This window comes from Ictalurus punctatus, chromosome 4, assembly GCF_001660625.3.
Source record: "Ictalurus punctatus breed USDA103 chromosome 4, Coco_2.0, whole genome shotgun sequence".
NCBI lineage: Eukaryota > Metazoa > Chordata > Actinopteri > Siluriformes > Ictaluridae > Ictalurus > Ictalurus punctatus.
In genome coordinates this window covers 9243479-9315567 of record NC_071284.1, presented here as the reverse complement: position 1 = coordinate 9315567, position 72089 = coordinate 9243479, and the positions used below count along the sequence as shown (strand labels likewise).

The 72089-nt window shown below is 39.4% G+C and overlaps 1 protein-coding gene across 1 annotated transcript; it reads left to right on the top strand.

Annotated features, from left to right (window-relative positions):
* Positions 1 to 14271: 14271 nt before the first annotated feature.
* On the top strand, positions 14272 to 44182 carry kcng4a (potassium voltage-gated channel, subfamily G, member 4a). The gene is made up of 3 exons (XM_017465635.3): positions 14272 to 14773; positions 16389 to 17298; positions 42714 to 44182. Exons 2-3 carry the CDS (start codon positions 16546 to 16548, stop codon positions 43587 to 43589), a joined length of 1629 nt encoding a protein of 542 aa, XP_017321124.1. The 5' UTR covers positions 14272 to 14773; positions 16389 to 16545; the 3' UTR covers positions 43590 to 44182.
* Positions 44183 to 72089: the final 27907 nt, after the last annotated feature.

Genomic DNA, 72089 nt, shown 5'->3' with positions numbered 1-72089 from the left:
TGCCAATCAGCTTACAGCGCATGTCTTTGGACTGGGGGAGGAAACCGGAGTATCAGGAGGAAACCACTGAAGCACTGGGAGAATACCCTCTGCGCACACAGGGCACTAAGCCACCATGCCCTCTATATTCTAGTATATTTCAAAATAAATTGTACATTTGTTTGTTAGAAAACATTACGCCATGGCATGGGTTGCTAACTAGTTAATTTCTAATGGTTGACCATCCAGAACACTTGAGACATTTTATCTGGACTTCAAGACAAATACACATAATATATCATGACTTTATTGAGATATATATGTGACAACAAGGTAGGTGGGAGACGTGTGTAGAGGACGGGGGACTTGGTGGAGGGACGTTGCCCTTTGACTGTGCTGTGCGCTATGTACAGCAAGGAGCAATCAGTGAAATTTGTGTGCTACACATGTTTGTGCCTCTTCTATTTTTTCCCGTTTCTTTATCCTGGATTACTTATTATTCAGCATGCATCTCACTGTTTCGTATTACATGCTGTGAGATAGGAATTAATTCATTAAGAAGTCCTTGCAGCCCAGGTAACAAGGGAATCAGAATTGCAAGTGTGTGTTTCAGTAGCAGCTGTATTTCTCTTTGTGTGCACGTGTGTACGTGTGTGATTAAAGCCTAAATGATGAAAGGAGAACAAGCAGGCTGGCTGTCTTTGACCAGTATGTGATTAAGAGAAATACTAAGAAAGCCGCAGTGTGTGTGTTTGTGTGTGTGTGTGTGTTTGTGTGTGTGTGTGTGTGTGTGTGTGTGTGTGTGTGTGTGTGTGTGTGTGTGTAGTGGCCTAATGTCTTGTTGAAAGCATTTTTATCTAGCTGTTTGTCTCCTGAGTACACCTCAAAGAACAACATCCCGTATGCCAAATTAGCTCCCGGCCTACACCTAAAATTACTACATGAAGCTACTTAGAGCTAAGATTAGCTTTTATATTTACCATAGCTCATATTAACACTAGATTCACATTATAGTCCGTGGAGTAATTAGTAAAATGAGGAATTAGTTACAGTCTGGTATGATATTCTTTCTGACAGTCTTGAGCCTAGCCAGTCTTCTACTGTAGTGTGTTGCTGGACTCGTGCTCCAGCAAGATGTTTTAGCTAGAAATGTAAACTCGTGTTGCATAAATTCTCAATGCTGACGTTGCTGTGGGCTTTGATATTCAACAGTAGACAAAGGACATGCACAAGCACGCTGTGACTGCGTACCAAGTTCGCCTCTTTTAAACTGGCCCTGTAGCAAGTGTGATTGTATTTCAGAAATCTATTTTACTGTAATTAAAAAGACCGTGCTACTTTATACCACCATACATCAAAATAACAGCTGGAGGAACAACTGTAGATCGGTATCATGCTTTATGTAGAAGTGCTGTGTGTGTGTGTGTGTGTGTGTGTGTGTGTGTGTGTGTGTGTGTTGTGTCAATAGTCCTGGTGTAAGCAGTGTGTCTGAGTGAAAGTGAAATTGAGGAATGATCTGTTCTTCTAACTTGGTCTTGAAAGTAAATGCACCCTGGCAAAAATATTTCACTCCCGTTCGGCTGAAATTAATAGGACAACGCAGAGTGGCGCTCAGCATGTGTTTATGTATCAAAAGGAATTCGTTCTTGGCCAGAATTAAACTCGATAATTTCTTGCAGCTTTTAATTATTGAGAAGGTGGCTTTGCCTGCAGATACGGGTGCTGTGTCAAGCACAGGAAATGCGCAGAGAAATAAGGATTTTTGAGAAAAAGTCTGTTTGAGAATGATTCATTTTAAACATTAATATTTTGTTATAATTGTGTTAGGAAATGTATTGATGAATATTTGCTTGCACATGCCTAAATGTGCACTTACAACTTTCATCGATTTGTCTCTGGCAGGATATAATTGGATCATTGCACTGGCTTTAGCGAGGCAGAGAAGAAACACAAGCCATCACGCTTGGTGTGTTTACACGGTGCTGTCATTTCCATCACTGGGCCTCTGGCCTTTCCTGGTCTACTCTTCACTCTGGCAATAGCATGCTGACAGGACAGGGAATTTGGTAGAGCGATTGGAGCAGCTTGGCCTGGCATGCTGTTTTCTTGGGTAGGGAGTGAGGATGGAGGGGAAAAAGAGATTAGAGAGGAGCAGTGTCAGGACGGTTGGCTGACAAATAGTCTCTGACGCTGCCACGGATCACGCTGCAGTGGTTTGAGGCCATTGCTCTGCTGGAAAAGTGGCACTGCTGATCAATGTTGTCAAATGAGGAAGGGAGGGTAGAAGGAAGGAAGAAAATATCAGGGATTTGTACAAGTGACGGATGCAAGTGCAGATTTCTATTCATGTGAAGCATATGCAAATAAACAAAACAGCACAAACATGAACCAGAAACCCTGAACAGGAGATACAAGCCAAAAACATGCAGACTGTACACAAGACTACGGTACACACAGCAACCCACAAACACAGCAACAACAAAAGCTTGACTACGAGACGCTGAAAAACAGGAACTTATATAGTGGTGCTAATCAAGGTGAAATGAGACACAGGTGAGAGTGATAAATACATGTGACATGCTAGGGCTGATGGGAGGTGTAGTTCAGCGCAGCCTTTGGCACTATCATGACAGGAAACACAGGGAATATACAGAGTATACATTCTCTTTCTTTTCTTCCTTCTGCCCTGCTTTCTTTCCTTCTTCCTTGCTTCCACCCAGCATTATGAGGCAGCACATTTTCAACATGGCAAATACTTCCATGGCAGTAAATAAAATTAAAAAAGGCAACAAAATAAAACCTGATTGACAATCACTGATTGACCTTTTAATAGGAGGTGTGCATTCATTGTACCAATTATGTACTTAGATGATCAGACATGACATTTCCTTCAGTCCTCCTCTTTCCCACACTGAACATCATTTTAGGCCACTCTCATAAAAGTAAATTTCTGATTCAAAAATAATCTTATGTAAGTTTTACTGTACACAAAATTGACATTCAAGTTACATATGGAATATTTTTCAAAACACTTTTTTTTTTTAGAAAAATATGTGCACTATATGACCAAATGTGTGTGGAAACCTGATCATCACACCCATATGTGCTTGTTGAACAGCCCATTCCAGATTTAGTCCCACTTTTCTGTTATAATAACATCCACTCTTCTACGAAGGCTTCCACTAGATTTTGGAGCGTGGCTGTGGGGATTTGTGCTCATTCAGCCACAGGCGTATTAGTGAGATCAGGCACTGATGTAGGGCGAGGAGGCCTGGCATGCAGTCAGCATTCCAGTTCATCCCAAAGGAGTTCAGTGGGGTTGCGATCAGAAATAATTAATTTGAATGCAGGTGATATGACTACTATTCCTTTGGCGATTTTTGTAAAGAAAACGTATTATTCCACTTTTATCTCACCATGCTGTTGAATTCTCATATCTGATTTGGTCAGATGGTATTAATGTTTTATAACAGCACTGCTCTGACAGTAGTTCCCAGGTGCAAGGTTTATATTAGAGATGGCACCAATCCAATACTCAGGATCTGTATCGGGCCAATACCAGCAACAAATAGTGGACTGGATGTTGGAGGGAAAAAAAGAGCAAATTCGACCCAACTTAGGGAAAAGATTGGAGTTGGGTTTTTTTTGAAAAAGAAACATTTTGGAACTGGAAATGTTTACAAATAAAGAGACCGGATCGCATTTTTTTTTAGGATTGATTTTTTATATATATATATATTTTTATGCTTTATATTTACAAAAAGATTACTGAAAGTGAGTGAGTAAAGTCTTAAGGATGGAGCATTTTCTCAGTAACATGACAAGCTGAATTTTTTTGTCTTATTAACTCCAATAAAGAGAAGAAAAGAGAGCCTGATGAAGGAATGACTGTTTATCGGTGCTATAATGTACGTGATCATGATAACTTGATGATAACTTGATGATGAATTACACAGACATTGCACAACATTAAGCATGACTATAAAAAAATACAAAATTGTAATATGTTCTTTAATTAATAATAATAAAAAAAGTTCCCATTGACAAATTGCTGTGTATGAGCTATGTGTGGAATAAAACACTTCAGAACATGCTCTTATTGGAAAATAATCAACTTTGGATGATGAGGATGATGATGGTATCACACCACCCCATCACTGGTTATTTTCCTTTAACAGCACACTCATTCATATTTTATTCCTTACTTATATGATGGATTATTCCTCTTTTATTTAACATGGCTCCATTACCCATGCCTTACGTTTCTGTTGTTGAGAACATGGAAATGGTGTACGGGTTTGAAGAGGGTGGCATTGGTTATTCCTATAGATAATAGCAAGGATATAGGCCATAATGGAGAGTGGACAATAAAGCAGGAAGTGAGGAAGAGTCTGTTTTAGTAGACACTCAGGAAGAGAAGACAAGTATGTCCTTTGAGGATTGTTTAGATAATGTGAAAATTCCTAAAATATAGCGCTGTCATTTCAATGAGATGGAGAGATTGCTTTTGAAAGAAAGCAAGCAAGCAAGCACACACCAGTTGGAAAGAAGTGTGCAAAAACTTTGGTTGCTTGCGTAAATACCCAGATGCCGTGTGTACCTTTGATTTAGCGATGACAGAAATAATGACAAGCCTATTTCTAGTGTTGTACAGTGTTATGATGAGATATCTCAAAAATACCCACTATGAACGTTTTTTTTTTTAATCTTTAAAAAAATGGATAAAACGCAATATATTTTGTCACTGGGAGTATCTTAATATCTGCACTGGAGGACTAAAAGACAGCAGACTGTACACTAGCACAACAGCAATATGAGCAGACCTCTGAAGGATTCATTCAAAAACCAAGACTCGTTGTAATTGTGTTAGGGGCTGTGTTAATGACTATTTCAATGAAAGTACATTTAATTAAGTGTGCCCACACAAATCTTTGCAGTAGGTTTAATCTCTCCCAGGATATAACTGGATCATTGCACTGGCTTTATCGAGGCAGAGAAGAAACACAAGCCATCACGCTTGGTGTGTTTACACAGAGCTGTCATTTCCATCACTAGGCCTCTGGCCTTTCCTGGTCTACTCTTCACTCTGGCAATAGCATGCTGACAGGACAGGGAATTTGGTAGCGAGAGTGGAGCAGCCTCGCCTGGCATGCTGTTTTCTTGGGTAGGGAGTGAGAATAGAGGGGAAAGATAGATATTAGAGGAAAGCAGAGAGACAGTACAAACAGCCTTTCATACAGCAGCAGAACACACTGCAGTAGTTTCAGGCCATTGCTCTGCTAGAAAAGAGACACTACTAACAAGTTTACCAAATAAAGAACAAAGAAAAGAATGACATGGACGATAAGGATTACTTTCCATTCCTCCTCTTCCTGTATGTGCGTCTTTGTTTTCTTTGTTATTTGCTCGATATATGCAGTCTACAGTACTGTGCACATCAAGATTTCAACAGGCAATGGCCTTAATCCACAGCAGCATGAAAGCATTGAAGAAACAAACATAAGAAAGAAAAAAAATATGGCCCTGTCATGTCATTGGTCATAGGTCAATAGACGGCAGTCCTTAGATATCCTTACTGGACTTATGGCAATCGATAAAGCCACAGCGATTATGTGAGATGATCTGCAGGGGTGAGTTACCTTCTCGAGCTCAAATTCAGGTGTGCCATTACAGGTAATGTAAGATGAGAAGGAAAACAGTGCATTATATAAAGAGACTTTGGAAATCATACATTGGCTAGAATAAAGAGAGGACTGAAAGCAGGACTCTCATCAGTGCACCAGTGGTTCATTAGTTTATTCATGTAACTGATGGTTGGGGACTGGCTGATGTCAAGCCCTTACTTTGATGTGCTATTGAATACTCTATTCTGATTTTTGAATTTTGGTTTATATAAATGCACTCATTCTAATATGTTATCATTTCTAACATAGACACTTGTATGACAGACACTCCACTTGAGCAAATTAAAAACTGTCTGTAACTGTTCATTCCATGTTTGTAGTTTGCGGTGCATTCTGGGAAATGGAGTCGCTAGTTTGCCGTGACATGACAAAAACAATCAACTTCGGGGTGGAAACAGAATCACCCCACCCTGTCATTAATTATTTTCCTAACAGCATACACATTGTGTTTTGTTTATTTTAATTTATTTCAATAAGGGATTATAGACATTAATACCCAAATTAGCCCCAAAGGCTAATTTTCATTAGTAGTCCGTTTGCCAGATGTTATTAGGCATAAAACAATATTAATAATGCTACCAGAAATGATAAACCATGCATATGTTATACAGTAAGTTTAAAAAAAAAGACAGATAAAGTATTGATCCTTACTTATTTCATATATTCCACTTTTTTATGCAGCCTTCATAATAATGGTAGAAATGTATTCTGTTCACATGTTATGCCCATACTTTGATTAATTTGATGTCATTAATCATGCCTCCCAGTGGTATGGCAGAGATAACATAAAATGCATATACCGTATTTGTTACACCTAATGTCAGTAGAGACATACTATATTATATGCTATTCATATTCACATGGAAAAATGCTGACACTGAGATTGCTATGTAGGAAGCCCCAAGTTATGTTTTATTCAGTGCAGATGATGAAGTAGCTGTTATTTTTGGCAAGTCTATATTGGGATATTCCGTCTTGCCCCACACTTGAACACACACCACAGTAAAGGGGTTTATCTGTAAAAGTGAACCCCTAAAGAGGGTATGATGATGATACGGAAGAGTAGATTCCTGTTATCCTAGCCCACATGCATTATATTTTAACATGGCGTATACCTACAAAATGCCCCAGATCCCTTCAAATAACAGCTACAATAATTGACAGATGCCATTCACCCCTGCAGATAATTTCCTAAGACAACATCATTTGGCTGGCTGCACGACTTGATTACAAATTATGTTATGTAAATGTTATGTAAATCATCTCAGATTAGGATGATGTTCCAGATCATAGAACATTCAAAACTTTCCACAGATCAACTAATGCCATAGGGAGTGAATTAAATACTCATTAATGGGATCATCTTACCGATAGAGCATTTAGTACATTGTGAGAAAGGCATGACAGGGACTGTGTAACTCTATCTGTCCTACTGTCAGAGTACGAGCCACTCTTAGGCCAAATGGACTGCACATTCTGAGTCAGCCACTGGTGCTAATCTGTCTATTTACACACCTGCTTTTAGAGTACATATTGAGATCCCAAGCTACAGTGGGATCAAGTGTATGTGTATCAGTGAGGGATATAAGAAGGATTTTGGGGACATTTTCACATCCTTACTGTGCTTTGCAGCCAGACTCACTCCGCTCATCCAAACTGCAGCAGCAATTCTGAGATCCCATCTCTACCTCAGGGATTAAAACCTAATCCTCTGCCTGATTTCAGTTCTATCTCTCCTTTATCCCTTTCTCCCTCTTCTTTCCAACCCACTGCTCTGTCCCCCTATGGTACCCTTAATAAGGACACCTGGTGGGCTTGACTTTTTTTGGATAAAGGTAAAAGTAACTTTTGTCATGGTCTTTTGCCAGAGAGAGAGAGAGAGAGAGAGAGAGAGAGAGAGAGAGAGAGAGAGAGTGAGTGTGCACATTAGCCGGTGTTCATTTCAGCGTCCCTCACTCTCCATTACTGCCTGTGTTAATGCCTGTCTGGCACCTGGATTTGTACAAAGTGCTACTTGTTCCTATTTCCTCAGCCGTCCTAATGAGGTTTTGTAAGGACAAAATGCTGTTTATGCATTTCTCTCTCTCTCTCTCTCTCTCTCTCTCTCTCTCTCTCTCTAACATACACACACATATACACAAGCACATGAGCTGATGCTGCAGGGGGTGTATGTGGGGGATGTTGGTGGTGCACTCAGTGTGAATTAAATGAGACTCTATTTAGGTGCATATACACATAAATAGAGGCGGCTGTCGCTCAGGTGGTAGAGCGGGTTGTCCACTAATCGTAGGGTCGGTGGTTCGATTCCTGGCCCACATGACTCCACGTGCCGAACTGTCCTTGAGCAAGACACTGAACCCCAAGTTGCTCCTGATAGCAAGTTAGCGCCTTGCATGGCAGCTCTGCTACCATTGGTTGTGTGTGTGTGAATGGGTGAATGAGACACAGTGTAAAGTGCTTTGGAACCACTAAGGTAAAAAAAGCGATATATAAGTGCAGACAATTTACCATTTACTTTACCATAAACACACATATTCACACATGTTTGTCTTACTACCCTTGTGAGGACATCATTATTAATGCAGCAAATTAATGATACAGTATCTCTACAAAATAAATCTAACCCTAACCCTAGCAACTAAAAAGAAAACATTTTCCCTAGGGTATTTTTATTTATTTATTTATTTATTTTAATAAATGCTGCAGGGGATCAGCCAAATGTCACCATAATGTCAAAAATGTCATGTTCTATTGGGGTCCCCACCAAAATACAGGACACCCCATTTCCAAACACTCTTTGAAAATGTAGAATCCAAAACAAATTCAGAGCAAAATCACATAAACAGAAAGCTTGGAGAACTGGAATTGGCCATTAAAGATAACCAAAACCCTTTAGATTCCTTGATTACTGAGCAGGAACTTCAAAATAACATTAACAATCTGAAACCAAAGAAAGCATCAGGACCTGATGGTTTCCTGAATTAAATGATTAAACACACCAGCTCCAAATTTCAACTGGACATCTTAAAACTCTTCAATTTGGTTCTGAACATAGGTTTTTTGAAATCTGGAACCAAGCTCTATAAAAGTGGAAATAAATTTGACCATAATAATTACCGAGGCATTTGTGTGAACAGTAATCTGGGGAAGATAATGTGTAGTATAATTAACTCAAGATTTTAAAACTTCCTTACTGAGCACAATGTCCCGGGTAAAAGTCGGATCATATTTTTACCAAATTACCGCACAGCTGATCGTATTTACACCCTACACACCCTCACTGAAAATACCACAATACCACACCACTACTATAGAGTAACACACCACCAACGCACACTAACACATCACCAACACACACTACCACACAAGAACAAGTCCAGGCTTCTTTGCATGTCCATCGCGGTGGTGGCATTGAGGGCACAGTCATCGACAAACAGCAGTTCGCTCACATGCTGAAAAGAAACCTTGGTCACTGCTTGAAGCCTTCGCAGATTGAACAGTTTACCGTCAATGCGGTATCGGAGTTCAACGCCGGGGTCATCGTCCCTGTATGCATCCCACAACATGGCAGAGAACATGAGACTAAAGAGTATTGGAGCAAGAACACATCTGTTCTCTGTTCACAGTGTTGAATGCCTTCGTGAGATCAATAAATGCATGATATTAACTGACGTTCTGCTACTGACATTTTTCTTGCAATTGATGAACAGCGAAGATCATGTCCACAGTGCTCCACTCTTTTTTGGAAGCCGCATTGTGTTTCCGGCAGAAGACCTGCTTCCAGATGGGTGGTAAGACGGTTAAGAAGAATCCTTGTTAAAATTTTACCGGCGATATTCAGAAGTGAGATTCCTCTGTGATTGTCACAAATTTGGCAGTTTCCTTTCTTCTTGTATAAGTGGATGATAGTTGCATGTTTAAAGTCCTGAGGAATCCGGTCTTGCATCCAGATTTCTTGAAATAAGAGAGTCAATAGAGTCAATTGCTGGAGAAGTTGCGCGCCGGCACTTTTGCATATCTGTGCAGGAATCACATCAGAGCCTGGCGCCTTTCCATTTGATAGCTGGTTGACCGCTTTTTGAGTTTCTTCCATGGAAGGGAGGAGATCCAAGAAATTGTTGATGTCCACCTGTGGCAGCCTGTCCAATGCATCCATATTGATAACCGATGGTCGTTTGAGCACATGTTGGAAGTGTTCGACCCACCGATGTAGTAATTGTGACTTTTCTGTGATGAGAGTTGACCGGTCGGCGCAGAGAAGGGGTGACGTGCCTATAGGTTGAGGTCCATAGAGGGTTTTGATGGCATCAAAGAATTTTTTTGTTTCTCCACGATCGGCGAAGCCTTGGATTTCTTCTGCTTTCTTCAGTAGCCAGGAATTCTACATCTGTCACAAATTACATTGCACTTCACGGCGAATATCACTGAAAGCGTTCTTCCGTGCAGTTGATTTGTACAATTGATAGGCTTTGTAGAGAAGTCGATGGTCCATCCAACATTCAGCTCCACACATTGCCTTTGTTAACCGAACGTCCCGTCTGTCGTTGCGTCTGATGATGATGTAATCCAGGAAGGTGCCAGTGGTGGGGCCTTGGATGCATCCAAGTGGTTTTGTTTCGATTCCGTAGTCGAAACAACATGTTCGTGATAAGGAGACGGTGTTCACTGGAGGTTCTAAGAAGAAGGAGGCCATTGCTGTTGCAGTTGCCAATGCCATGCTTCCCTATGACTCCATTCCACGTCTGGCTGTCCGATCCAACACACGCGTTGAAATCTCCAAGAATGATCAGTTTGTCCGTCTTTGGCACATTCAAGAGGATAGAATTAAGGTCTTCGTAGAACTTGTCTTTTGCGTCTTCCGAGTTTGATATCGTCGGTGCATAAGCACTGGTCAATGTCGCATAAGACTTTCCTGAAAAAGGAAGCCGAAGAGTCATCAGACGGTCATTGACGCCCTTAGGAAGGTTGCTTAGTTTCTTGGCAATTTCGTTCCGGATGGCGAAGCCGACTCCCGCTTCACGTCAAACCTCCTTGGGACGTCCACTCCAGAAGAAATTGTAGCCGGCACCAACTCCCTTGATTAGTCCTTTTTCCAGAAGTCGAGTTTCACTGAGCGCTGCGATGTCCACTTTGTATTGTTCAAGTTTTTTAGCCACCAACACAGTTTTCCGCTACTTCTTGTGTCATCTAAAAGAGAACGGATATTCCATGCCCCAATCATGATCGGAACTGCTTTTTTGTATGTATGCTTTTGTATTGTTTTTCGACCGCAGGACTAAATCCCCAACAACCGCGGTGAGCTGAAGGGTGGTGAAGCAGACAATGTTTAGGACACCATTTCTAGCCCCTTCCTCAGGCATGAAGGTGAGCAGTGCATTCCTAAAGAGGGCTGCTCAGATGCTCAGGATGCTACCAAACTCCACTGCTGCTTCGGGTCCAGCGAAGAACGACCAATGTCCTGAGCTGCCTACATGGTGGTCCTTGACTACGGCTGCCAGTGTGTCCACACCTACCGCTTTACCGCTCGCCAATCGCCGCAGGACTTTATTTGAAGACACAAAAAAGGAACTCGACTTGCGCGTGAACTGGATTAAAGTGAGGAAGACTTGCGCAGCATCAACCTCACTCTCACTTCCTGGTGACCACCATAATTCAGTGGCAAGACAGAGTCAAGACGACTGAAGATGGCCCTGGGCGAGGTGATTGGCCAGGATTTCCTTTGTACCTCATCCTGCTCAACGCATACCACGGACACGTCACTGTACCGCCTAAAAGATTGTTGGGTAGTGGATAGTGGATAGTGACCTCATCCGCTCCTCCAGCTAAAACAGACTGTACATTCTGGGACAGGTATATCCTGAGGAAGAATCACCGTGAGCCACAACCCGCTGGCTACCCTCAACTGGTTTAGCCCACCTGTCAAGCGGTTTCCTGGGGTGTGGCCTCTGCGCATGTCACAGCTACTAGGAGCCACAGGAGAAATCAGTGGACGTGTAGAGGCCAGTAATAACAAGAGAACTCGCACTGGATCCGACAGTCTGACAGTGCTATTAAGACTGGTGAGTCCTCACACATGCACCCCATACACCCCACACCACTACTACACACTAACACACCACCAACACACACTAACACACACTAACACAACACCAGCACACACTACCACACCACTACCACACCACCAACACACACTAACACAACACCAACACACACAAACAAAACACCAACGCACACTAACACAACACCAACACACAACTACCACACACTTACACAATACAACACACCACAACCACACAATAATGCACCACTACCACACACTACCACACCACCAACACACAAACACACCACCAACACACACTAACACACACCAACACCCCCCTACCACACACTAACACACCATTATCACACACTAACACACCACCAACACACACTAACACAACACCAACACACCACTACCACACTACCACACCACTTCCATACAATAACACACCACTACCACACACTAACACACCACCATCACACTACCACTAACACACGCTAACACACCACTAACACACCACTGCCACATACTAACGCACCACTACCACACACTACCACACCACCAACACACACTACCACTCCACTAACACACCACTACCACACCACTACCACACACTAACACAACACCAACACATACTAACACACCACCAACACACACTATCACACCACTACCACACACTAACACAACACCAACACACATGCACCCCATACACCCCACACCACTACTACACACTAACACACCACCAACACACACTAACACACACTAACACAACACCAGCACACACTACCACACCACTACCACACCACCAACACACACTAACACAACACCAACACACACAAACAAAACACCAACGCACACTAACACAACACCAACACACAACTACCACACACTTACACAATACAACACACCACAACCACACAATAATGCACCACAACCACACACTACCACACCACCAACACACAAACACACCACCAACACACACTAACACACACCAACACCCCCCTACCACACACTAACACACCATTATCACACACTAACACACCACCAACACACACTAACACAACACCAACACACCACTACCACACTACCACACCACCAACACACTACCACACCACTTCCATACAATAACACACCACTACCACACACTAACACACCACCATCACACTACCACTAACACACGCTAACACACCACTAACACACCACTGCCACATACTAACGCACCACTACCACACACTACCACACCACCAACATACACTACCACTCCACTAACACACCACTACCACACCACTACCACACACTAACACAACACCAACACATACTAACACACCACCAACACACACTATCACACCACTACCACATACTAACACAACACCAACACATACTACCACAACCCTACCGCACACTAACACATTTCCAACACACACCAACACACCAGTACCACACACTAACACACCACCAAAATACACTAATACACCACCAACACAGTAAAGACTCATGAACAGAAGAATTTTGCAAACCCAATTAAACTGTACCAAATTACACAAACACTGAAAGTAAATTATTTGGCCTCATGGGAAACCCAAACTAAACTCCATAGTAAAATGCAGTGTTATATGGCACTAAACAGACAGTACAGTGTGGTCGATTATCTGAGCAAGATGACTTACCCAAAACTGAGAAACACCTTAACGAAGTACAGACTCAGCAAGCACCGCTTGGCCATCTAGACGGTTCGACACAGACAGTCCTGCTGCCCCGAGAGAAGAGACTGTGCCAGCACTGTACACTAAATAAAATAAAATAGAGACAGAGCTGCACTTCCTCACTGAATGCACTAAATATAACCACATTCGAACTGAATTCTTCACTGAAATGAATAACATCATCCCCAACTTTATCTGCCTCTTAGACCCCGACAAACTGCCCCACCTACTGGGGGAGCACAGAGAAAGCTGTGTGTATATTTATTTATATGTATGTATACATATGTACATGTATTTTTCTTTCTTTCTTATTTTATTTTTAATTCTCTCAGGGTTCTATGAGCCTTGTTACTAGTGTTTCTGTTTGACTGTATTGTTGAATGTATGTACATTTGTTTCTGTAGTTATATTCAAATTTGTCTGTACCCAAGCTTTAGCAATATAAATGGTAATATTTGTCATGCCAATAAAGCAACCTTTTGACTTTGAGAGAGAGAGAGAGAGAGAGAGAGAGAGAGAGAGAGAGAGAGAGATGTAGATCCAGTGCATCAGAACAGTACTAAATCACTATACTCCATTCAGTGTGTATATATTTGAATGGCTCTTTCTGCTACAATCCCCCTTGATGTCACGCTGTCACACTGTACCAATGCTGGCCGCTGATACAGTAAAGATTAAAGCAGTACTTCCGAGCTCCAGCATGTTGCCAGATTGGGGATTTCCTCGTCGGCTAAACTATTACTAACCACTGTTCTGAGAAGAAACAGTACATTTATAAACCATAGAACATGGTATCAACCCAACCTGGCAACCCCTGTCTCCAGTCCCAGCGCTTCTTTCATGCTTACTCTACAGAAGATGATGGTGGTGCAGTAGGTAAGCAGCAGTCGTCCTTCGCGCATGAAACTTGACTTATCCTAAAAAAAAAAAAGAAAGAAAAGAAACGCCTCTTTCTCGCGTGCTCTCTCTTTCTATCTCTCTCTCTCTCTCTTTTCTTGGTTGAGCTGGAGTGGATTGACAGGTGCGCCGCAGGCAGGACGAGGTGCGCGAATGCACACTGACACATCCCGTCTGCGAACTTGCAGTCCCTCTCTGAGCACCGACCCCGAGTAGAACAGAGGCTGAGGAGAGGAAGCGCGCGCGCGCAGGCTTTCCTCCTCACCGCGCGCGCTCTTTCAGGCTGCGGTACAGAGCGCGCGGGACCGTCAGCGTCCTGTCCTTCTCGTTTCCAGCGCGAGGAGCTGTTTTCTTTCTTCCAGCAGAAGAAAGGGAAATACTACGGTCCTGATGTGAGCTGCGAAGCTTTAAGTAGAAAACTTTGGTGGGGGAAAAAAAAGTGAGGACCGGCTACGCAAACCGGCTCAGTGGTAGGTAGTTACAGAGTTTTCTTCTCTGATTATTCTCTCATTCTTTTAATATTCATGTGAGCCATGCCCTAATGCACGTGCGTTATTGAGGACATCTGAGCTGTCAAATATTTGGACAAGTATTATATTGTAGTCATCACCACTGGCATACAGGCTTTTCCCGAGTTTTACTCACTTTCAGAAAATAAAAAGAGTAATAAACTATCATTCCTTGTTCCCATTGTATACAGTCATGTATAGGTTAACTCTTCACTGCCTTTACTGAGTAGCTTTTATTTGGAATGGTGCATATAAAGAAGTTAATTTAAAAAGCTAATCAACAGTTCAATCAAGGTCCAAGCATGTAGCCTACCTTAAATCCTGTTTAAAGGTATATTATACTCACATTACCATGTATCTGATACACTATAGATCAACAGTGAAGGCAGCTTACAGGACTTTTTATTTCTGAGAGTGCATAGAATTGACATTAAAATGAGTTTTCACAACAAGCATGCTTTCATGCAATTTTCAAACAAAGTAACTCTGTAAAATTTGTTTTGAAAAAAAAAAATTTTCCAAAGAACCTCGCAACTCCGGGGTTGGGGGTTCGATTCCCGCCTCCACTATGTGTTCCCCGTGCTTCGTGTGTCTCTTGCGGGTACTCCGGTTTCCTCCCCAAGTCCAAATAATTGCGCAGTAGGCTGATCTCTAAATTGTCCATAGTGTGTGAAAGGGTGTGTGAATGTGTGTGCGAGTGTGCCCTGCGATGGGCTGGCACCCTGTATCCAGAGTCCCCTGGGATAAGCTCCAGGATCCCAGTAACCCTGTGTAAGATATGTACACACACTAGGATACGGAACTATTTTCTCTATATCCACAAGCAGTCTTTGTTCAGTTTCCTCTTTCCACCCTTTTTCTCTTCATCCTCCCCCATCCAAATCGAACACTGAATCCCAGTGTGGTTATTAGGATTCACATCATGTATTCAAGCCCTTAAGAGGCACATGGTGCACATGGTTTACTGTACAACAGCAACCCAGTGGCATATGACAACATTTACTTTATACTTATTTTCAAATTCAACTACAGACAGCACAGAAGTCTATGGTTCATGAAAAGTCACCTTGATAGGTCCCCCCCCACACTATCCTATGTCTGAACTATATAGTGATATAGTGTCAATCTTTGACACAATAATCAGCTTTCAATCCTTCCTGAGTAGACATTAGAGTGTTCCAGATCGCTGCTGTAAGCCTGGAGTTGAATGATATTCAATCTGCATTCGATTACATAATGGGATAATATTTGCCATAGTTTTTGTTTATCCTTCTGGAATCCACAATGATGCTGATGTTCCTGATGCACTTTTTAAAACTTGATAGTTTTTGTAAGGGTTTTGCATTGTGTTCCTGGGATCCTAGTGGGGAAAAAAAGTCCTGAATTGTTCCTCTATGATCGATGCCTTAATCCAAATCCAAATGTGTTTGTTTGGGTCATTATATCTTTTAGAATACTGTATAAAACCTCCAGAAATAGCTAAAAGATAAAGTCGAGTTGCTCTATCGTGTTAAATAGAGCCATTTTGTGTTTCAACAGTAACTTGCAGTTTTTTATTCCCACTTGTCTCTTGCAGTGATTAAATGAGGCTTACTGCAGAAGTCCCCTGTGATACTACATCCTCTGGGACCCTCAGTGCTGTTTCTCAGATGAACGCAGAAATTCCCATCAGCTAACTTCCCCTCAGAAGACGGTTTGTCATCTGTTGACCAGCTTCTCATCTAAATGCCACCATGCCCATCATCAGCAACACCAACCATGATTTTAGCAACCTGTCTGTCAGTGATGACAGTAGCTTGGACCGCATCTTCACTGAGATCCCTGAAACAGAGACAATCAAAGGTGTGTATTACCAGCGTGCACGCCTCTTACGCCGGCCTGAGGATTTGCTATCCGTGGATCACGCGCTACAGGCACTCATCAACGTAGGGGGAAACCGCTACACACTGCCATGGAGCACATTGGAGCAGTTCCCAATGACACGTCTGGGCAAGCTGCGAACATGCAGGAGCCCTGAGGAGATCGCTGGTGTGTGTGACGACTATGACGAGGCACGCCACGAGTTCTTCTTTGACCGCAGCCCCAGCGCTTTCCGTGTCATCTTAAATTTCCTAGCAGCGGGTAAGCTGCGGATGCTGCGTGAGACATGTGCGCTCTCGCTGCATGATGAGCTGACCTACTGGGGTATAGAGACGGCATGCATGGAGCGCTGCTGCAAGCGCAAAATGTACATGCGCCTCGAGGAGGTGGCTGAACAGGAACGTCGCAAGCAGGACGAGTTCAGGGGACGCAGTTCTCAGCAGCACCCCCCACAGGATGACACATGCTACCACAGGTTCATGAGTCGCCTCAGGGACATGGTGGAAAACCCTCAGTCAGGTCTGCCAGGGAAGTTGTTTGCCTGTTTCTCAGTGCTTATGGTGGCCGTCACTGTCGTCAGCCTGTGCATCAGCACCATGCCCGACCTGCGAGAGGAAGAGAACAGGGTGAGTCTGCACGCAAAGGCAACACTTCAGAGTAGCTGTTCCAGTTTGATTGCAATCACGGGTTCACATATAGGCTCCTAAAGTAATGTTAATCCGTGTATCATTCGTCCTTTTCATATTCAATCAAGAAGCAGATATCAGAAAATGAAAAAAATTGGCTTGTTATTTTATTATTCATTTACAAATCCAAAACGAAAAAAACCCCGAATACGTTGTTTTCCGTTCTTTCAATCTCATGCTCAAGTTGAAAATAAGAAATTAGGAAATTTTGCATTCTTTTGGTGTGAATAGATGTGTAACCTGCATATGTAATGTAATTGTAATGATTTTCAGATTCACCCAATTTATCCAATTTAATCAGCCCTCTAAGCCTGTGGTTTCCAAAGTGTCGTCCGGGGGCTTCCATGTAGTATATGCAGGGGGTCTGTGTTTTTTTTTTTAAATGTGTATTTTGTTACAGTGGTGGAAATCACAACCTTCCATTACTATAAATATTATATCTGGAATTGAATAAGTCTGATCCAACCCTCATTGATTCAAAAACAAGTAGGCCTATAAATAGTGTCAACTTGAACTTAATGTGTTCTGTTGGTGGAAAGTTCTGAAATAAAAGGCTCTATGGCTCTAATATTGGAATAAATCTGCTTAGTGAGGGTCTAAAATTTATTTTACAGTTAAATGCATTCCATGGCTATAAAATCTAGGAGAAACACTACTATAACTAATATATTAGCAAGAACTCACATTACTATTTATATACAGTGACTGTGCTCCTTCCTAATTGTGTGGGCGTGCATGCGCACCAGTCCTAGTGGGAAATAACGAAGGAAGTTCAGACAGTGCTCCCCAATGTCAGTAAATACCAAAGAGTAATGAACTGGCCCAGTGAGGCATCCACAGTGTCAGCAAACACATGCAGCGCATAATGAACGATTCCAGAATGTCAGTATGCACACAGCAGGTCTGCAGGAGGAACCTGGGCCTTTCCACTGTTAAATTACCATGCAGGCTTTCAGAGTTTATGCACACACATATCTAAGCTGCATCACTTATTCACTTACCCTGAATGTCGGTTCAAGAGAAAAGACAAGTGGAGGGCACGACTCAGCAAAGTGCCAACAATGGGCATGTTTTACACTGTGACTCATTCATCTGCAAGACCCAGATGGTTTTACTCTCTCTCAGTGGGTGTCAGTCACAGGCATTTCTAGATCATTTTTTATTATTCATCTACAATGTCCTCTTAAATGTTCAGTCAGTCTTTTTCTAACTCCAAATTCCTGTGTAATCTCTTTTTTTAAGTGTGTAAGCTGACTTCCCCCAGTGTTGCCAGATTTTATTTTCAAAAAGAGCCTAGTGAAAAATCTAGTGACTTTTTGAACAGATGTTAGCAACTGTCCTTAACTTGATATACTGTTGTTTCCACTGACAAATCACCGATTACCCTTGGTACCAATGACCAATCATTAATCACTGTTGTCCCCAATAACTAACCACTGATCACCATTGTTCCCAATGATCATCCACTGATCACCATTCTTCCCAATGTCCAAACACTTATCACCATTGTTCCCAATGAACAGCACTGTTCACCCTTGTTTCCAAAGACCAATAAATTATCACCATTATTTCCAAAGACCAGTTAATGATCACCATTGTTCTCAGTGACCATCCACTGATCATAATTGTTCCCAATGACCAATCACTGATCACCATTGTTTCCAAAGATAACTCAATGATCACTGTGGCAACACTGCTTTGCCCAGACTTCTCTCCTTTGTTTCACCATGGCTTGGTTGAATAAACTGAACCAAAGCATCTAGCACAAAATCTTTCTAGAATCTTTGCTCAGACCGTGAGTCTGCTTGCAGCCTGCTGTTCGTTGTTGCTGCTGATTTCTATGACATTTACATGGATTTGATTGTGGCTTGTTTAAAATCCCTTCTTTGTGAAGCCCTTATCTGATTGGCTAAACATACCAGTAGTCACTGCTCCCATTGGTGTTCATTTGTGCTTCGATGAACTTTTAATGCCGAACATGGGCCGGTAGAACTGTACTGTGCATGAGGTGGCATTATTTGCATTTTACAAGAAAGCAAGCCAGCAAATATCTGGAGTTGGTGTTCTCTAAGGTTAAAGTGTTGAATGATAGTGTTGTGGTCTTTTCTAGGGCTGTACAAAAACGATGTCATTCATCCAGCCCACTACGAAATGTAGTTAATGTTATCAGTGTTTGAGTCGTTTTTGGGCAGAGGAGAAAATGGACAAGTAGCAGATAGAGCAGTCCTATAAGTGTGTAAATACAACACCTGTGCTGTCCACACTGATAAGAGTTCACCCTACTATAGCATTAGATTTTATTACCATTCTTTCACTTGCCTTCTGGACAGAGGCCGTTTAACTGGTAATGAGCTTACATTGTTTTTCAGAATACGAAGGTCAGTATGCATCCATCCATCCATTTTCAGTACCGCTTATTCTTACTGGGTCACGGGGAACCTGGAGCCTATCCCAAAGAGCATGGGGCACAAGGCAGGGGACACCTTGGATGGGGTGCCAATCCATCGCAGGGCACAATCACACACACATTCACACACTACGGACACTTCTGGATATGCCAATCAACCTACAGTTCTTGTCTTTGGACTGGGGTAGGAAACCGGAGTACCCGGAGGAAACCTCTGTAGCACAGGGAGAACATGTAAACTCCACACACAAAGGGCTGCAGCAGGAATCAACCCTGGAGGCGTGAATCAACCCTCAACCCTGGAGACGTGAGGCAAACAAGCTAACCACTAAGCCACCGTGCCCGGTCAGTATGCAATTAGGCTATATTTTTATTTTGGCTGTGGCTCAGGTGGTAGAATGGATTGTCCACTAATTGTAGGGTTGGCGGTTCGATTCCTGGCCCACATGACTCCACATGCCGAAGTATCCTTGGGCAAGACACCGAACCCCAATTTGCTCCCGATGGCAAGGTAGTGCCTTGCATGGCAGCTCTGCTACCATTGGTGTCTGAGTGTGTGTGTGTGAATGGGTTAATGAGACACAGTGTAGCGCTTTGGATAAAAGCGCTATATAAGTGTGCCATTTACCATTTAGATATGTATTGGATTTAGCATTGCATTAAGACAGAAGGAGGACAAGACAAAGCATGATACTTTGATGATATGAATGCAGGAGGGAAAATAACAAAAACAGTGACAACAAAAAACAACTACCATACCAGATAAAACTGCATGTTTTATAGTATAAAAGCGCATACGACACAAGAAGATTGTACACACAAAAGTGACCATGCCTTGAATAGGGTGACCATCCATCCAGGTCTTGATGGAAACAGTAGAGCTGTCACATTCAGTCACCATTACATAGCCATTTGTCATTGTCACTGACGTGACTAGAGGGTCTCATTCATCTCTGTTCACCTCTGTGTGTGTGTGTGTGTGTGTGTGTGTGTGTGTGTGTGTGTGTGTGTGTGTGTGTGTGTGTGTGTGTGTATTTGTATCAGGCTTGGGTGCACTGATAACAGGATGCTGTGTACATGACTGACCCTTTGATCTCTGTTTGTGTAGTGACAGTGACTACTTTCACTCTGTAAGCAAAAGTGTCCCAAACCTTTATCCTTTAGTGTGTTGTTCAGGGAAAACCCATCTAATGTCACGGTAGCTGAATTCTGGCAAACTCGCAGAATCTCTATTTTAAGAAAGCATAAACAGCTGGTATCTGATAATAAAACTAAAAATAATCATTTTCCTCCTCTAACCATGGGTAAGGCCTGACGTTAAACATTCTTTTTAAAAACTATTCCAAAATGTCACTACTGATTGCTAATTATTGATGTAAAAAATTATTTGCTATTTCTTTTTTTTTTTATAGCATTCTGCAGTGATTTAGTCCATTATACTACATATTTGGTATAACCTGGTGGCTGACAAAATGTTTGTGTACTTTCTGTAATTTACAACACAATTAGTGTTATAAGGAATATAAGGGATAAAACAAAATGGGGTGTGCTGTTCTAGGAAAATAATCAACAATGGGGTACTGTGATCTGTTACTACCCAGAAGCTGATTATTTTCCAATAACAGCACATTCCTTTTTATTCTTCTACATTTTATTCTTTTCATACCAAAACAATTGCCAACATTAACAATATTCATACTTTTACATCTATCCATATTTTATTCACATTTAATATTGTGGAAAATTTGGAGAACAAGTTATAGCAACTATATATAGACAGCTGTTCCTTCACCAGCCTCTCTTTTTTTCCTCTCTCTCTTGAAGTTAATAATAATTAAAAAAAAAAAAGTTTTACAGAGAAACTGCATAACCCTCCATCCTGGTGATTTTCCAATGCCTGGAACAGCTTCACCTCTGACGGTTACAAAGCTCTGATATCTTCCAAAGCAGACACTCCTTCCAAAAATACTAAATAAACATTAGCATTTCAACAATCAGATGCTTTTGAAAAAAATAATAATTGTAAATCAGTTTATGCGGAGCATCCGCCATGTGAATTGTTTTGCTGCCGAACTCGTGTCGGAGCTGCTGTTACAGGAAATGAATCAACACGTGAATCAAGAATTCTACTGCGCTCGGGTATAAATAAAGATAGAATGAGGATAAAATGTTTTGACAGTTTAACACTGTTTTATGGCAGGGTACAGTTCAATTTGTGTAAGTGCCTGATCACTAACAGCTTGAGGTGCATATGAACGGTTGCCATGTCTTTATGGGCTTAACCAACGAGGCAGTGGAACTGCAGGAGGTCTTTGAAGAAAAGGCAGCAAATGTCTGCAGCAGAGTAAACTCATCCATCTACAGGGCGTAAACAGATTCTTGACTTTGCAAACTCGCTACAAGCTGAAAGATGAATAAGCAGAGTGAAGCAAAACAGACCACAGGCTTATTAGTGTGTGCAACATGGCTCGGATCCCAGCAGTACGCTGCAGTGGGTCTGAGTTTTGAGGGCCTCTCAGTGAGGGCTGCCTGTCAGATTTCGTGATTATTTTCCTTTTTCACTAATTTTCTTAGGATGTAACAAGCAGGGCTGCCAGGGATTAGCTGCAAAAACAAGTGCAAAGTGTGACAGTCAAAGTCTCCAGAAGAACTAAGTCAGGTTCTCCAAGCTGCATAGAAAAACTGACCAGCCAATGGTCTCAAAACTGTATGAAATGTACCTGAGACTGATCCTGATGCATTTTTTTAAAGGTAAAGGGTTGTTACACCAAATAGTGGCTTTGTGTAGTTTTTTGCTATTGATTGCTAGAAGATTTTTTCATGTAAAACATAAAGTCATCTTCCGGTACTCTGGTTTCCTCCCCAGGTCCAAAGACATGTGTTGTAGGCTGATTGGCATTACCAGTTTGTCCGTAGTGTGTGAATGTATGTGCCATTATGCCATTCAATGTGCTGGCCCCCGATCCAGGGTGTCCCCTGCCTCGTGCCCTGAGTTCTCTGGGATAGGCTCCAGGCTCCACAACTCTGTACAGGATAAACAGTAGGGATGGACGATATGGACTTAAAACTATATCACAATATTTTCTGGTATTTATTGCGATAACGTTATCAGTGATGATATAAGTGTAGTACCGTGTACCAATGTTTTTGACTACAAGTGATAGCTGTGATCTTGAGAGCCTCAGAAACACAAACATTAATCTAAAAATAAAACTGATTTTCTGTAACCAAACCAGTTCCAGATTGTAGAGGTAGCTCCTCGTTTAGCGACAAACTCCTCCTCAGCTTCACGTCCGCCTTCCACCATACTCGTTTTCACCCTGCACGTGAGCTGGGAATGGGTCGCACATACGTCATCAACTAGACTTTGTCGTTCTTATCTTGTCATTCTTATTGTGGTGAGAATTTCTACCAGTATATCGCAAACCATAAGATATTTCCCATCCCTAATAAACAGTACAGAAAATGGATGGATGGATAAGGTCATCTTTGCTTTATTGTATTTCCTCAGACTTTTGCACAATACTGTAGATATATGAGCTGTAGATATATATATATATTTATATATATGTCCGATTTCTGATACTGACATGATACCTGACATCCTCACAGTAACTACACAGACATCCAAATCCACCATCGATCCAGGAACCATCAGATCCCTAGCTCCATAGCTCATGAATCAGTATATCATGTACACGACTTCGGGCACTTGTAAGGACCCTGGCTCACACACCGGGACACTGATAACTCAATTTCCAGTGACATGATTACACACTCGCTTTGTAATACATAACCACTGGCATTTATAAACAACAAGCTGGGCTGATATCTTTCTGTCATTATTTTTTTATGCTGTTTAATGCACATAATGAAAAATACTTTGATTGTTTTGTAACATATCCTTGCAACACTTCAGCCAAATATTATTTTTAAATGTTAACTAGATTGTGTTCACGACCTGTATAGTGATGTGTTTATGATGAAATGGTTTGTCTTTTCAAAACTTCCATCGCAAGTGATGAACGAATGAACATTCTAATTAATTTTTTTTTTTTTAAATCATTAACAGCTTAAAAGGCATTAGACTCAAACAAACCATACATAGAATGTTAAATTAAGTTCAAAATTGTTAGTGTTAGTAATCATTCAATAACAAGCTACTTATATTTGTAGATGGAAGTTGGCTGAGAGTTCATCTGACATTTTTTTCAAGCTGAAAGTCTTCAGAAACATGACATCATTTCCAGTAAGGGAACATAGTGCACATCGATGCTCCTTGGTTTTTGCAGTGTATTGTGGAATTTTTTAGGGAGCAAATGTTCCAGTGCACTGGAAGGATTTGGCGATTGAGACAGCTCTTAAAATGGCGGACTGTCTGATCAGTGCCCTGACTACTGAACTAGGGAGCTGATTGAGACGCACCTTTGGTCTCTGTGTTGTTATTCTCAGTTTGACTCTGACGTTTTTAACTTGGTTCATCCTCCATTGGTCTGTTTGTCTAATCGATTGACCCCTGCCTGATTTCTGAACATGACTTTACCTTCTTATTTGGATTGTTAATAAAATGAATCTCACTTCGTAGCAGGTTCTCTGCAAGCTTCCGTTGAACAAATGACCAGAAACTTCAGAAACATGATAAATACAGTACGCTTCCCATGCAAGGTCTGTGTCATATCAGTCAACATAGTATACTTTGATGGCATGAAATACGTCAGTGGATTGTATTTGACAACATGGCAAACATGATCTTATAAGGATCCAGCATTTCAGTGCAGTATCATCCTCAGTACTTGCTCATTATTGGATCTTTGCATTTTGCTGACACTTCTAAAGCTTGACATTTGGATTTACAATAGATGTCAAAAGTTATTTAAAAAAAAAAAAACCCAGAAACCGGCTTAGTCACGTAGGTTTACTTTTGCTGTATTTATTGGAAGGGACAATACCAGAGAATGATTCTGTTTAGTGTAGGTTAGAATTTATTCCCGTTTATAATGTCAGGTACAGTGAGTCATGTGTAGTAATAAGTAGAGAAGTGTTACAAAACTGAACTCAGCTGCAGTGCAGAGTCAGGCATTTTTATCTCTTTTTTTTTTCCACCCTGAAATAGCTGTGCTTGAAAAGGACTCGTTTTTCCTCTGTAATGACTTCCCTGGACATTAATCAAAGCTATTTGAAATGCTTGCGTTAGACAGCCAGTGTCTGCAGTACTGTTCAAATTTTAAACACTCAGACAGAAATAGTGCAAGCACACCTGTGCAAAAGCAGCGCTTATATTCCTCTCAGATAGATGCTAGCAGTGCTGTCCTGCATGACTTATCTACTTTTCTTTACTTTCAAAAATAAGAAGCAAGTGCGACAGTCAAAGTCTCCAGAAGAACCGTGGCTGGTTCTGCAAGATGCTCAGTAAAACTTACAGCTCATTTCCTTATAAAACTGCACAAATTCTACCTGAGACTACCTTATTTTTTTTTAAAGCAAAGTGTCGTCACACCAAATATTGCCTTTGTTTCATTTAATACTGTTTACTGTTCTTTATAGTATTTTTTCAAATGGAGAAACATTTAATTTCATTATTTTTGAAGGCATCTTTGCTCTACAGCATTTATTTTGCACAGTACTGTATACAGTATATAGGTATATAAAGTATAGGTGTGACAGGCAAGGAGTAATGACCTGTACCGGAGTGTCCTTTAGGATCTGATCATTAGCACCCTCCCATCCCCTGTTTTCTCACTACTCTTTCTCTCTCGCTGGCAGTCGTTCCCTCTTCCAAGCAGTGGGTGTAAATTTGGTTCCTCTGGCTGAAATAAAGGAGTGAAAGGTCCATGATGAAGGTGTTATAGGATGCCCAGACCATCCAAAATGCTGTTCTAGCCCAATATGTGTGTTAAATTGAAAACATAATTGACTGTGAACTAATTTGGATTCTTTTACTGAAGGTAGTAAACTTAAAATCTCATTGTGTGCGAAATGCAGTAACCAGAAGCCGTTCACAGAAAACCAGTATTACTTGCAGCACTCATATCATTGGCGCAAACAGCAAACCTTTTAGAAACGCAATGTAACATTAGATTGTACACACATTACATTTACTCCTGTAATTCAATCCTTTAAAGGTCCAGACCTATTTAGTTAGCAATTTAGAGGCATATTATTCAGCAAGTACTACTGTATGGTGTTTTCAGGAACTACAGTGAAACTAACAGGAAAAGTGTGCCGTTTCAAGAGTGTAAAATAAATAAAATCATGATCAAATGTTGTAAATAATGGAGTGTTCGTGTGGTCTCAAAAATATTGTATTTGCACACAATTGTTTGTACAGATGATTGTGGTACCTTCAGTTGTTTGTAAATTGCTGCTAAGGAGGAGCTGGACTTCACTGGAGGTCCATCATTTTTTTTTCTGAGGTCTTGGCTTGAGTTGCTTGGACTTTCCCATGGTATGAAGGACAAAAAGGCACTGACTCTAAAGGTAAGCCCTTTTACAGTCACAGGTGCACTCCTAATTCTCTGAAATCTTCCAGACTGTTTAAATAGACAGCCAACTTGTTGGATGTCAACTTTCGACTTAATTCTGGATTTCTGATAGCGTGAATTAACGCTGGAATCAATATGCCCTCTAACTGAGTGCTTTAAAATGACGTATGATGTGAACAAAGTAGATGCCGTAATTGACCTGCCAAAAGAGATGTATGGTAACATGAAATGTGTGGCGTTGTGAAAAACTGAGCTTGAATATCTTTATCCAAGGTGTATGTAAAGTTTTGGCGTCAACTGTATACTATATGCCTTATGCAGAGATAGAAAGAGAGAGAGAGAGAGAGAGAGAGAGAGAGAGAGAGCGAGCGAGCAATGAGTAGAGATAACATGGAAAGTTAATTTAATGAAGGTAGAATAAAGGAGAGAAGTATTGATTATGTATAAAACTGGAAGGAAAGATGCACTTCTCTTCTCTTTAAGATATGATGGAGCTCCACATATCTTGACTTTCGGACTTTTGCATCATGGTGGAACTGTCAGCTCAGATTCTGGATTTGTGCTGTTTACTGATTTAATTACAAACACAAGCACTGCTTCAGTCACATCACTGGTCTGCCAATGGTCTACACACCACTGGTCTACACACACACACACACACACACACACACACACACACACACACACACACACACACACACACACACACACACACACACACACACACACACACACACACACACACACACACACACACACACACACACACACTCACTCACTCACTCACTCACTCTCAAGATCCTGTAGAGTTTTTATTGGGCAAGTAGTTTTCATTTCTCTTATTTTTAGAATTCTTTTATTCATTCTTATGTTTAACAAAATTACAGGATGATCATATTTTTGCTCATTAATTTAACCAATATTAATACATTACATATCTTCTCTATCTGTACTGCTTAACATTATTAATACATTTGGTTTTCTAATTAAACAAAGATAAATATTATTAACTGAATAATAGTTCTTTTATGAGCAGTATTTGTTTTCTTTCTTGTGTACGAGACTTTGAGACTAATAGTTCCCCAACTCCGAATACCTTCTGATTTGGAATTTCTGTTAGGTTGTTATTCACTCACTGTTGCTTTTTTTTTTTTTTTTTTTCTGGTTAACTCCACATGCCGAAGTGTCCTTTGGCAAGACACTGAACCCCAAGTTGCTCCCCATGGCAAGCTAGCACCTCTCAGGGCAGTGTGTGTGTGTGAATGAGAAACAGTGTAAAGTGCTTTGTAGCACTGCTAAGGTTAAAAAGCACTATATAAGTGCCCTTTGCCAATAAGACCCTTTACCAATTACTTTGACGTGTGTGTGCAGCTCTGATTGTCTGCAACTCGGTAAATTGGGTTACAAAGAAGAGTGAGTCAGATGAGTGAACAAAAGTATCTGATGCTATGTGCTTCAACTTTATTCCCTTTAGTCTCCACTCCTGCTATTACACATTGCTGTAATGATGTGCGCACACACACACACACACACACACACACACACACACACACACACACACACACACACACAGGATTTCTGTGAAATATATCATCTATTAAAAGAACATGGAATTTTATAATACGGAGCTCAGTATAGACACAGTATAGGGACAAAGAAATCTTCAAATTCCACATATATTCATGTTTTTATATATATATATATATATATATATATATATATATATATATATATATATATATATATATATATATATATATATATAAATTCAGCTTTCTCTACTTCTGACTTGCTTTATCTTTTGCCTGGCATTCTTATTATTCATTCCTTTAATAATAACTCACTCTGACACATTCATCAACAGTCCAATGTCACAATATTTGAAGGTGCATTTTTATTATTGTCTGTCCTTTTCTCTCTCCGGTGGGCTTTTCACACATTAAATTGACACATTGTGCCAGAATAAACGGGTCTTTTTAGATTTCTCTGTTCGTCTGAGAGGGAAATTCTCCCTCTTCCTCTGCTTTCATCCTCTAACCACTCACCCTTTTGGTCTGTTATTTCCTTCATTTCTTCTGCTGCACACTTTCTATGTTCATGTTCACTTTGCACTTTCAAGCAAACTACCTGTTCTGTAGTGTCTCTTTGTTCCAGTCTAGGGAAAAAAATCTTTTGGATGTACAAGGAGACAATTCATACAGTCAGCTGCAGAATTATTGGCTTCAATAAAATTGCTTCATGAGATACTGGATTTTTGATTTCCATGAGCTGTAAGCCGTAATCATCAAGATTAAAACAATAAAAAAAAAAAAGGCCTGAAATATTTCACTTTATGAGCAATGAATCTAGAATATATTAAAGTTCCGCTTTTTTAATTATATTACAGAAAAAAATGAACTTTTCCATGATATTCAAATTTTTTGAGATGCACCTGTATAACAATACATAATCAAAACAATAAGCTTTTTTATATATCAGTCTTCACTTTGCGCACTAAAAGTGCTTTAAAGAACATGCAACTTAAGTTCAACAATTAAGTCAATATTTACTCAGCGAATGTTCCTCGTATTCAGATTTGGGTTACACAGTCATTAAACTGAAGGGTCTGTTGAGATTATTAAAAATTACCTGTGTGTCGTTCACAACACAGAGGTTTCCAGATTTTTCTTGTATGTATAGTTCTTCAGATAAGAGTTTTTCAGTTGTGTCTACACCACAATCACTAAATCAGTTTAAAAAAACAAAACTGGTCAATAGAAAATGGAAGTGGAGTCACAACCCCAAGAGGATGGTGCTGTACCTGAAATGGCATCTAGTTTTTTTTCCCTATCTTTTGTGTATGTTAATGTGAGTGAGAGCTCGGGTTAAGGTTGCTCCCGCTGCTGGGTAATTGAACAGATAAACAGTAAGCACAATGAGATGGACCTGCTTTCTATGTCAACTTCTTCTCATTGTGCACTCTCATTCTTCTCTCACCCCTCCACTCCCTTATGCAGGGCACTTTCTATTACTCTCTATAATAGAGGAAAGAGTGTGACTGTTTGCAGAATTGAGAATCGCTCTGTTTTAATACAGTGCTGTCTTGATTTAATAAGGTGCAGTCCTGATTTCTTCTGTTTTTGTGTATATACCCTACTAAATACAGTAGTTTCAGAAATTGACACAAAATCTTAAGATAAAACAAAGGCAACCTGAGTAAACACAAAATATATTTTTTAAATTATATTTTTTCAGTACCAGCTGTGCCTGTGTGAAAGTGTATTCCCCACATAGTTACTAATTCCCCAAATCTATAACACTGCATTCATAATGTGGTTCAGCTGGACCAAGCGCAACCAGGCCTGATTACTGCAAACCCGGTTCAATCAAATCAACACTTAAATAGAACTTTTCAACAGCATAAAGTTGGTTAAAAGGTCTTACACAGTAACACACTATGCCAAGAAAGAAATTCCATAAATGATGAGGAAAAAGGTGATTGAAATACAGCAGTCTGGGAAGGGATACAAGGCTATTTCATAGGCTCTGGGACTCCAAAGAACTACAGTGAGAGTCATTATCTCTAAATGGAAAAACTCTGCACAGTAGTGAACCTTGCCAGAAGTTACAGACCTATGCAGAAATTGTTACTGCATTATTTTATTTAATTTTTTCACTCATAGGTGAATTATCAAGCTGTGCTGGGTGCTTGCTGATATCCACCTGAGATGTGGGTAAAGTGAAGGGGCATTGGCGAGTGTCTGTAAAACAACTCACAAGAGACTCATCCAAACACAAATGAGTAATCTGGACCATAAGCCAGTGTTTCAAATGGGTTTTCTCAGCCACATAATACACTTGTTCTGAGGCATTGGCGGAACCCATTATGCTTTTAATCATGTTCTATCTATTTTTCCAGGTTATTTGTACTGGTAAGAAATACAAAAAAATAACTACTGTTATCTTTAATGCTTTCATTTAGCCTTTTTATGTTTTAAAATGAATGAACTAGGTCCATGTTTTGGATGTTTTTTGCTTTACCCACATGTCCACGGTTTAATAGATAAGCTAAAAAGCAGGTATCCATTGTGGTTACAGGTCACTCACTGTTCATTATATTATTGCAAGAGTCACTGTGGTATATAAAGTTTAGTTCATGAGATAAGCATTGACCTGTTTAAGAATTTCTGAGTAGCCCATGAGGTTATAGTTACATATGAGGTATGAAATCTGATGTGTGCAATGTAATACACACTTAACTCAACTCTGAATAAAGCACTAATGTATTAACTGTACTCAATGTGTCCGTAGTATATGAGTGTGTGTGTGAATGTGTATGTGAGTGTGCCCTGCGATGGGTTGGCACCCCATCCAGGGTGTACCCTGGCTTGTACGCGATGCTCTATGCGAAAGGCTCCAAAGTTCCCTGTGACCCTGAAGGATATTTAACAAACTTAAGTTTGAAGTTTAGGAATAGGCCAAGTATGTTTTTAATCTGGATTTGGAAACAGTTATTTAGCTAGCGCTCCTGATGCTCTCTGGAACACACTAGGTTTAGAGGCGATGTAAGAAAAACATCCCACCAGCTGAGCTGGGACTATCCTCAGGATTAACTGTAGGTCTCCTTGGCTGATTATAGTGAACAGGGTGGTGAAGGAAGAAAAAAATTATGTAGGTAGATATGACAAATAGTTCTTACATACTGTATTACAGTCATAGTCTGTCTCATCACCTGCGTCAACTTTACTAGAATGGAGTCTGCTGCCTCTCTCTCTGTCTCTCTCTCTCTCTCTCTCTCTCCTTCTCTCTCTCTCTCTCTCTCTCTCTCTCTCTCTCTCTCTCTCTCTCTCTCTCTCTCTCCACTCTCAGCTCTTGCAACTGACAATACCACTTAAACCATTTCCTTTGCATTAGCACTGGCTATCATTTGATGTGGCATCACGCTGTATAATCAGAACTGACTGCATCGGTTTCTATATCTGAGGAGTCTTAAATTAACATATATTGATAGTTGACTGCCCTGATACACCTAATTACATACATCGTCAACTAGCAGCAGTGTAGCAATCATACTGTCTCAAAGCTATATTTAGCTAGCTCGCTACATTATGAAACACCCGGGAAGTTTATCTCAGCAGCAAGTATGGCTATCATTAGCAAAAGCTAGTTTGTTAGCTGATACTGACTCAGAGCTTTTCTCCTTCTCATGAAACCCTCATGAAACCCTGAGTTCCTTCACTCACCAGACAGGAAGAGCCACTAGGTTTCTGTGCTCTTTAATGTTTTGATGCACTCTCCAAATCAGAGAAACTGCCTCTCTCTCTCTCTCTCTCTCTCTCTCTCTCTCTCTCTCTCTCTCTCTCTCTCTCTCTCTATATATATATATATATATATATATATATATATATATATATATATATATATATATATATATATATATATATAAGAAAAAAATCTGGTATGTTTTCAGCAGCACTTTTGGGGACTACATAAGGGAACTGCATAAGGATCATGGCCTATTGACTTCCGGAGAAAGCTGAGGAAAAAATAGCCATCTTTCACCCCTACTTACGTTCATATCGTGCAGCAGAGCCATAAATTCAGTCCCAAAGATGGCGACCACATGAGAATAATCACCAAATCACTAAATAACTAGGATAGACTTGGCTATTGATGGATAGTTCATTAAGATAACAAACATTTAAATCACCACAGAAAAACATGTACTGCATCACGAAGAAGCTGTTGATGTGCTCAGGACTTGAACCTGGCTAATGGAATTTACAGTAATGTGGCATAAGAGACACATTTAAGCACACCGAGCACTCAGGCTGAGCCACTGGACCAAACATAATGTTACTTATCCTGTTTGTTAGATGTTGAAGACTGCAGCAAGTGTCCTGTGTTTTGCAAGCGGATTCGTTCATGGGCTAATCGATATGACAATTTGGACGAGCTAAAAATTTAGTTATATATATATATTTATAATTATAATATAATTGTGATATAATTGTATGAACAGAGACTAAACAGACAACAATACATTTACAGGGCTTTGGTGATACTGTACAATGGCTAATATCTCATTTTCAAATAAACAACAGAACCTCCCATCACACCGCCTGCCTCAGTACACACAGTACACAGTGGACAGTAGGTTAATCATCAATTTATGTTCCTATAACAAACACCCTGCCATGTTTGAGTTCTTGCTTAATATGTAGGAAGTAACATGAATGATTGTACTCAAAAAATTTCATCAGTCTGCCATTAGTTTGCAGAAAACAGCAGAAAACAATAAAACTAGCATTACTCATAAATTTGCACCCCTCTCATGCCTGCAGTGAGTTTGATTGTTGTTCAAAACCTTATATATATTCGTTAATGTAGTTATCCTACCCAAATTATAAAGATGGTTTATCAGTGCTTAACTGGCATGATTTATGCTGATACCAATAATTCTTCCATCCATCCATTTCCCATACCGCTTATCCTACACAGGGTCACTGGGGAGCCTGGAGCCTATCCCAGGGAACTCGGGGCCCCAGGGAAGTGAGGGACACATGCCAACCCATCGCAGGGCACAATTACATATACACTCATACACTATGGACAATTTGGAAAGGCCAAACAGCCTACAACATATGTCTTTGGACTACCAGAGAGGAAACTCCTGAAGAACGGGGAAAACCTGCATGCTCCACACACAGGACGGAAACAGGATTCGATCCCCCAACCCCGGAGGTGCGAGGCAAACATGCTAACCACTACCAATAATTCATAATTCTCCGTCAGGATCTATTCATTATTGTGTTTGTGTATGTAAAGTGTTTGAAGGTCAGCTTTGCTTCCTATAGCACTTTGAACCCCGAGGCATTGTCTTCAGGCAAAACACACATCAAAAGACATGCATGTATTTTGAGCACGCACACACACACACACACACACACACAGCTCATCATAATACAGCTCTTTTCGCCAGCCATGGCAGCTCTGCAACAGTATGAACTAGTACTGATGATGCAATCACACTATTTCAGAGAGCTACAGAGCACATTTACAGACCACTCTCACAGCACTTCAGAACATTCTTTGTTATTTGTCTCATTTGTTTTTTATTTTATTTTATGCCACCTAGTTGCCATTAAATAACTTTTTAATCAACTTTCATATGTCAGCCACTGAAAGTTAATGAGGAGTCAGTGCAGCTCTACACTGATTAAATTGGCTGTAAATCACCTTATGTTCACAGAGCTAAGCAATTTTAAACAGTGATTAACAATAATCTCACCTCAGCAGCCTGCCTTAACTGCAGAAAGTCTCTCATAAAATGAGGACCCACTCGTGTTTGAAGTCGTTTCTTATTCTTTTGCTGTGAAATGTCAATGACTCTTTCATCAAAATCCTGCCAGCATTTTCACAAAAGTCTTTGTAGACACTTCTTTTCAGCACAGTGGAGTCACAACCCCAAGAGCTGTAGATGAATCAGTATGAACCTGAAATGGCATCTTTGGTGTTTGTTAATGTGAGTGAGAGCTCGGGTTAAGGTTGCTCCTGCTGCTGGGTAATTGAACAGGTGAACAATAAGCACAATGAGGTGGACCTACTTTCTATGTGAACTCACTGTGCTCTCATTCTTCTCTCATCTTTCTCATCCCAAAAACTTGGCACAGTACTGAACTTTCCCAGAAGTAGTAGACCTTCCAAAATTCCTAGAAGGGCATAGCAACTACTCATCCAGGAAGTCATAAAATACCCAAGGACAACATCAATGGACCTACAGGCCTCTCTCGCATCATCAATAAAGGTCACTGTTCATGACTCCACGATCAGAAAGACACTGGGCAAAAATGGCATCCATGGAAGAAAGGCAAGGCGAAAACAACTGCTAACTCAGAAGAACATTAAGGCTCGTCTGAATTTTGCCAAAACACACTTTTATGATCTTCAAACATATGGGAGAATGTTCTGTGGATTGATGAGTCGAAAGTGGAACTGTTTGGAAGACAGGGGTATCGTTACATCTGGTGTAAACCAAACACAGAATTCCACAAAAAGAACATCATACCTACAGTAAAGCATGGTGGAGGAAGTGTGATGGTGTGGGGATGCTTTTCTGCTTCAGGGCCTGGGCAACTTGCAGTAATCTAGGGAAACATGAATTCTGCTCTCTACCAGAAAATCCTAAAGGAGAATGTCCGGTCTTCAGTCCGTATGTTGAAACTCAAGTGCAACTGGATTATGCAGCAAGACAATGATCCAAAACATGGGAGTAAGTCCTAGTCCTAGAAGTAAGTGAAAGAGGATGGGGCAAATAAAAAAAAAATACTTTTTCAAAGCACTATGCACTGTCAGGGCAGCTGAGGAGGAGGAGGCAAGATTGACGTGTATATTTAATATTCTCTATGGTCTCAGGGTGCTTTCAGATATGTAATGTTTAGTGTGTTTGACTCACTCTGGAATATTTCCTCTCTTGGTTGAGGTTTGACTGCAGTGAAAACACAATCCTGCTACCTTTGATATATGTGCAGTTCTGAGTGTATTTAATGAGAAAGTACACTACATGCCAAGTAAACTTTTTTTACCAAGTAAAAAGATTTTTATGTGAGCAACTTGTAATCCAGTATGATGCAACATTTATAATGCATTATACACTTTTATTTGTAGAAGAGATTTCGGACAGGTTTACTCAAATAACTTTTGTGTGCTGCATAATTGGTTGTCTATAAATGTGCAGTATAAATAAAGCTGGCAAGACTAACCAGGCTCCCAAAATCATGCTGTAGAAAAGTAAAGTGTTCAGCATATACAGCCCACTCCGAAACTATTGGAACGGCAAGGCCGATCCATTTGTTTATGCTATACACCAAAGACATTTGGGTTTGAGATCAAAAGATGGATATGAGATGAGAGTTTAGGATTTCAGCTTTTATTTCCAAGTGTTTGGGTGAACAAAAGTATAGGAACAGATATGTACAGGTTTCTTTTCAAAAGTTTCTTTTCAAATGAAACCATGACATTAACATAATTTCATCAGTTCTATAGTTTTGTGGGGGGGTTTTTACTTACATTTAAAAGTAGCAACTATCACTTGAGTACATTTCTATCTGGATACTTCACTTTTAATTGAGTAAGATTTTGACACATTTCTTAGTACTTTGTCCACTGCTGCTTTTAGTATGCTAAGACATGCAATACAGTGCTTAATGTACTGATGGCACACTTTAAATGTATTAAACATATATATATGTAAATACTAAAACACAACAGACTGCGTTGTTATAGGAAAAAAATCCACAATGACATGGTTTTAGGTTTGTAGGCTAGGGTTTACCCACAAAAAACATTTTCAGCCTCTTTTTATTGCATATGAAGAGTCAGTGTTTGTAGTTTAAGAGCAACCACTCTTGTTGTGGTTTTGTTTTAGGTAATTGATTGATGGCAATCATTTTAAACATTACATTTCAGTCACATTTAGGATTTTCGAAATACCTTTCCCGTTAAAAGATCTCCTGATGGAAAGAAACGTGCTATGAGTCCACACACAAAGATGCACACGAACATGTACAATTTTAGAAATTTTAAATATTTCCTCATTGCTTGCACGACATACTATACATTCTTTCTATAAAGCAAAGCGCCTTAAGTGTCTCTCTGTGGAGGAACAGAGAGGGTTATGGACTTTAGGGTTATGGACTTTAATGCACTGGAGTGAGAGGAGCTTCATTCTGTTATAAAGCATCATTTAGGAGATAAGTTCAGCGCCCTGCATTTTGCAGGATTACACAGATTAAGGCTTTCAGTTTGGGATGAAGCAGAATATTGTTCGTGTGTGCGTGTGTCTGTGTGCGCGCGTGTGTGTGTTAGGAGAGAGAACTGTTATATCTTAGGTTAGATGTGTCTCGGTTCTGCTTGTTTTAGATAGGGACTGAGGGCTTAGACTTTCTATTTTCTTTGTCTAAAATTACACCATGACCTTAATGTTATTCACTGCACTGTGTATGTATTAGAGAAGCAACATCCTGACTGATTGCCCAGACCAACCCCCCCCCCCCCCCCCCCCCCCCCCACTTACCTTTCAGCCAGCTTTCCAGCAGAGTGCGAGGATTAGAAAGCAACAAAAAGCAATATGCTGACCTAAACTATTTCCTGACTTTGGTTTTTCTAGGCAGATCCAAATAATGCAGGTCTTGGCAGGGCATGTTTGCACAGGACAGATATTTGAATGAGAGAAAAAGAGGGAGGTAAGGGATAATAGGCATTGGGGATGATTGGTGAGTGATATACTAAGTGTGTGAGAGGAAGTGTATCTTTAGATATTGTTGAGTAGCTTATTTATGATTTTGATGATGAAATAAAAGTCCATGTGTGTGCTGTTTCATGCAGTGAGAAGCCCTGTGCTTGCATTTTACCTCAGTGAGGAAAGTGCAGTTTTCTCTTTGTGAATCTCTCTCTATCGCTCTATCTCTCTCGTTGTCTCTCACTGTCTCACACAAATATGCACACTTGCACACAGAATTTCATTTTCTGTTTCTTCCTCTTGTGCACTGATTCCTACTTTAGGCAAACCCATTAAACCAAAAAAAAGAAAAAGCACCTGGCATTGATCATCATCAGTTCACTGCACTGAGAGTGAATTTTGCATGCACAAAAAGTCTTGCTCTGAACATAAGGAAACTGTACATGGTTGAGCAGAGATAAGTCATTTCCACTGGGGACATGCACCAACCTCTATCTCTGGCGTTCGTACAAATAATGACTCTTGTCATGAATAATATGTTTGCTTTGCTGTGTTTATTCTCTTTCTTTCTCTGCATAATTGCCAGCAAGTTTGCTTTCTCGTTGTCAGTCACACAGCTGATTTAGGCAGTATTAATCAGTTTGTTGTGCAGTGAGATGAAACAAGCTGCTCTGTGATTGTTAGAAAAAGAAGCAAGCATCTGCTTCTGAATTGCAGCATTCCTCCAATTATTCATCCCACTGAACGCTGTCCTCCAGCACCACATTTGCAGACTACTTCATTTCATTAGTTCAGTTTTGTATGGAAGACTATTCTCTCTGTTCTGCAGTGGTACTCCCATATACTGTACACTTTACATGAGCTCTCTCTCTCTCTCTCTTTCTCTCTCTCTCGCTTTCTCACACACACACACACCAACACTATGCATTAAGCTTGTATGATATGTAAGGAATACCTCACAATGGGGCTTTAACAAAAAAAAGTGATATCATGATACCTCCAATATATTAGAAAAGTGTGTGTGTGTGACATAGTTGATAAAAATATCAATAATATATCTTCATATTTCCCAGCCTTCCAAAAGAGCCTTCTATCCGGAAGACTTTCCCGTGTCAGAACAGCTTTACCTCTGACTGTTACAAAGTGCTGACACTGGAGACTCCTTCCAAAAATGTTTTCAGAGACACCTTCACAATAACAACTATTGCACATTTTTAATCTGTTTATGTGGCATGTCTGCCATACAAGTCCATGTAGAAGCTGTTACTATGGAAATGTAATAATGTAATAGAGTTCATATTTAAATCTGCAGTATGAAAGATTTTTGGCTAAAAATGAACAAAAATCAATTATTGAGCAAGTATGTAAAAAAAAAATCAGTGTTCAAAAGTGTCTCCTTTCCTTACCCTGATGATTTATAATTTGAGCTGTCGGGTCGGATTTCGTGGGAAACGTCAGTTTGACGTCATTCGCCTTTGCGTGGTTACGTCACATCCGTAAACAGAAAGAAGAAGAGCTACTATACTATGTGTGTTTGTGCTGAGGATGGTGAAGTGTTTGTAGCTTTTTTACAACAGTTGCTTAGAATTTAAACTTGCCATTTAGATGGTTGCTTTAATTTGGATAGTTTTAAACCCAATCGTTGTTGGCATCTAGGGAATCAGCTGTTGTCAAAACCAAGAAACCTCGTAACCTCGTAAAAAAAATAAATAAATAATAACTCCGCAAATAACTTGCAAGTTTATGTTTCAACAGAGATGGAGATGGAGAGGCAAAAGTTCAGTACTGCAGCTTTAATAATACATGATTTTCCTCCAGTCGGAAACGGAAAGCGACAGAGCGCGTGCTAAAATGAGAATAAATATCGGCATGGCTTTTGAGCGGTGGTGAACGTTGAAGACTGATGCAAAGGTTGCTTTTTTCTATTGAACAAGTAAGACATTTCAGTGGCTTAATAGGTGACTCGCTAACATTACCGCATTTGTTCGCTTGATTCAGCTAGATATCGAGTTTCCTATGTTGTTGTTTTTTTGTTTGTTTGTTTTGTTATGGTCAGTGTGGTAAATTGCACTTATTTTCTGCTAGCTATGAAAGAGAGCAATTCACCTCTACTCCAAGAAAACCGTATCCGCCGCCACCTCAAGTATTCAAGTATTGGATTTAATATACAACCCATACGAATACCTCAAACCATCAGATTCATCTGCGCAGAGGGGCACTGCCGAAGCACAAAACATAAAAAAATAACACCGCAAGTAACTTGCAAGTTTACGTTTCAACAGAGATAGAGAGGCAAAACCACAGCCACGCTGTGGTATAAAAATATGTAATCATCCATAGATTATTTTACTAAGCCAGCAAATTTGGCATGGAAATTCACTTTTCCTTTTTTTTTTCTGTTTAAACTGATTAAAAATCCATTTACACATTCTGTTTTCCTCGGTTAGTTTTTCTTTTATTATTAGTTTATTACAATGACACAGCAAGCCTTTGCTGTGTCCTCAACAGGTGAACCCATGTATTAGACGATAATTACAGGAAATGACAATGAAAATTACAAGAAAATGGCAATCCATTGGCTTCATTATCTGTTGAGGAGAGGGGTTAGCATCTGACCTTAGTACTTAGTGTGCGTGTGTGTGTTTTTGGCTGGGTCCTAAGAATAATCAGAATAATAAGATCAAGACTGACTTCTTTTTTTTTCTTTTCTTTTTTTAGGTATACATCTAAGGCCAAACCTTTTTGGCTAGTGTATTAATAGACTATCATTTAAAGCACAGTTTCATTTTAAGATGTCCGCCTACTGAGTATTGTGGTTTTTTAAAGGCGCTATTGAATTAAAATGTTTTGGGGGTTTTTTTTAATGCCATAATAGCACTTTTCAGAAGCTCATTGTACTTCACGTTACCCATGCATAGCCAAAGAATCATCTGGACTGTGGAGTTAATAATAGTTGTGTTTGGCTGTACATACAAACTAAGTGCAAGTTATGTCTCAGCATATAGAAAGTGTGATTGTGTGATTCAAATGAAATGAAAAGAAAAGATAATAATTGCAGCACAGCATGCTTCTAATGCAACTGGTATGGATTGAAATGCTTGGGAACGTTACTGCTGTATGTGATGCACATCTCAGGCTTTGCAAAGAAAAAAAGACTTCAGAAAAACATCCCGTTTGAATTGGCCTAAATCGAGCTAGTGGGAGAAAAAACATCGCCTCAGAATGAGTCAAATTATCAAACATACAGCGACGATAGCACCGAGAAATAAGCTGCCCTGCCCTGGCACTTTAAACGAAAAATGATGGATATGTTAATATTTTTGAATGTTTGAATAGTTTGTGTTCTTCATTGTGCCTTCTTTATTAAAACAGTATACAATATGCCTCATACATTGGCATTTTTTGTGGAATATTCACTATAGAGCTTCAAGGCTAAAGCTTTTACCATTTTAAATACCAATAAAAGGAAAAAAACAATTGTGTAATTCCACTCAACAGGGCTACGTGGTGGATTTTAGATACTTAAATCATTCCTCTGTATCTGTTTTAAAGATAACATGATCATTCATGGTCACACATGCCAACTGCTCATTTTAGGCACAAAGACCGTGCCGTATTGCTGTCTTCTGTCAAACACTTAACGACAAAAGTATATCCTCTTATTATAATCTTCTGTGCTGTTTTATGGTGACATTTATTACAAACTCATGATTGCAGTAATCTACTCTAGGGGTTGAAATCTGTAGGCACCTTAGAGTCCGATTAGATTTTGATCGAGAGTGCCGAGATGCTGTTATGCAGTTTTATGATTACATGATATAAACCATTTTTTATAGATCCTGATGCATTTAAATTTTTATTTCTATAAGATTCTATTATGATATGATTTTCATCCATCATGAAGAACGTTAGGCTTAATGTTAGTATTTGTTCTTTGTCAGAAATGAAAAACACACACACTCAAATATGTCAATATAATTTTTTTATATAATTATGTTAATGTAATATACCCTTACTGGGATATACCCTTAGTATTCCTACCCTTACTTAGGAACACTATACTAATACTGGGTATGGTCTCCCTTTGCTCTCAAAACAGCCTCAGGTCTTTGTGGCATGGATTCCATAAGATGTTGGAAACATTCTTTTAAGATTCTGGTCCATGTTGACTTGATTGCATCACACAATTCCTGCAGGTTCTTCAAGTGCACTTTGCGAATCTCCCATTCTACCATGTCCCAAAGGGAAGGCCACTGAAGAACACTGAACTCATTGTCATATTCATGAATCCAGTCTGAGTCTGATTTTTCAGGTGCACTTTCATGCTGTGAATCTCCCAGTCTACCACATCCTTAAGGTGTTCTACAGGATTCAGGTCCGGTGACTAGGAAGGCCACTGAAGAACACTGAACTCACTGTCTTATTCATGAATCCATTTTGAGACGACTTTTGCTTTGTGACGTGGTGAATTATCATACAGTAAGTAGCTATTAGAAGATGGCAAATTATGGTCATGAAGGGATGCACATGGTCAGCAACAATATTCAAATAGACTATGGCATTGTGACATTGGCTGTGGCAAGTGATGATTAACTGGTATTAATGGGCTCAAAAAACATTGTGCCAAGAAAACACCATTACACCACCTCCACCAGCCGGGACTGTTGACACAAGACAGGTTTGGTCTATGGATTCACGCTGTTGATGCCAAATTCTGACCCTAACATCTGTGTGCCTCAGCAGAAGTCAAGATTTATCAGACCAAGCTACATTTTTCCAGTCTTTAACTTTCCAGTATTGGTGAACATGTGCTCAGTGCAGCTGTTCTGTTCTTGGGTGACTGAAGTGGAACCTGATGTGGTCTTCTGCTGTTGTAGCTCTTCCACCTCAAGGTTCGATGTGTTGAGCATTCCGAGATGCTTTTCTGCTCACCACAATTGTACAGAATGGTTATCTGTTATCTGAGTTACTGTAGCTTTTCTGTCAGCTCGAACCAGTCTGACCATCCTCCGTTGACCTCCCTCATCAACAAGGTGTTTCTGTCCGCAGAACTACCACTCACCAAAGGTTTTTTTTCTTTTCTTTTTTTAATGCACCAACTCGAGAGACTGTTGTGTGTGAAAATCCCAGAAGATCAGCAATTATAGAAATACTCAAACCAGCCCGTCTGGCACCAACAATCACGCCACGGTCAAAATCACAGATATCACATTTTTCCCCATTCTGATGGTTGATGTGAACGAAGCTGTTGGCCCGTATCTGCATGATTTTAAGCATTGCACTGCCGCCAAACGCTTGGCTGATTAGATATTTACATGAATTAGTAGGTGTACAGGTGTCCCTAATAAAGTGTTCTCTAAGTGTATTAAGATAAATATAAATGTGTTGTGCATAAATGAATACTAAATCACAAAACATCAAAAGGAGTCGATTCTTTGTCCCATCCCTAATACGTTTGCCATTTCTGAAGATTTTTGCCTTTTTATAAAGGACAAGGACAAGCATGTAGACACCATGGTGATTGAAGCAGTAGTTGATTGATCCTCATGGATGGAATGAGATGTCATTGACATTTCTTGAAACAACAGTCATGGAGATAAGGTAATTTTAAGTGCATTAGCACAGAGAAATTGACAATCAGCATTAGGGAAGGTGCCAGGCTTCATTCACATGCATAGCGTCCTTCTTACCGCCAACGAATTCGCTTCTGAAGTGTTGCAGAACAAGGTGAGAAAATTAAGCTGAATTGAATTGAGAATGAAGCAAGTGCGAGAGAAAATGAACAAAAGATGAGAGCGGAAAGATTGATTGAATGGTTTCAGTATTTACTTGGCTTTCTCAGGAGAGGGCAGTTAGAGGGCACAGTAATCTGTTTATCTTCTGTATTCTCTCCCACAGTAAAGCGGATGTACCTTTGACCCGGGATAATTAATTGATTCGACTAGACTTATCGTTTAAAGTGACTTCAATGCCGAAAGTAAACAAAGCCGTTTCTTTAATGATTTGATGTCTATCTCATCTTATCTCTCCACTCTTTCTCTCAGCGACACATCCTGCTTTTCTGACCTCAACTGTGTTGTCTAAATGTTATCTCTCCTCACAAATACCTTTGCCACTCTCACTAATTCACATTCAAATCAGTGGACCCTTTTAAAGACTCTCCTTGTGTTTAATTGAACCCAATTACATTTAGGTGAAGCTTAATTAATAGTAGGAATTAAAGTTCTTTCTTTCTTTCCTTTTTCAGGGTGAGTGCTCTCAGAAGTGCTACCACATGTTCATCGTGGAGACCGTGTGCGTGGCGTGGTTTTCGCTGGAGTTTGTTTTACGCTTCCTGCAGGCACGCAGCAAGCTGGAGTTCCTACGAGGACCACTCAATATCATCGACGCCATGGCAATCATGCCCTACTACGTTTCCCTGGCTGTGGATGAAGACGAGGAAGAGACGGGGATAGACCAAGAACGCTCATCCACAGGCAAGGGCTACCTGGACAAGCTGGGCCTCTTATTGCGAATGCTGCGAGCACTGCGCATTTTATACGTGATGCGGCTAGCACGGCACTCACTGGGCCTGCAGACTCTGGGACTGACCGTGCGCCGAAGCACGCGTGAGTTTGGCCTTCTGCTTCTCTTCTTGTGTGTAGCCGTGACACTCTTCTCGCCACTTGTGCACCTGGCGGAGAGTGAACTAACTGGCGATCAGGACTTCAGCAGCATCCCCGCCACCTACTGGTGGGCCATTATCTCCATGACGACAGTAGGGTATGGCGACATGGTGCCGCGTAGCATCCCCGGTCAGGTGGTGGCGCTCAGCAGCATCCTGAGCGGCATCCTCATCATGGCTTTCCCTGCCACCTCCATCTTCCACATGTTCTCACGCTCCTACCAGGAGCTCAAACAGGAGCACCAGCGAATCATGAAGGAGGAGTGCGCTAAAGCCACAGCTGAGGCTGTGGACAGACTCGGGGAGGAGCCAGAAAGAAGCGGGGATCATCCTCCACCTATACTGGCTCTCCATCCAGATCCTGAAAAGGCTGGATCCACTGAGGGCACGTCTTTATTAGTGAACAGTGCAGACTCGTCAGGGAATATCAGACACTTGTTACCAGTAGGACCCATGTAGAGACTATTGACACTATTGATAGTGTGGACTTTGTAGTGGTTCCTGATCTTCTAACCTTTCACATGAAGGAAAGGATATAAGGACCACTCTGTTTGGGAAAAAAAATCAACAAAAAATTCTATAGAGACTTTCACCATGTGAATCAGGCTATTTTGTCTTCCATCAGCCATCAGCTGACTAGTTCTAATTGAAATACTGCAGTTTACATATTCAGCTCGGATCGAACACCTTTTTCAGATTTAATAATTGGCCTCGAGCCTATTAAACCATGCAGATGATTTTTATCGTCCCAATTTGTCATGGCTATGGCTTTGTCATGCTATAATGATAGTAGCCTAGATCATTTTTGATTTCTTGTGTCATTGTGAGCTCTTCCTTCAGTTTAATCCAATTAAAATCGACACAAGCTAGCATATTATATTGGTTTGTTCAAGATTTAATATGATACTGCTCTCACATCAGTGCTACATTTATATTGTCAAGAAAGAAATATATTCTAGGCACATTTAGTCTTGCGATTCCTTTGTAGCATTTTGGACACACAGCAGTGACTGACCCATAATGGATCCAAATAAAAGGCTGTAGTTATCCCAGCACTTTCCCTGTGCTGTTTTCATCTTTCATTTGGTTCGTTGAAAGTCTTCTAATCTGTTCTGATGTTTAAAACATTACCGATGCGCACACATTATACGTGTGCTGGGTTCGTGTGAAATAACACACACACACATGGGCTTTCTCCGACTCTACAGTCTATAAGTAATTAGACAGAAGTAATGTTGTTTTGGCTCCGCAATCCAGCACATTGTATCTGACATCTAACAATGCAAATCAATTTAAAGTGTGGCTGTAATTCCAGAACGTTTCTGGCTACACAATGCACTAGTCATGTTTCACATCAATTGGATTGATTGTAAGTTATTTTAATTTGAAGGAGGGTTGTTGATTTGAAGTTACACTCTTTTGTTTTCACTTTTGGCACAATATACAACAAAACAACCATTGCTACTCGGTGGTTTATAGGGTGTGTATGTGTGTGTGTATCTATGGTTGTTTTATGATCCTTGAATAATTTTTATGATTTCACATACTGGGTATATTCTAAAAACATCCATGTGCTGACCTAAGTGAGGTCAATACTGTCTCCAGATAAACAGGTCTCTGTCCCTCATAATCAGGTCTTTAAAAGGTCACAGATTCAATTTCACACCCAATGCTTACAGGATGAGAAAGCCAGCAGGTGTGGGGTAATCTTGATGAGATTGCTGATTAGATGTACTGTAAATTCATGGAAACTGCACTTCACTACTTTGCTGAACCCAGTCCAAATTACAAAATGGCAGACATCATGCATTCTAGTCATTCTTAATCTCAGTAATCCCAGCAGACGCTATAAATGTCAAAAACCCCAGATATTATGACAGATTTCAAACATCAAATCCCTATACCACAAAAATTGCCCTGAATAGATTCGGGGTCTCTTTAGATTCAAGAGTCCTGGGCAGTAATCCTGACTTTCAGAATCTGACTTCTTGCAGAATTTCTTGTGAGCAAACGTGACTTCAGAACTTTCACGTGTGTAAGAACTGAGTTTAGAAAAGCTTACCTCCTCACACTACAGTCGTAAATACTGAATATGTTTCAGCGTGGCCACACATTGGAAGAGTTCACATTGGATTTACTCACTGCACACCACAGGATAATCTAGAAAGATAATCATTTAGGACCAGCCTCACACATTTGTGGTAGTCAGGAGAGCCTTAAAATACAGATTATTTTGATACTAACTATTTTGAAGTTACTTTAAAAGTACAACCATGTCATCGATGTTAGATTGAAAGTAAATTAATCATTTCAAAAAGTTATTTTACTTTGATTAGAATTCATTAGAATGTTGTTAATGTACTCATGTCATTAGCAGGGATGGATCCTAGTTCACCGCATTTTGTGTATTTGCTAAATCTGTGGTAAAATCAATTAAGAGCAAAATGCAGCCAATGACAACAAAGAAGCTCTTTTTCACTGGCAGGTGGAGCAGAGCCCAATCATATTTTTATTTATTTATTTATATATATATATATATATATATATATATATATATATATATATATATATATATATATATATATTATATAAACCATTCAACAAATGTTAATCGTCCTAAATTTCCTAATAACAATGCCATGTTTTTTTTGCTGCCTCTTTTGAGTGACCAATAACTTTTGAAAAAGTTACTCTTTGACAGATATAAACCGATGTTCCATTGATTTGTTCACCTTTATAGATGCATGCTCACTGCCCTATTTAGCTTCATAGCATTATTACTGTACCTAGTGCTTTAAAATGGCAACTGCAATAAGTGCTAACAGAGGCCCATTGAGGCTGGAATCCATGCTCGCTCTATGAACATTTTCAGTGGAGGAGGAGCAGCAGCAGACAAGACGGTTAATGACATGATTGCCAGGATCATGATTTTTATGGCAAGTTGTGCTAGTTAAGAAATAATGTGTGGGCATCTTGTTTTATAGCAAATAATCAAAACGAACTAACAAATTTCCACAAACACACAAAAGCAAAAGAAGGGGGATTATGGAGTGGATAATGTATGAACATTAGAAATGCTTGTGGACCACAGTGACCTTGTTTCCTATGCAAAGGCTGCGAAAAATAAAAGATTGTCTCTGGGTCCAGTTCCTGAACTATTTGAGCTACTATCAGGGCTTTTGTTTGGACTTCGAGGTGTAGTTGGGCTGGAAATTGTGCTGAAATCTGGCGAACACACCTGCTGTTGAACAAAGTTATGTCTAAAACTTCTTAAAACTAGCTGCTAGGCTGTAAGCTGGATGACTGTATGATGGCTGACTCTCAACTCTCAATTATGGGGTTACTCTACAAATTCACCACATAGTAACCTATAGCATAAGTCAAGTGTGATAGTCATTTTACCATTATTAGTGTTGTCCTTCCCCACCAAAGTCTGTGGTCATGAGCTGCTGAAAAATTAGATATTGTTGCCTAAGATGGGGTTAACACTTTTTTAATTGGTTAAATGCATGTTTTCTTACATTCAATGTTATTTTTTTAAACATATGTTTGAATGTTATAAGGGCTAAATGGCAGCCCAATCATGGAATTGCATCTTTGGTCTTGGCGGGAGCAACATTTAGCAACTTTTCCTCTTGAATGTCATTACTGTATCTCACCAACCTGGTTAGTTTTCATTTGTATGCACAGTCTTTTCCGTCGCACTTGGTATTGATGTGCATCCTTAGAAGTGTTAAACACAGAGATAGAGGTTGGTCTGAGCGTTTTAAAGGTAGCACAGAGTGTGATCTCAGTTCCACCTGAATACAGTCAAAATTTCACTGTGAACTCTGGCCTTTTGAAGATGCTCCATTTGTCTTCAAACGCACAGTGGGAGGCGAAGCTGGAGCACAGAGGTCTACATTCATCATCGCTGACCGAAACTAAGCCTTCTGGAGAGAGAAAGGGCATACAACTCTGACTTTAAACTACACACACACGCACGCACACACACACACACACAGACACACTCCTTATATCTCTGTCTCTTTTGGTAGTACGATTGTTAAGGCAGGTTGTTGTGCATCAATCTCAGCTGGACACAGATGTGATGGTGCTTGGTAATGTAGTTTAAGGAGAAGACAATCATGCTAGTTGCTGTAGGTGTTAATTAAATATCCCAGCCATACTCAGGGTTTCTCCTGAGTTTCATCACTACAGCAGACTGACTGAACATTCACTGTGTTTGACAGATGGCTGTAATTGGATTTTTGGGTACATTTCATGGACCTACAATATGATCAATTTTCCTTCTCCCTCTCTTTTTCGGGCGAAGCTTTAAAAATGAATAATGCGGTTGGGTAATGGCGATGACAGATTTAATGCTCTATGCAGGTTTAATTTCTCAGTATGGCTCTCTGCATCTGTTCACCACAAACTGGCAAAGCAGAGATGAAGAGAGAAGAATGCTCATTTATATTTGTTATCCCTTGTTTGTTAAGAAGTGCCAAATGATGTTCCTCTTGCTAACAAGCTGTTTGTCCGTTATTATGGGAGAGTTTATAAAGCTGTTTGTTATTTGCAGAGTCTATTTGAGACCAAATTATCTCCGTTCTACTTCTGTGTCTTCCATTACAGCAGATGGGTCTTTCTCTGACTGCATTGTAGACTTATATTTTGATGAAATAAGCTGTAATCACAGCTGAAGACTATATAGTAATGACTACACATAGTGTGTTAAAGCATTGATGCACTTTAACCACTCTAAATTATAAAAATGAAATAAGCTGTTCAAGACTGGTTAATAGAATTGTATGATCTTGTATGTATTACTCTTTAATCCACAGCTGCGTCTGAATCGCAAGATGCAGAGACGATGTGATGCAGGACCGAATGTTCCTTCTGGGATCATGAGACTGCTATCTTTCTGCAGCTTCTCTCATGACTTCTGTTCGACTTCTCGAATTCTTGAAATCTTAAAACCAACTGGTCAGACGGGCTTGAGTAAATTTCCATAACAGCAGCTCTGACAGTAGTGCCGACTGTAATTCAAATCAGAGGTTTATATTAAAGCACAAATACATTATAATACATTATTGTTTCTATAGTAACGACTCTTTTACAGGGTCTTGCATGGCGGATGCTCCACATAATTTAAGGCTAAACTATATATAAATGGAAATAGTGCATAATTTAACAAAGGAAAATGTTTAATTGTTGATATGCTGAGGATTTCTGTAAGGAGATGTTTGTCTAACATTTATGGAAGGAGTCTCCATTATCAGGGTTTTGTAGCAGTCAGTATGTTTTCTACCATGGGAATGTCTTCAGGACAGAATGTATTCCATTTTATCTGGACACACTAGACTTTCAGCATGGGAAATTTCTTCAGAGACCGCTGCGGTAACTGGATATAACACACACCAAGGCGCTGTTGTTTTTTAATCCACACATCGTGGATTCTGACATGATTGCACAACATATTTGTTTCTTTATATATTTGTTTCAATGTTAAAACATACTATCTGTTCCTATATGTAGGAACACCACAATCCAGGCAGCTTCTCTTTTGATGATGATTTTATATTCGTTTATAGCTGTATTGTATAAAACAGTATGGTGCGATACCACTATAATCAGTGCTTCCTCCATCTTGGATTTTCTGAAGAGGTCACGTCGTGACATGTCGACTGGTCACACATCTTCACATGATACGAATTTGTAGGCTCACCAAACTTGAACTTTGGAACGCAGCAAAAATGCGAAACTTCTTTGCATTCGCATGTATATGAAAGAAAGTCAATGGAACAAAATGTGTAGTGTGACCACCCCTTAAGATGACAAGCTACATTTTTTTTGCTACATACGTTGAGAAGCAGGAAGCAAGTGAATATCCTCTGTGTTGAGTTTATTAGGGCAAATCCAATAATCATTGTCATTATACCATGCAGGTCTCAGAACACAAGTACGCAGATATAGACAAGTATAACCCATACTCAAAAACCAAGAAAATACGTGAGGTCCTAAGCCAGGAAGTAATACCAGAACATCGAGAATGTCACATTATGGCAAAATGCAAAGGGGTAGAAACAAACAAACTAATCAAGGGTAGAGTAGAAAACAGGTGAATACAATCAGGATTGAATACAATGATAGTCCAGAGGTGGAGACAAGACTCAAATTCACAACAAAAAGTATATCTTCAGACAATCGCATGACGAAAACAAAAACACAACATAAAAACCATGCTCATAACACTTTGCAATCTGCAGCTAACTCCAAGGGGGGGAAACATATGATAATTACCTAATAACAAAGAGGAATAAAGAGAGGCTGGGAGGAAATAACTATTTATAGCTGCTATAGTGTAAGTATGAAATGGTTAAAAATTATGTCATTTATTTAAAGATTTTAAATCGTAATGGTTAGCAAATTGCTGGGTTATAAGAGGAATAACACACTTCATGCTGATATTGGAAAAATGATCTGTCATGCTTTACTTCTTACTTGATGAATGTTATCTATATGAACAGTTGGTGTGTGAAAAACATTGCTGTATATTAGGTACAACTACAGAGGATGTGAGTAAGATTAAGGTAGCGGTGATGGAGAGGAGGTGGTGATTAGTGCTTTCTGCCAGTAAAACAAGATTGAAGTGCTATGTTCACGATCTTATCACTACAGACAGGTAATTACATCTTACTGGGAAATCCTGGCCAAGATCTAATCAGTCAATGTCTGTCTATTCTATTCTGCTTGTTACAGCCAAAATTTACTGCTGGACTTGTAAATCTCGTGTGTAATAAATCTGTACCCTGACCTACTGGAAGAAATTAAAAGAGTGTACTATATTGAAGTAACTGTTGTTCTTTTAAATACAGTAGTGTTAACATTTGTAAATGCATTCACAAAGAAGAATTAAACATAATACTTTTGCCTTATAACTCAGAAATGTTACTTGCTTCTGTCTGATGAATTTAGGGTAGTGGTGCCTCAACGGTTAAGGCTCTGAGTTACTGATTGGAAGGTCGGGGGTTCACTGCCAAGCTGCCATCGTTGGGTCCTTAAGCAAGACTCTTAACCATCTCTGCTCCAGGGGCGCTGTATCATGGCTGACCCTGCGCTCTGACCCCAACTTCCTAACAAGCTGGGATATGCGGAAAAAAAAAAATTCACTCTGCTGTAATGTATATGTGACAAATAAACGCTTTTTCTTCTTCTTATTTCAGGATATTAAATGGGATAATACTGTCTTTCCTGTCTGGTAGTGCAAATTGATGTGAATCCAAGTCAAAAGCTTGTGAATAATACATGCCAAATGGCAGCTTCTTTATATGGCATTTCAGTGGGAAATATCCAACATTCCTTTTGCACTAAAGGTATATAGTTCCAAAGATGCTAGATAACAGAACATTTATTAGCCACTGTTCTCTAGATTTTCTCTTCAGGCCTATCTGCTTAAATGTGTTTGTAAACTTGGAGCCAAATAGTAAAACCATTGTTCCATGTAATTAATACAGTAGAAACATTACACTTTTAATATGTAATATGATAAATATAAATATATGAAGTGGTTGACTATAAATTAAGCATATTTGCTGGTCAGAACACAACCAACAACTGTTATTATTATTATTATTATTATTATTATTATTATTATTGTTGTTGTTGTTGTTGTTGTTGTTGTTGTTGTTGTTATTATTGTTATTGTAGACTGTAATCATGACAGACTCATGATTTGAGGGAGCATCCTCATTTTATAGGATATTTCCCAGAGGTACCTAGAGTTCAGCTTTAGCATCTTCCCAATCACGTATGCTATGTGAAATTGAGTAGCCTATAACTATTCCCATAATCCTATAACATACGTTTCACTACATTGCAACAATGTATTTCAGATTTTGAATTTTGTTATAAATTGAATATTGATCAGTGTGATGATGAAATGTCTACAGTAATGAATTTTGGAATAAGACATGCATCTTTTGTTTCACAGCATCAGAGAAGCTGAACATAAAAATGTTATCGTCTTTCGAAAAAAATCCTTATTGATTTGCCACCACCATGCAAGTGCATTCCCTCACATTTAAATTTTCATGAAAGTTATCTTATTGGCCTCTCTGTTTATTTACCACAAAATAAAACCCTGAAAGTCTAGATTTAAGGATATACACCAACTAAATAAATATAATATAAATATACAGCATTCTGCTGGATCTGAATTGCACATGACCAGATTGATCTGTAAAAATAGATAACAATATTACATATGTTGATGAATAGCTGGGTGCCATTTAGGTCAGCTAATGACAGCACAAAATGTTATTAAGTTAGTCTACGCTACATAAATAAAATGAGCATGTCAAGATTTGCTGTTCTTATGTTCATAATCCAGGCCATTATTGTGATATGAAGGCCCTAATATGCTCTCTCATAGCCCCATGTCCCACTACTCTTCCATTTTACTGAATATATTATGTACCGCTCTTACAAGCCTTTGGCCCATTACTGCACATTAGCTCATGCTGAATCCAACAATCAGAAACCACAAAAAAAACATTTGAGCGAATTTGTCCATGGAGAGCTTCGTTCTCAACCTGAACCAGCTCCCTTACAGACCAATCTCATCTTGTTTTCAAGCTTGCCAGAAACAGATAGGGAGAATAGTAAAATTGGATGGAGATTGGATGTTGTCCTCTTTCTCCTCTAACCTGTATTGGATATTTTATGCAATTTGTGATTACTCCAGAGACTTTGGAACGGGAGAAGAAGAGTCTCTGCCCTCTCAGCTGTGCCATTGCCGGATTGGTTCTTAATCAGCTGAACTATCGGCACACACTGTGAATAAATCCCTGATGAGCTCTTCATCTTGTTCCACTGGAACTGCAGAGCAAACCTATCATCTAGTATTAGTCCTCCACATGAGTGCACGCACACACACACACACACACACACACACACACACACACACACACACACACACACACACACAAGATATGATGTGCCATAATATTTGGTTTATTTGAGGTGAATTGTGTAAATGTGTGTTTTATTTGGTAAGTTATGAAATGGGGTATTCTGTTCATTTTGGCTGATAGTTATAGGCATACCTAGATAAATGATTCAGAGCAAGACATCCTGAAAAGCACTTCTTTCCTCACCAGTGCAGTTAAGTTTTTTGTATTGTGATAAAAAACAAAAGAAAAAAAAAACTTAGAAAAGCTAGAGCCACTTACATATCAGTTTGAGTAGGCACCTGTTTTATGCTTTAAAGTATCCTTGCCGTAAAAAATATAGTTTTTGCTTTCTTTTTATAGGTTAACTGCTCTTGGAAAGATGATATTGTTACGCCACGGCGAACACGCGGCCGCAATACTCATCTTGCAGCGCCGCCTGCAAACATGGCGGACAAGGACTACACTTCCCGGCCATGACCACGCTCAAGTTCTCCTGAATATTGAGTACCAACACCTGTGCGGCACCATAAGTTATAAAAGGCCTCGTTAACCTCCGCGCCTCGCGAAGTAAATGCTCAGTTCTCGTGACTTAGTTGTGTTACCAAGCCTTTAGCTATTGTCTGGATTTTCCTGGTTCTTGGACTTATCTGCCCGCTATTGGATTACGATTCCCAATCGTCTGGATTTTCCAAAAGCCGACACCCTATCTCGCATCCACTCCCAAGAGGGGCAGCAGGACCAGGAAGGGTATATCTTGCCCCCGTCCTGTATCGTTGGGGCCCTGGAGTGGACCCTAGATTGAGCCTTAGCCCACATACCCAGGTCACGTATCCCGGCAGCCTGTCCTCCAGGAAAGCAGCTTGTTCCGAAGAGGTGCCATCAGGAACTCATCCAGGAGCCCGTCGCACTTACCATCTGTTGGCAGAGAAGTATTGGTGGCCCCATATGCCTAGGGAGGTACAGCGCATTGTATCCTCATGCTCTCCGTGCACTCAGTCCAAGGTGCCGTGCGCTCTACCTGCCGGGAGGTTGGTACCGCTACCCACACCTGACTGCCTGTGGTCCCACCTGGCCCTGAATTTCATAACGGACTTGCCCGAGTCGCAGGGTAATACTGTGATACTAGTGATCGTCGATCGGTTCTCAAAGTCCCTGTGCTTCATTCCACTAGCGGCCATTCCCTCCACCTTTACCACAGCCAAACTCCTGTTCCAACATGTGTTTCAATACTTTGGCATCCCAGAGGAGATCGTGAGTGATAGGGATCCACAATTCATGTCTCGCGTCTGGGCCAGGTTTATGGAGAAGCTGAGGGTCACCGTTAACCTCACGTCTGGGTACCACCCTCAGGCTAACGGCCAGGCAGAACAGGCTAACCAGGAGGTCATACGGTTCCTCCAAACCTTCTGTGCCACCAATCCAGGGGACTGGAGCCACTACCTGCCATGTTCGGAATATGCACAGAATTCGCTACGGCATTCCACCACCCAGTTAACCCCTTTTCAGTGTGTCTTGGGCTACCAGCCGCCATTATTCCCCTGGAACGGCTCCCCCACTGATTCACCAACGGTAGATGAGTGGTTCCGCCGGAGTGAACAGGTCTTGGAACGCGCCCATCGACAGCTAGTGCAGGCCTCCCGCACTGCCAAACGAAAGGCAGACCGGTGCCAGAGGGATCACCCCAATTATCAAACAGGGGATACAGTGTGGCTTTCCACCAGAGATTTAAAGTCACCCCTCCCGGGCAAGAAGCTCCAGCCTAAGTATATTGGCCCCTTCCGAGTCCTGAAGCAAATTAATGATCTGACATACCGCCTGGACATACCGAAGCACAGTCGCATCGCCCCGTCGTTCCATGTCTCACTCCTCAAACCAGTGATAACGGGCCCCTTGGCCATGTCGGTGCCGGAGGACCACCCGCCGGATACATTAGAGTTTGGAGGCCGCCCGGCCTACTGCGTCAGAGACGTAGGACAGGCAAACTCGAATATTTGGTAGACTGGGACAGGTATGGCCCAGAGGAACAATGCTGGATCCCAGCCCAGGACATCCTGGACATGAGTCTGCACAGAGACTTCCATGCGGCTCATCCAGAGGCCGGGACCCCGGAGGAGAGGGAAGCCTTGGAGGGATTCGGCTCCCGGAGGGAGCCCTTTGAGGGGGGCTCTGTTACACCACGGCGAACACACGGCTGCAATACCCATCTTGCAGCGCCGCCTGCAAACATGGTGGACAAGGACTACACTTCTCGGCCATGCCCGCACTCAGTTTCTCCTGAATATTGAGTACCAACACCTGTGCGGCATCATAAGTTATAAAAGGCCTCGTTAACTTCCGTGCCTTGCGAAGTAAACGCTCAGTTCTCGTGACTTAGTTGTGTTACCAAGCCTTTAGCTATCGTCTGGATTTTCCTGGTTCTTGGACTTATCTGCCTGTTATTTGATTACGATTCCCTGCCCTGCCTCATTTGGATTGTTTGCCTGATTTCTGCCCGTTTCCTTTGTTTACTCTTCTTTCATTTCTACACAGGCTACCCTGCCCGTGCGCGCTTGTCTCCAACAGGTATCATGACAGATATATTCTGATCATACACCACTATGCAGTACAGAGTGGTGTTTGGGTCAAATGTTTTAACTGTAAGATAAATTTAGATACTAAAAAAAATATTTGGAGAGTGTTACATTTTCAGCTTAGTTAGTTATGAAATAGGCTACATAGCTTGAACCTATCAAGTCAGATTTTTTTTAGGTTAATATTGTGGTAACTGGAAACCCTTTTTGGCCCAAAGTGCTAAGCAAGCCAGCTAACAAACTTAACTAATGTGAATGGTGAGCAAAATCCTAATTATTATGGTTATCAACTGTAACACATTTGGCTACTGCTGTATAGGCTGCTAAGAATAAGACATTGGCTCCTTTGCCAATGTTGGCCCAAAATTGTATCACATAGCTACCCAAAACATCATTATGCTACTTGAGAGTTGCTTCCTAAGAATTCTCTTTGTGTCAAACCAGAAAACAATATTTCAAATGAAAACCCTGCTTTTAATAAAACATCATGAACAATGCTAATGCTTTTGTTGGAGCAATCACAAGTCTAGAATATTCCTGTATGTGCAACCCTTAAAGGCTCATGAGACCAGATTGTTTATAAAAGGTTGCTGACCTTCCCCATTCCCTGTGCATGTTTACCTCAGTGAACACCAGAGTAGAGACTACAGTCAACATGTAATAACAATTCTTAAAGTTATTGGAGTCTAGCTACAGGTACAACAGATACACCTTACTCTATTATAGAGTATATTATTGTTTACTTACATTGCTTCTTGTAATGTTTTTTAATTAGTGAGACTTTTTTTTTTCTTAATTCCATAAAACATGGCGCTTTTCAAGAGCATACTTGGCTCTAGAGTTTTCACCTGTTCAGTAAGGAAACAAGGAAAGAGGACAGGTCTATAACATCAAATACACACACACCAAAGGCTCCAGAGGTGGAACGCTTCTTCCATGGCCTACTAACCATTGCCCTGAGAATGATAGATCAGCAGAGAGAAAATAGCACAAGTAATGGCTTATTTCTTAGCACTTCTTTTTGCTGAAAAGATTGTCATTCATTTGCCATTAGGTTGAAGTCTATTTTTTGTATATGGCATGGCAGCACAGTCTATTGGTTTTTACTCAGCAATGCAGGAATGTCTAACATAGAAGCAAAAAGCAGAGATTTTCTACATTATGAAGAGACATTGTGTATAGGTAAATATTAATTAAAGCTGGTAGAAGATTAAGAGATCTATGGTGCTAATTCTAGGCATCTCTCCAAGTATTATTTCTCTAAGGACTCCCTGGGTGTGACGCAACAGAGATAAGGTAGGATGCAAGCGCAGGTTGAACAACAGTTTTATTTAAAGAGAGACAGGCAGACAAATCCAAAACGTAATCCTAAAACGTAATCCAGGAACATGCAAGGTTCAGGCGATCGGCAAACAGGCATAAACGAGGCAAGGCAGGAATCAGAGTTGTGGTCACGGGATACAGGGTCGATATACCAAACATGAAATATAAACAACAGCGAGGGACTGGTAGCGGAGAAATGTGCACGCGCGCTCACAGGCTCCACAGTGCGCTGCTTAAAGGGGAACTCGTGACACTGGGTCTGAAATTAGAAAAAGCCTTAGAGCATCAACAAAAAAACATTTTTTCCGGTGTAAGTGCTTTCTCACACCCAGGGAAAGCACTTACACCGGAAAAAATGTAGGTATCAGATTGACAGCATCCTCAAACCTGCACAAAAGTCCAGCATAGACTTTGTACTGGTATAGAATGACTATACTTTCCATTATAGTACACATATTTGAGTTTGATACAGTATATGTATCATGATGCTCAAAAGAATGGACTTCACCCATACCTAACTTGTCACTCCTCTGATTTTCAGGCTTTGCAGTCAGTTGCAGTGCCATCTGGATAAGTACAGAGACACCTGTCCTTTTTGGGTGTGAGCCACTGGGACAGAAAGACTGCCAAAATAGGATGCCCTTCTCACACTATCAAATCTGTCAGAAAAAGGTACTGTACAGATACATTTTTGTTCTCCAAAGAACAAACAATGTAAATGTGCCCGCAAAAGTACTGTACAACTGCAGTGCATAAGGTTCAGTTATGTACCTCAGTGATATTCCTTTACAATTATGTTCTTATGCCTAAACATACACAAACATACCCATGAGGTTTGTATCTTAAACCCCTAGTTTAGTACCTTTTTTTCTGATAATGAAAGTAAGAAAAGCTGGGAATTGTTAGACAGGGGTCATTGCAGGACATGCTTAAACATCTTTTGGGTAAAAAAAAAAAAAAAAAGAAAAGAAAGAAAAATATTGCTGCACATTCAAACTCCTGCTAAGGATAGTCATCATCAGCAGTTTTTCAGCTCAGATTTTTAAGAGCTTCTCTGTAGGGTCCTGAGCAGAGATGTCTTATCATGCTAAAGAACTCACAATCAGCACTATGTAATGACACAGAAAATCTGGCTGCTGCTCATGCTGTGATTTTCTGACTCAGGCCTCTGTTGCTTGATTGATGGTGATTGATTTGGTCTTTTTGAAATTATTCAGGAATGCTCTGATTTTGCCTATGCTAACAGTAGGAAACTTTTCAATTAATTACAAACAGCTTAAACAACAAGTAGACAGAATATTTCAGTATTTGAGTATTTCAGAAAATGCCGATCTACTGGGATTTTCACGCAAAACAGTCTAGAGTTTATACAGAATGGTGTTAAAAACATCCAGTGAATAGCAGTTTTCTGGACAGAAACCTTGTCGATCAGAGGAGAACGGCCAGACTGGTTTGAGCTGACAGGAAAACTATGGGAACATAAATAATCACTCTTTACAATTGTGATGAAGCGAAAAAGCATCACAGGTGGAGGTGAGAGATCACATTTTTTCCCCATTCTGATGTTACATTAAGTGAAACTCATGCGCTGCTGCCACATGATTAGCTGATTGGACAATTTCATGAATGCATAAATGAGATTGGTTGGAGACTGTGTGAGACAGAGAAAAAGACAGAGAGAGAAAGAGAAAGAGCATTTGAACTGTAGGCTAAGGCTTACCACACATTAGAAGACGTAAGCAGTCATTACAGGTCATGAATAATAATGTCATGAATTTCCCCTCGCGCTGAATACCAGAGCATTCAGCACGTATAAACTGCCTGAAGCATGACAGTACGTGCTTCCGGGTTGTCAGGTTTCGTCTTTGTTTCCACGTGTGTTTTGTTTTCGTTTATGTTCTGTCTCCACCCTTGTCCTGTGATTGGTTGTTTCCATTATGTGTCATCTTTGTCATCAGCTGTTCTGTGTTGCCCCTTTTGATTAGTTTGTCTATTAGTACCCTTGTGTTTCTGTATTACGTAGTGAAGTATTGAGCTTCAGTGTTTTGCTGCCTGGGCCATACAAAGCCTTTGTTCTGTGTTTGTTTTCTTGGTTTCTTGACTTCATATAGTTTCTCGGTTTCTCTGTTCTGTTATGTCCAGTGTTCTCTGTTTGCTGACCACCTGACTAATGCCTGTTTATTGATTCTGATCCTGTCTTTCGTTTTGGATTTGTCTGCCTGCCTTTTAATAAACCCTTTAACTGCAATTGCATCCGTCATCATTCTGAATTACCTGCATTACGTGACACATAACAGCATAATCAAAAGAATTTAAGTTCTAAGATCTAAGATCATAGAAATCAGAAATTGTACTGTTTCATATTGAATAAAAAAGAATTCTGAAAGACAAGATTTTTTTGGCATTCCTATGTGCCTGTGTTGAAATCTACAGTTCACCAATTTATATCTATAATACAGACGTCACATTCCAACCACCATTAATATATTATTCAACAGAGGTATTGCCACAATAGATCTATTATTCAACAAGACTTCCCAGAATACATCATTAATTCAAGGAAGGGGTTACCACTTGAAAGGTATAGCCTCATCTTTTATCACCATTACTGTTTTTGTTCCTTTCTATTATTTCACCAATATGTCCTTATATTTCACTGAATGTCCTGTATAAAATTTCCACTCTTAAATATCTCCATAAATTATCTCACCAATATTAATTAGGAGAGTAGATGTACAATAAAAGTAATAAAAAATAGGCATTATGTAAACCAATAGAAAGTAAGGCCAACTGCATATTAATATACTGTGTTTAAATTAAACAAATTATAACAACTAATTATCTGATAAGATCTTTGTATTTGTATATTTAACTGTAATTGCACCAGAGAGCAAACAAATCCCTCAATGGATCTAGACTATGAAAGGATATTAACGTCTTATTATGCAGACACTGCATTAGGAATATAAGCTTTATTATAGTTTGATATCATAATTGTGCCTCATTTCTCAAACTTTATTAAAAGCCATTCTTTTTGGATAAATATTTAAAAACAAACACATCTCTCACTATAACAGTGGGCAGCAATGAGTAAGGGTCATCCAGTTTTGCTTATATACAGTATATATACTGTATATCAGAGAGAGAGAGAGAGAGAGAGAGAGAGAGAGAGAGAGAATATCTAAGGAATAAAACATGGTCATGTCATAGAAAAATAGCCAAAAACAGAGTTGTGCAATGCTGTTACTGCCCCAAAGTTGATTATTTCCAAGAACAGCATGCCCTGAATCCGTGTTTTATTTCATTTATATAACAATCATTTGCCAACATTTTTTTCCACTCATAAATGAATGACATCTTACTTTTTATCCATTTATAGTTACATTTAATGTTGTGGAATGTCCATGAGACAGGTTAGATTCTGTTATCATTAGGTTATAGCTATAAAGAGTCGTTACCTCACCTGCCTAACATTTCTCTCTCTCGTGAAGTTAATAAGAAAAGTAAATAATGCAGCTTGTCTTGTTACTGAGAAACCACATGACAACTGTCATGTTACAAATACATTGGAGAGTAAAGAGCATGTTAAATAAAATCTCCTTACAGAAAGCTTCATCATGTCAATGATTAGAAATTTAGAAACACGTTTGTTAATCATTTATTATTAGGGTGACATTGTGTAGCGTTTGTGCCACTTTAGGTGGTTATAAATGAAACAGTAATGCATTTGAACAAGTGCATTACTATAAAACTGAAATTTGCCTTGCAGTCAGAACTGCCGTTATAGAAAATTAATCAACATCTGACCAATTCTCAAGATTCAAGAATTCAGCAGTGCTGTGGTATTAATATTTATAAATATTTTGTTTGCCTATTTTTTATTTTTTTTAATTGCTCTACATCGGTGTCATTGACAAGTATAAAATACTGAGCTATCACTAGTTCAATCTATACTGGACTAACTGTGGTTAGTAGTTTGTAGCAGTTTTTCAGCACCTGAATGTCATTGCTGATTATATTCTCTTGCTATTTTTATTGAGGAATAAATGAAAACTAAAGTAGCATTAGTCATAAAAATTAGTTGTGTCAAAATAAACTGTTTTGATACAGTGTGACAAAGCACAAATGTACTGCTGAGCTTAGCAAACCTGAAAAAAAAAACCTTAATAGTGAAGTACAACAGAATATTTTCATTTATAAACAAATACTACTCAAAATTACTCCACAGGATTGAGACATTAATGTGTCAAAGACCACCATACACTTGCAAACCTAAGCATAGAATGCAATTTGCTTTAAAAGTCATATATAAAATAAATTCTGGGACAAAGTTTTATGGACAGATGAGCTGTGTAATAAAGGAAAAAGGAAATGTGAAGATAAAAAGGAGCCACCCAAATCATCCCACCTCATGTGCAAAACATGATAGATATATGACTGCCTGTCAACTCGATTCAATTATCCTGAGTAATGGTGTGATTTAATGCTGGATTCTGGGCATAGAAGTGGACAGAAGCATCTTACCAGCTCAGATTTATGCAGAACTCACTGGTTGGCCCTTCAACATGCAGCAAGACAGTCACCAATTACATACTGTCAAAGATTCTACAGAGTTTTTAGGTCTTACATATGGTAAAATAACTGATCAGTCACCTGACCTAAACCCAGTTGAACTGCATTGCACTTACTGGTACATCTGTAACTGCAAGTTGTGGTTCAGACAGATCATCTGTCCAGTGTACTGTTAATAATTTGCCCAAAATATGTACATTTACAGTATGCATGTTTAAGATGACTGCCTGACACAATAATACCCATAATAATTTTTTCACCAAATCCAATATGGTGTAGTACAGAGTCAGAACAAAACACCAATCACTGTCACAGTCTGCACTGTAAATAAGCCTGTATTAGCTAATGAGTAATGCCTGCTGATACAGGCCATTATCTGGCTACATTCCATGGGCCCTTTTCACAAAAAAATTGGGTGTACGTAAAATGATTTACCTGATTTTTTACCAGAGAAACACCAGCATTATTATCACCTTTGCTTACAATGGAAAACTTTATCACATAAACTTTACCGATGCTGCCAAGACTAATCTTTGAAGATGTGTCCAGAATTGTTGGAGAACACTCAGCAATGAAGGATTCAACGCTGAATAAATTGTTTTTAGGAATAATTCATTCATAGCTATGAAGGAAAGGTAATGTTAGGTCAGTTAAGGCTACCATAGCATTGATGATGAGTAACTATAGATATCTAGTTAATTGCTGTTGTGTATGTATTATTTCATATTTGCCCCGTTTCAGTTCAGTGGATATGTGAGAGATTGTATAGTGCATCATTTCACTAACATTAGCTAGCTGTATTTCTACTTAACCCGAAGTTAACAGTATTTTTGTTTGTTCGGTGTTAAATGTAGTTGAGAGCAAGGTGGTACTCAAACTGATGCTACCAGGTGATGAGGAGGAAAGAAGAGCCACACAAACCTGAGCTTAAACTCTGATGGTTGGCTTGAGAAGCTAGCTTCATTCACATAGTGAATGTGAATGTTTGTACTCACAGCAGTTCCTGTTTATTTGCCTCCTAAACTTTACTTGTGCTGATTTTCCAAGCTGTTTCTTTGATTCCACTACAGTTCACAGATTTTCTATAACATTTTTCAAAAACAGTATTCGACTCAGCCATTGGTGATGTTGTAGCTGAAACAAAGGTACTTACCAAAGGCTGTTTCCAGCTAAAGCTAAAAATGTGAACAGGGCCAATTCCATGTTGAAAAATCAAGCCTATGATGAGATACAAGATGCCAAAACACTGTCTGAGCCAGTAAAGCTGGTAGACCAACATATCTAGAAATAATGACATAGCACCTTAAAAGACTTTTTTTTTGCTTCTTTGTTTGTTTGTTTGTTTGTTTGTTTGTTTGTTTGTTGGCATGTCCACCATGGATGATTCCTCCCCAGACCATCAGAGGGCACCCTCACTCACATTCTGTTTTTGTTGTCTGTCCCGCTTCCTTCCTTGTTTGTGCACACCTGATTTGTGTTCCCCTAATTAGTTTCCCTATTTAAGGTCCTTTGCACTGTAGGTGGGTCTTGAGCTTTGTGTTGAGTTTTCTTTTCTTTGTCTTGCTGGCCTGGCCTCAGTCTAGTCCTTTGGTTTAGGTTTTCTAGTGTTTGGTTCTTTTTTGTCATTGTTTGTTATTTTTAGTCCTTTATTATAACAATTTCTGCATTTCATAACAGTTCTGGGCTTCCATAGGCAACAAATGAATCCTCTGTGTTGGATTGTCAGAAAATACATACCATTATTTCAGTTAACATTAATTGTTTCTTTGTGCTTTAATGGATTTACAATCTATTAGATGTTGTGAAATTGTAGATATGCTTTCTACTTTCAGGTTTAAATTGTTGTACATACACTATAGCCTTCATTATGTTTGTGAACCCCACACTCATCACTTGTTATATTTTTCTTCAGTACATTATATACATTATTTTTCAGCTTCAGTAAAAGCTTCAAGTTGGAGTTTATTTATGTTTCAGTTTTTTACTCTGGGTATTAAAACATTTTCCCTTGCACTTGCATAGTTTCCACCATGGCTGAAAGTACATGGAATCATGTCCATTAAATAAACATTATTTTGCAATCTGATTGCCCCTGGTGAGAATTTTAGTAGGTGTAATAACAAACGCCTGTAGTACATGTTCACATGCATGCTGTATGTGCATATTCTTCCTTAAGCATCACTCATATTCCACATGCAGTTGGCCATTACACTGTAGCTCACACTACCGAACTTCAGTCTCATGAGAACAAGCATTACTGAGACGAACTGGCAAAGCAAATCATTTATCAAACACTCTGACGTATTTAACATATTGTATGCTACATCTGCTTAGCTTCCCTAATGGAAAGTCCAAGCTGGGAAGCACAAAACATCCTGCAGGCTAAAATGAATAAACATCAGGCAAACGTCCCTTGTTTTGATTGAATCTTTGATGAATCAATAAATCTCACATGCCTGCCTACTGTATATATATATTTTTTATTAGAAATTAAGAGCTTGACATCTGTTTTTTCATTTGGCTCTTATAGTTCTCTCATTATAAGTCTGAGAATCAGGAGCAATGGATCAGTGTTCTGGGCTGAAATGACACCTGAATGAATATAGATTGAGCAAATTTTGGTTCTATGCTGCGCAGATTAACCTTCAGCAAAAATTAATTGCATTTTCCAACAGTAGCAGGCAATAGAAGAACGGGAAGTATATTAACTATCAAATGGAAATTAAAATAAAGATTAAATGGGTCCCAAAGGGTGGTTAATTATTTGTAGCTCTACATTTATTTCACAAGTACTGTTCCCTCCTAGAGTTTGAAATTAAACATCAAATGTTAGGACTTAATTTGCTTTTTTATCATTCCAACAGTGGAAAAGTGGTTCATATTACTTGCTTCAGTGTCTGCAACCATATATCATGTTTCTTAGACAAAAGACACATCAGAATGACTCCTAGATTTTGTCCAGGATTGTTTGCATCATTAATATTACATTGTAGATTAAATTGGTGTTAATGCTGACAATGAAGATCAATCACATTAATGTAACCCTCAGCCCTTGCTTCATTAATGGTTTGGATTTGATCCATTAGAGGAAATAAACTAACTAAAGTTTATCCCAGCCTTCTAAATCAACTCTGCACTCAACTTTATTGTCGTTCTTATTTCTCTTTGTTGCTGTGATATTATATTTTGATGAAATAGTTCTTCCCAAACAGCTTTATCAGACTCCCAGAGTTAAACTGACTTAAAGTAAACTCAGTTATATAAAATGTTTAATAGTTACGTTTAACATTTTGGGGCCTTAGTAATATATTTGGTATGTGGCAGTTTGGGATAACCAGACAAAAAAATCATGTTTGGACCAAAACACCTCAACTTTAAGAGATATATTTCAGCAAAATTACTGTGTGTGGAAATGTTTAAATGTCTTTTTAAAATCTTGCTCAGGTTGTCTTCTTCTAAAGATCATGTCAAGCTTGTCATTTTACTAAGAGACCTAAAAGCACAAAGTCCTCTGTCCTGAAGACTCTCCCATGTCATGTGAAAAAATATGTACACCACATGGAAATTATTGGCTTTTTTTGACATATTTGGATAAGCAAACCTTTGGTCCTCTTTGAAACAGTACCTATTAATAAAGGTGGTACACTCTATCAAATGACACATAAAATCGACATTTTGCATTAATTTTCACAATTTAAATTAACAAAAAACAGATCAGTCACATGGGGGGGCGGGGGAGTAAGTACACCCCTAGATTTATCACACCTTCAAATCCATAAAAGGATAATCAGGTGTTCAAGACCTGCTTAGGGAGTGCGGGTGGAATCTGACTTATTCATACCCCACTCGTAGCTGGTGTTCCCTTTGCTGTTGAGGTGTGTGGTGTCATCATGCCAAGATCTAAAAGGTTCTATAAGGCCTTCAGAACAAAGGTTGTGAATGCCTATGAGTCTGGCAAAGGATTTAAAAAGATCTCTAAATTATTTGAAAGACATCATTCCACTGTAAGGAAAATCATCAACAAATGGTGCATATTTAAAACGACTGCCAATTTTTCCAGGACTGGCCGTCCCAGCGAATTCAGCCCAATGGCAGATCATACGATGCAAAAAGAAGTCTCCAAGAACCCCAAAATTTCATCACAGGATCTGCTAGTAAGTCTTGCTGCCAAAGGTGTCAAAGTACATGCCTCTACAATCAGAAAGATACATTTGACCTGCATGACTTGCATTACATGACTTCCATTACATTTGACTTGCATACATTTGACAAGCCTTTGCAAGACTACAGTTTGCCAATGAGCATATAGGCAAAGACAAGGCCTTTTGGAATAATGTTCTCTGGACAGATGAATCAAAGATAGAGTTGTTTGGCCACAGTAACAGCAGACAAGTTTGGTGTAGAACAAAGACAGCTTTCCAGGAGAAGCACCTCATACCAACTGTAAAGCACTGTGGTGGAAATGTTGTGGTTTAGGGTTGCTTTGCTGCCTCAAGTAATGGACAGCTTGCGGTGATTGACTCAACTATGAATTCTGCATCATATCAAAGAGTGCTTGAAGATAATTTGAGGCCATCTATCCGGAAGTTGAAGTTCAACCAAAAGTGGACCTTTCAACAGGATAATGATCCTAAGCACACTAGCAAATCCACCAAGGAATGGCTCAAAAAGATGAAATGGAGGGCTATGGAAGGGCCTACTCAAACCCCGGATTTGAATCCCATTGAAATGTAGTGTGGGGATTTGAAACAGGCAGTACATGCAAGAAAATCCTCAAACAACTGAAAGAATATTGCATGGAAGAGTGGTCGAAAATTCCAGCAAGCCTGGTGGACAATTATGCAAAACACCTACAAGAATTTACTTCTGCTAAAGAAGGCAACACTAGCTTCTGAGGCCAAGGGTGTACATACTTTTTCTTTAAGATAAGATCTTTTGATATTTTTGTTGAATAAATGATTGAAAAAGCTAATTTCCCTTGTGGTTTTGTTCAAGTATATCAACTTTATTAATAGGGACTGTTTAAAAGATGAGCAAATGCTTGCTTCTCCAAATATGTAAAAAAAGCCAACAATTTCCAAGGAGTGTACTTATTTTTTTCCACATGATTTTATATTTAGTCTTATATTATATGGAGCATCCACCATACAACTCCCTGTGAATGAGCGGTTGCTATAGGTTTGATAAGGTATTAGAACTAGAGCATTAATATAAACTTATGATTTATGTTACCACCAGAAGTTCTGTCAGAGCCATGCTGTTGTAGAAAATTAATGCACAATCCCTGATTCAGGAATTCAACTATGCTGTGATATAAATCCTTAAGGTAATTATTTTTTTTATGTTTATATAAATTTGGTTTAGAAGTCTGGATTTTAATATATATAGTGTTGTGGTTTACACAGTACAGTGCCAAACCATTTTTATGAACATAAATGAAAGATGAAAAAGCAAGGGTCACTTATTTTTTTGCCACAGCTGGGCCAAACATGTTGCTAAATCATTTCTCCCAACCACACCAAAACTCCTTCTCATGCACATTCTTCTATACAAGACTCCCAGTGTACAACTTAGCACTTAGACATGTAGACCTTTTGTAGAAAGTGCTATGCAGTGAAGTTAAACTGTCATAAGCATGGAGATTCATCCAAGTTCAATCCTCAATTAGCTTGTGTCACTCTGAATGACAAATTCCAGACAAAAGCTAGATCTTCCCACCAAGATCAGGGACAATTATGCTCTCTTGGTTATGGATGGCTGTGGCATTGTTGGTACCTGCACTTTCTGGGATTTAATTTTCTCTCAGTAACGTGTGAACCTTAGAGTATAAACCATGAAAACCCCCCTGTGCTCCTATAGAGTGTACTGCAAGTCATTTCTTTTTGTGAACCTAAGTTAAATTCTCAATCGCAGCCTCAGCAGGATCAGTGTCATGGAGCTCTGAAACAACAACTCCCGAATAATGAAGCAATTCAGTGTTACATTCTGCACACGAGAGAGGCTCAACAAAGCACATTTTTACTGGTGTGTGTTGGTGTGACTTTTTATTTAAATCAGAATTAAACCAGTTATAGTTTCACATATTAACTACATCTCCAGTTTTCCAATCCCTTATTTCTATTGTTCTTGAATGATGTGCTATACTGTACATCAGATGTTTGCTTGCTCCTACAATAAAGCCAGTGTCCTAGTCTTTATTCTCTAGACTCGCTTCTAGATTTCTTCCATATGTCCAGATCAAATTCTGTTCATTGTGAATATTGTCTTAATTAATGTTAATGGAATTTAATTTGACAAGATTAGACTTTTAGGATCAGGATTGTTGAACTAGTCAGTATTACAGTGTTTCAAGAATGGTCTGAGAATGAAGTTTTATTTGCATTATTCTTATTGTATTATTGTATTTTTTGGATGTTTTTCTGTCACAGAGACAGTCAAGTTAGAGTGTGTGGTTAAAGACAAAATCCAAGATGCCTCATTGGGGACAGAAAAGTTTTGTCCAAAAGTTTCTGCAGCTCTTTATATGAATACATGGATAATTTCAGCTCGGTAAATAAGTTTTAATCAACCAAATACTGGGTCTTACTTTCAGAAAAAGTCCTCTGAATGTTTATAGAGCTTGCCGTGTTCACTATATTTCCTGAATTTTCTGTTCTGGAGTTTATAAATGTGACATCCTGAAGTATTTATAACACAGAGAATTAAAAAATTAAATCTAAAATCTAAAATCAATCTTTTCCTTTTTTAGAATTAGGATAGAGTATTGTTAGCAGTACCAGGTGCTAGAAGCACCATTAGAGTTGATGAAATAATGAAAAAGTGATTCAGTGTTGTTTTGATCTCTATCCTTAGAGCCAAATATTCTAGTTGAGAAAAAAGAGAGACCAACCTTTCTATCCATACTGGATAGAAGATCCAATTCTATTCATAAATAACATATTGGAGGCAACAAATCTGAAAAATTCGAAATGTGAATGTGTCTGCACTACTATACATTCCCTTATCCTTTTGTTTATGGAAAAGTTCATATCACAAGTGCTACACAGTTGGAGGGAAAATTGCACCTCCAGTGATACATTACTCTTTAACCAGCTGCCAACAGCTGGTACTTGTATGCTAGGATAAATAATAGGTGGGGGAAAAATCCCTAGTGTTTTGGAAATTAAACAAAAAATAAGCTTTGGATAAGACGATGCTAAACAAAAGATGCTTTGGAGAAGGATCTGTTATGGTTACCACTTAGGTAAATTTAGTATGCCAAAGCAACAAGATGCCAAAGCAAATATAAGAAAATCATAACAGTTCTGACTATTGGGCTTTGTTTACTTAACATGATTATTTAATTTAAGGTTATGTATGAAAGTAATGTAATCTGATTACTTTTGGATTACTTCAAGGTTACATATGTAAATAAAGTCAAGAGAAAAGTAATATGATCTAAAATACTTTTATTTAGAGCTTATTTTAAGCTTAAAACATGTTCAATGTTTGGATTTGTTTTAAGAAAATAAATAAATAAATGAATGAATAAATAAAAGATCACTGTCCCTAATGTGAGAAACATTACATCACAAAAGTTAGGGTGACCATATTCTGGTTTTCCAATTTTCCATATTCTGGCACCTTTTGGTTCTGTGTCTTAAAAGCGTTCAAAACAGTGTTAGTATGAAAGCAGATTTTAATACACTGAAAAAGACACACTATTAGCATCACACACACACACGCACACACACACACATAAATATATATATATATATATATATATATATATATATATATATATATATATAAAATATCAATTCCTACATTCTTTTGCCACGAGTGTGCCCAGTTTGTCATCATTTACACATTTAAATGGCAATGTGATAACATTAAATTAAAATTGACCTTGCAAAGCCTAAAGTTTAACTCAAACTTTGTAATTAAAAATGTATTTTTGTTATATTTAAGTATATTTGGCTTAAAGAAATTGATTTATCAACTTAAAAAATTTGAGGTAATTAGTTTCCACAAATTTTTTGAGGTAATTGAACTTAACCAGTTTTACAGTGTACAACAACGCTTCACCTTCGTGCGTTCGCTGAGTGTAGGCTAATGGTTGAGAGGTAGGAATTCGGCCAATAGTTACTGTAAGCCTTTCATAATCGACCAGCTGGTATGCAAGAAGGCGGGAATTACAGAGAGGACATGCGCTCACATGATGCAGTATTAGACCATAAGCACATCACAATGAAACTAAAGCCGAATCCTGTACATTTTCTCAAATTTAGATGCTTTTTTAAGGTCTGAAAAAGAGGACATGTCTGGGAAAAAGAGGACATGTCTGGGAAAAAGAGGACATATGGTCACCCTAACAAAAGCATTTCAGAGAACAATTTGTGTTAATTTCTACCAAATTAATTTGTGTAAAATTTATTTACCAGGAACTACAGCATCTACAGCAGCACGCAGATCATAGATTACATTGATCCCTGTAGCAAGTGTACACATCGGAGGAATGTTTTAGTCATTCAACCATTATCAGAATACATTAGGGAATACACTAGAGAGAAATGTGTGATGATGGATTGTGGGTGAGACTGTGTGTGAATCACTGACATTTAAATGAATTTGGTCTGTTCTCTTGAGCTTAAAACATTCAAGTTAGGTTTTCTTAGATTATTGTTGTCACTCTGATATGTCCAGAGAACCTGCATGGTTTACATTTCCATCATAACACCTGTGTGGTTTACCACCAGAGGGCAGCTGCTGATTAAAATTCTTATCCAATTTTGTATAAATTACTTGTGGCCATGCAGAGACTGATTAGTATTTCATAAGCGCAAACTCCACAAATGTCAAGACACGCTTTTACACAAACCTTTTATCACACACCATCTTGACAATCTGTGAACTACAGCGTGATTTCTGCACTAAGCATTACTTGTAATCTCTTGACATTTGTGGAAGTCATGTTCCTCAGAAGTAAACGTCAAACAAAGTTCAGCTGATCAAAGTGCAGCAAAGCAAAAGTCTATAAATAATAAATGATTTCTCATATTCCTTCTGCTGAACATTTGATACTCCGAACATTTGATTTTATGCTCTGTCAGTGTTTTGTAGCTTCTTGCAGTACAGTATTTCAATTCAGTTTCATTTTTACAGCACTTTCAACAATAGATGTTTTCACAAAGCAGCTTTACAGAAATCTGGATGTAGATTTAGTTTCAGAATGGGCGAGCTAGAGGCAACAGCGGCAAGGAAAAACTCCCTGAGACAACATGAGGAAGAAAGACTCAAAAGGGAACCCACCCTCTTTTGGGTGAATATACAAAAATATACTATAAAATCAGTCAGAATTAAGTGTGGTGAAAGGATGTTTAATATGATCATATTGTGAATAAGCATGCTGGGATGAGCACAGGACAGTCTTCATGATTACACCAGCAGCACAAATCTATGCTATCCTGGTGAGATTATCCAATGAAGCAAGGATGATGGTTCATGAAAGGTGTTTCTTGTGTTCCACTGATTCAGCTCCAGTTGGCTCTGTGTTCAGTGCATGTGTTGGCCACAGAGTTGTGGTGATGCTGGGAGGACCGCTGGGCAGTGTGAGCATGGTGGCTGGAGCATACACTCAAAATCTGTTCTAGCTTTACATCACTGTGGGCTTTCTGACAGGTAAAAACGACTGCCACTGATAAAACGTTTCACTATCTGACTTATCTCTCTCTTTCTCCCTTTAGTCCTGATATTTACTTTATGCGTTATTGAATTTTTCACTTTGACAGTCAGAGTGCTGGGCAGAAATCGCACCAGCCGCAAGCCTTCGTAATGTTTTGTTTTCATTAAATAGTCAGATAGGCGTGGTTCATTCTTAACACCACTCACCAGACCAAAAAGGTGTTGGTTGAAGGAATACTACAATATACAAGTGTTCTTTCTAGTGACACGCACCTACTCTTCCTTGTTTACCTATGATGGTATAGCTGACACCACAGTGATAGGGAAGATAGGAGATAATGGATCTTGTAGGCTGGTGTGTGGTTAATAATTCAACAAGGAAGGTTGCTATTAATTTTCAAGAGCAAAGGGTGTGAATGGAATTGATGTGGAAACCTAAAATTCCTGAGTGCCTACATCACCAATGACCTGAACAGGTTCAATATGGTCCATTATGTACAACAATATAATAAACAATAAATAATTAAATAAACGACCTGAACAACGATTACACTCCACTGTCTGATAAAATCCTCAAATATGCATAGCATTCAATGGCATCATCTAATAGGACTACCACCGGAAAGCTCTTTAGATTGTAGTGAATATTGCCTAGACATTTACAGACAGCATATTCCCTCTATACAGAACATTTTCAACAAATGCTGCACACAGAATTATTATGGTCCCCAGTCATCCTTCCAACTCTCTCTTTGATGTTAGAGATATAATAGCATCTCCATGCACTAAACTTTCAGGATTAATATTGCAGAGGAATTTTCGAACCACTCACTTTGTCACTACGCACTTTAGCATTTCCCAGGCTGGGTGTGGGGGAGGGTGGGAGGAATTAATGTGTTTTGGTTTGCTTACTAGCCTTTCTTTCAACCATCATAAATGGTTTCTGTGTACCTCTATCGCAGGTAACAAACATATTTATGTGCTAGGCATATAACAATCTGACCAGTTGAACTGATGCATTGATTCTTGTATTCCGGTATGAATCGATGCAACAATCATAAATCTATTATAATTGATTATAAATCAAATATTATCAAAATATGTCATTTGCCCATAGCTTTGATATGGTAGTGCCTTCTCTGTGTCACAATCATCTGTAAATTAACAGTAGGTCTACCCCATGTTCTGACCAATGCTGGGCACATATTGATCCGAGGCTACTAAATCAAATCATATCATATCTTAGCAGATATAGTGGGGTCGTCAAATATCAAATCGTTGCCTTATGAAATGAAATCATGTCGTATCATGTGAAAGACCGAGGTTTACACCCCTACTATGCACTTTTGATGTATTAAAAGTATTGGTGTTTATGCACTTTAGATGTGTATATGTCTTTCTATATTTCTATATTAAGTATTTTTCCACTTTATCTTTGTGTCTGTTACAGCTACTTTGAAGCTTCCTTCCTGAGTATGCATTTCATTATGGCAATGCATTGTATCTATTGTATCATTGTTTCATGATACAGCTATGACCCCAAACTTAAAGTGTCTTTGTCTCTGATATAGAACCTGCTTTACTCAGTTTTCTATAAGTTCTGGCTTTGACCCGGACCCCCACTGTAACCATGTTGGGCTGCTATTTTGAGAAGTGGTGGCCTGTTGCCAAAGCTCTCGCCAGCACAGGTGAATGAATCGTCACCTTCCTCTTCACACCTTCTTTCCAATTCCTGGTAGACAATTATTCCTGGAGGGGTGCCATGCTAGTGTTGGGAGCTGTGCAGCTGCACGTGTGTGTGTGTGTGTGTGTGTGTGTGTGTGTGTGTGTGTGTGTGTGTGTGTGTGTGTGTGTGTGTTGTGCACTTCTGAAGCCACTCACTGTCGTCTCTGATG

What these genes read in the sequence shown, in the direction of transcription:
- kcng4a (XM_017465635.3), top strand. Translation starts at nt 16,546, where the DNA reads ATGCCCATCATCAGCAACACCAACCATGATTTTAGCAACCTGTCTGTC. An exon ending in TGCGAGAGGAAGAGAACAGG is followed by an intron (nt 17,299 to 42,713) that starts GTGAGTCTGCAC and finishes TTCCTTTTTCAG; the next exon opens with GGTGAGTGCTCTCAGAAGTG.